Below are 60,948 nucleotides of genomic sequence, written 5' to 3'. Positions count from 1 at the left end.
TGCCACGTCAGCGCCACGTGGCATAAGTTGCACAGTCAGCAACTGCCACGTGGCAAAAACCATGCCACTTCAACGTTTTAGTGGGGCCAGGGACCTTTTTCAAACAAATTTTTTTTTAGAGGGATGTTTTTCAAACTTTTTTTTTATAGGGACGAAAATCAAAACGGGTCCAAATTACAGGGACGAAAATCATATTTAAGCCTTATTTTCTTTGGTTTGATAAAAGAGGGATCAAAGTGCAATTAAACAAAAAGCAAATTTGGAAATAGATAGGTTGATGAAGGGGCGTTGAAAGTGGCTTGTTGCCCGTTTATTCAGTTTGTGTTACTCATTGTGGGCCTTTCAAACTTCTTATTCTCCTCTCTCCCTCTCCCAACTTTTCAATTTTCATCCATGCACGTTTCCTTCATCATCACCCCATTTTTCTTTCACCATCTTTCCACGGTTAGTTTCATAATTCATCTCTCATATTTTACTTTGCTAGGTTTTTTTCTCTTTAGTATTTGACATTTTTGAGAATATACAATTTGATATGGGATAGGTATTGGTGGTGTCGATCCGGTATTGGAAATAAATAAAATAACATAAGATGGCATACAAAGTAGATAATGAATATGATTATCTGTTCAAGATTGTACTCATTGGAGATTCTGGTGTTGGAAAATCCAATATTCTCTCTAGGTTTACCCGAAATGAGTTTTGTCTTGAATCTAAATCTACCATTGGTGTTGAATTCGCTACCAGAACTATACAGGTTCATTTCTTTCTCTTTTAAGATTTTCTGAAATGTGAGCACATTATTTTTTGTTTAATTTCTGATCAAATTTTAACATTTCTGCAACATTTTTGTATATTTCCCTGTTGAAATTGATGAATAAAAATGTCTAAATAGAGAGAAGTAGATGGATGGGATTGCAAGAGTAAAGTTTATTAGTATGACTTTAAATTGTGGTCACGAGTGTGGTTACAATGTGAGCCTTTATTTTGCGGCAAACGTGGGCAGTCAGAACTCAGTTTCGATGCCGTTGTAGACTTCAAAATCCATAATATTGCAGCCACAATTGCGATTGTAGATTGTAATTTAAAACCATGTTTGACCCTTTTTCGCAATTGATTTTTAAAGTTTTTTTTTTCTTCTTGTCGAAATTGTCCTTTATATTTTATTTTGTTTGTATAGTTGGTCCTTGTCTCACTTTCGATAACGATCATTGCAATTAGAAACATCTAGACATGTGCTGCAACAATTTGTCCGCAATAATCCTCAAGAAAACATCCATGAAGCCTTATAAATGGTTTACATTTCTTAAAGCAAGCTTCCTACCATTAAAGCACATGTACAACCTTTGAAAACTTGGTAATAAAAAGCATATCTACAAAACGAATGTTAATAACCTACTTCACTTGTAATTGCAAAGTATCTAGGGAAATCAACTTGATCTTGTTGTTCATATTAGATCCTAATAGTTCGCGGCAATAATTGTGAAATGGCCAAACTTAAAGAATCTCAGGCATGATTTAATAATACATAAAGACTAATCCAAAAAATGATCAAACAGAAAGGACGGCATACATAATTTTAACAAAAAAACCAACGAAAGAAAGGAAAGTACTTCATACTATATTACTATGAAACATATATGATTTTCAGGGACGTTTGAAATAATTTATTTGAATTTATATTACAATACATACACTTATATAAGTGTTTGGAATAACTTATGATGCGTTAAGAGCATTAGTGGTCGCAGTAACGATTATGGTCGTGTTTTAGTCTTTGATACAGCAGAGAATTGCAGTTAAATGTGTGCTCAATCGTGACTGCATCGTGGTTTTGGCAACATAAAAACTGTCATGTTGCAGTGGCGACTTTTATTTAAAACCTTGAACATATCTTCCGTAAACTCCCCTATAGAAGCAACTGATAGAGTTTATGATAAGGAGTTACCCTTCGTTCTTTCCTCGATTAGAAAAACATGTAATAAACATTTATCCTGCATAAACACTCATTGAAACTGTTAAAATCCAAATACCTTCTTCATAAACTTCTCTTACAATTTTAGTGATTTGCAGTATTAAAAGAGAAGGAGCTAATTTCCATCCCCATATATACGCGCTATGTTTGAAACAGGTGGAAGGGAAGACAGTAAAGGCACAAATATGGGACACTGCAGGTCAAGAGAGGTACAGAGCAATCACAAGTGCATATTACAGAGGAGCTGTTGGTGCATTATTGGTGTACGACATAACCAAGAGACAAACATTTGAGAATGTGCAAAGGTGGCTTCGCGAACTAAGAGACCACGCAGATTCTAACATTGTTATTATGTTAGCAGGAAATAAATCTGACTTGAATCATCTAAGAGCAGTATCTTCTGACGATGCTCAAAATTTGGCTGAGAAAGAAACTCTTTCATTTCTAGAGACTTCAGCATTGGAAGCCCTAAATGTTGAGAAGGCATTTCAAACCATTTTGTTTGATATTTATCAAATTATAAGTAAAAAAGCACTTGCAGCACAAGAATCAGCTTCTACTACTAGTGTTCCTCATGGTACTACCATAAATGTGTCTAATATGTCTGGTACTGTTGAAAAGAAATCTTGTTGCTCCAATTAACAAGGTGTAATTTGTAAAAAATTGACGATATTTTCGGGGAATCCTTTCTTTTTTATGTAATTTGAACACATGAGAAAATATAGTTGGCTACCTTCAATAGGAAGTTATCTTTTGAAAAGCACAATAGAAAATGAATATGATACTAGCAGTGTTAAATGTTAATTAACACCATATTGGTTGGTTTGGCATACTGATTCTGAAATGCTTTTACATTGGAGTTTAGGAGTATCTTAATGCAGAATAGGGTTCTTGAGAAATGTAAAGATTAGTTGGCAAACCTCTATTTATGTTCTACACCTCTCTTATTATTTAGTACTTCTTTTAATTAATTTCCACCATGCACAATTACAAAAAGCTTGCATTTCATATATTGAAGATTCATGTTTTAGTTTAGAACATAAAGCACTAGATTAAATTATTGAGTGGATGTAGATTTTGTAATGTTAAATAAGTATAACAACTGCTTTGTTTAGTTTTCAGGTATAATCTTTTTAGAGTTTTCTCTCCCTGCTCGTTCTTTCCAACTGCTTTGTTAGTAAAGATATGGGTTCCACTTAGGTGACATATCTTTTACTCATTTAAAGTTATTTTCTAAAAATGAAGCTTGTTTAATTTATAAAAATGTTTTCAATTTTCATTATTTTGAAAGGACCCTATATATGGGAAGTAATTAGAAGTAATTAGACCCTATGGGTCGCTCGGTGTATTGTACAGGTTTGATACTAATATTTTACATGTTCAAAATTCGCATCAGATGTTTTTTATGTTAAAGAGGTTTGAATCTTACTCCTAAAGTTAGTTCAAATGATGAGAGTGAACAAATTACATTTATATATCGTTTAATGAATTTGAATCTCACTTTTAAAAGTTAGTTCGAAGGATGGGAGTGTCTAAACACAATACATCCAATCGTGTAAAAAATTTGATAATATAAATATATACAACTTCATTATCTTCAAATTAGTACAAAAAATTATTAAAGTCTTGTTTACGAATCTCATAATAATAATAATGTTTAATAGTGTTACATTTTTCTCCAATGATGTAGAAGATTGATTGTGGCATTTGCTTTGCTCCTTTTACACGAGGAATCTGATTCTGACTGAAGCATATGTGCTGTAAATTAGTTATGACCCCGGATGGTACAAGAGTAGACGTGCTTTAAATTTGTGAAAAGAATCTGATTCAATTTGGACGAAGAAAGAACAGTGAATTTCATTTACTATGAGAGACAGAGATACAGACACATTATATTCATTTTAAAGGACACGTCAGATTCTTTTGACAAAGCAGTTTTCACGTGATTTAATGATTGCAGACTCAAAAATGAGCAATTTAAACCTGATATTTAATTGTAAATCTCATTTTAAAGAAAATTATATTGTAGCAATCAATTTCAAGCAAGTCACGTTTAATTTAAAGATTAATTTATGATAATTTAAAGATTAATTTTCAATTTTTAAAATGACAAAACAATTATTTCCATAACATAGTAAACAAAATTATATTTTACCCATGAAAGAGGACTTAGTATGAAATATTTCATATTCATTATAAGGACGGACTAATTCGGTGTACCGATTCCACCATCCATTAGTGTTAGTCAAATGGAAACTAGCGTAAAGCCTTTTATAGACGGATCAACATTGAAATTGTTGACACTTGAGAAGTTTGAAACTTAAACCTAAAGAGGAATACACTCCAGAATCTCAATTGATGTCGATTTGCATATATAGAGAGAAAAATATTGTACTTTATAAAAAGAAAAATAATGAGGTACTCCAATATTTAATCACATACGAAATATTGTTCAACAAATAACACTTAAATGAGATGATAAATAATTTCTTTTAGCTTAGTCTGAGATTCTTGGCTCGAATTCAACAATATTAAATCTCTCGAGGGGCATTGTCATATCTTACTTGAATAATTAATCTCTACAATTGCGTGCAAATGATATCCAGAAAAAAAAAAACAACAACGAAAGACTGTTACAATAGCACTAGATTGGAACTCAACTTGTCTAAACTTTAATTTATATATATAAAAAATATTAGTTTAGTACTGTACAACAGAAAAATAGAAGAGATTCTACTTTTTTATTTTTTGTTGGTGTGAGGAGATTTATGATATATTATATATAGTAGGATTGATATCAAAACACTTAAAAAAAAACGATTTACATGTACAATTTGATTATTATGAGCTAAATTTATAAAATAGCCCCACGCAAAACGTCTAGTTATTTATTTATTTTTTTTGAGCAAAAACGTCTAGTTACTTAATTATGCAGAAATGCAGATGCGATGAGGTAACAAATCTGCATATTAAATGCATTTGAAAAGTTCCTCTCAAAAAAAAAAAAAATAGCATTTGAAAAGATGTCACTAATGTGGCTACCAACCATAGAGAGTACATATCTGTACCCTTTCTCTATATAGCATAACATCCCATTGAGAACCTTGTAATTATCTCTTCCATTTGTAAATATGGAGCAAGAAAAAAAACAAGGTACAAGAGAAGAAAGTGAACAAGAGAAATGGGTTTATGATGGTTCTGTGGATTGTAAAGGAAAAGTTCCTCTTCGTGCTAAAACTGGTGTATGGATAGCTTCTCTCTTTGTCCTCAGTAAGATATCTACCTGTGTTCATCATTTTTTTTCTTATAAAGTTTGCAACGAAGTTCGTTTTGAACTCAAGTCGAGTTTTAAGGTGAACAAATTTTTATCGAGTCGAGTGTCAAGTTCTGACGAGTTTGATTCGACTCGACTCATTTTCATCCCTACTTGATGATTATGTTAATTTCTATGTGGTGCAGCAATTGAATTTAGTGAAAGGGTAAGCTTCTTTGGAATAGCTGCAAATCTTATATCATACCTTACTAAGGTGATGCATGAAGATCTTAAAACTGCAGCAAAGAATGTAAACTATTGGTCAGGAACAACAACCTTGATGCCTCTAATAGGTGGATTTCTTGCTGATGCTTACATTGGTCGATTTCCTATGGTCCTATTTTCTTCCCTGGTCTACCTCATGGTAAATCTTTTATGTATAAATATTGTGCATTTTTTTCTTAAAAATTGGAAATGGGAGAAATTATTATTAGTTAAAGTAGGAGTAATGATGATTTTACTACTTTCTTGGAAGAAACTTCAATTATGTCACCAAGGAATTTGTTTTTTTTATTGTCTGAAGTTCGAACTCTGAACCTTACATATATTATGCACTGTCCTTATCAACTGAGATAAACTCACGTAAACTGTCACCAAGGAACTAACATCTAACGAATAATATCCAAGATATTTTATTTCAAACTTAAATAACATTTTTTTTTTGGTCAGGCAAACTTAAATAACATTTTAGTCCCTCTGAAAAAATGTTGGGTTTCTTTTCTAAATTATAAAAGACATTGCTTTTGATACTCATTATTTTAGTCCTTGTTTATTTATTTATATATGAAATTCATGTCTTTTTCCCTAAAAAAAATAAATAATGTCTTTTGGGAATTAAAATATTAGAATAGGTTCCATATGACACAACTATTATAAATTAAAATCAAATAACGAGACCAGAACCAACATTTCCTATATTTCAATAACTGAAACCAACAAGAATTTCTTACAAGGATTCAGACAGAAAAAAAGTATATATTTTGAACGAATAAGCATTTAATTAAGGCTTTATTTTTATCATACAGTAGTAACCAGTCCTTTCACAGCTCTTGTAATCATATTTTTAATCAATATGGCCCACCTCAGGAATTTTCGATTTCGTTGCTCAATTCCTGCCTACAGTTCCAAATTAACGTTTGTTTAACAACAAATGCATTGATTCAAGCGATAATAGATCTAACCCCTTTAAGCAAGTTGATAGGAGTTCGATATTTTATGACTACTGTATATAGGGAAAATTCGAATCCATCTTAGGGTGTGTTTGGTTTGGCGGTGGCGAGAATTGATTTTGAAAGAATTGATTTTGATTAAAAGTGAGTTGAATGTGAATTGATTTATGTTTGGATACACTTCTTAAAAGTGATTCTTATGACTTGATATTATTTGGATAGTTTGAATCATAATTGATTTTGAATATGTAATGACCAAACTATCATTTTAATTGTATTTAAAAGTAAATATCTCATTCTCATTATATAATTATTTCAACTTATTATAAATGAATTTTTATTGCTTCAAAAATTTATTTTATAATAATATTAATTTATAAGAGTTATTTTTAACTATTTTTTTTTATCAATTGGGTGATTTTAAGAGAATATAAGCATCAAAGTATGTAAAAAATGATAAATATATATAATTTCTTAATAATAATTATAGTTTTTTAAGCCTTAATTATAGATTAAAACAGCGGTACTTGTTTAGGTAATACCTTAATTATAGATTTTTAAAACCTTTAAATATATCTGTCAAACAAAAAATTGAACCAAAAAAACTTTTAAATATAGAGAATTTAATTTCAAATATATATTATGTTGGGCTTTTTTAGAAAAGAAAATAAACGGGCTTTAGAGCCCAATAACTCCTTCCTCAATCTGAAGATTGCAATTCTGCAACTGATAGCGGCTGAGTAAGAGAAAACCAGGAAAATAAAAAACCAGAGATGCTGGGTGAACTTGGAATATCCTAAATCCATATATTTTCATCTTCTTCTCTTGAGCACAAAATCGTAAAAGTTAAAAGAGTACTAAAAAAGGGTAATAAAGGAAGAAAGGGGGTTATTTATTTGACAGCATACAGTAAACGAGAATTGATTTTGCAAAAGCTGGGATTTGTAGCTTCTTCTAGAATCACGTTTGCAAGGCAGAATCGCTTTTGGAAGAGACAACCAAACACACTAGAAAATGGAAAAATCACGGCAAAAGCTCTGAAACGTGCTTTTATATGTTCCCACCGCGGAACCAAACAAGCACTTAGATGTCCTACAATATCCTTGACATAGATTAGTTAATTAATCAAACATTTGCTACATATAACATGATAAAAGAATTAATGTTTTTTCTTAAAAAAAAAAAAGAATTAATGTTTGTTTAAGTTTTCTGAATAAAAAAAGTTATGCAAATTTTTAAAAAATTAATAAACTTGTTAATGGACATATTACTAGTTTACAAAATTAATCATATTTATTATTTTTTAAGCAAAAGTGAATCATATTTCTTAATAAATTTACACTTTATAATGTATTTGGTAAATAAAAATTTGCAATGAAAATCAGTTATTGCATTTTCGATTCGATGATCACTCTCATACCGGGTTCAAAGGGTTAAGCTGCAGGGATCTTTGTTACTTTTACTAAATAAACTCAAGTTTAAATGCACTTTTTATTCCCTTATTTTAAAAAAAAGTGAAGTTTTGTCCCCTTATTTTAAAATTTGGTTTATTGGTTCACTAGTTCATTTTTTTTTAATGTATCATTTCTATCACATTTTAGTATCATTTTTACATATGTTGCATATTCGCTGATGATGTAACGACACTTATGTAGCCTTTTTGTTTCTTGCATGGATATTCAATGTAGCACATAAGCCGAGTCACGTCATTAATGAATAAGTCATAATCGAATGACCAAATGTGCGTTTAAACAAACAACAAATAATTTGAAACTGAAAATCAAATTAAAATCTAAGCACATTTGTCTCAATACCAGGGATTAATCCTATTGACAATGTCTCAATACATCCCAAGTTTAAAGTCATGCAACACAAAGACATGTCTTCAGCCAAGGAAAATTCATGAAGTTGTTTTCTTCCTTGCCCTTTACTGTATCTCCTTGGGCACTGGAGGACACAAACCATGCTTGGAAAGCTTTGGAGCTGATCAATTCGATGAAGATCACACCGAAGAAAGGAAGAAGAAAATGTCTTTCTTCAACTGGTGGAACTTTGCACTGTGTTTTGCATTGCTTCTTGGTGCAACAGTGATTGTTTATGTCCAAGACAATGTTAGCTGGGGAGCTGCTAGTCTTATTCTCACAATTCTTATGGCTTTATGTATCATAGCATTTTATGTGGGGAAGCCTTTTTATAGGTATAGAAGGCCACAAGGAAATACTTTAAAACCAATTTTACAGGTACTAGTTGCAGCTATAAGGAAGAGAAAATTATCTTGTCCCTCAAATCCTTCTTTATTGTATGAAGTTCCAAAGTCAGATAAGTCCCAAGGAAGGCTTCTATGCACTACTAGCAAGCTAAGGTATGATACATACAACTTATCATTTCAAATCAATACTTTTTATTGTCAAAATCAATGGAATATGTATATGTTTTCAAATGGACAAAGGATTTGTTTGGATCTATGTAGCACTTGTTATATATCTTGTTTGTTGGGAAGAGGCTGCTGCACTTGAAACCTAAAATGTTTAATGATCATGCATGTAAAACTCAAAGCGTATGGGGTTGCCACACTAACCTTTAGGTTCGATTCGCCCCCACCAATAAATGTATATTGGATGCAATAGGAATGACCGGCGAATCCCCTTCAGGATACTATGAGTTCCTTGACGTGTATTGCACAACCACACCAAACGTATCTCCTAACAGTATTTTACAGATTTATGGTTCCAACAATTCACTCATGCATTAGAGAATTGATGGATGATTTAGAATAATAGAATGGTGAAGAATTATGTTGTTAATGTAACAAAATTCTGTCCAAATTGTGTGTAGTTGTGTGGTTTTTGTATGTTCAACTAATGCCCAAATGTCAAGCATTTATAATGCATTATATGACTCTTCACATGAGAGAAAGCACCTCTTTAACTTGAATCAATGCCATGATTCATTAAGCACCCTTTTGCCAAAGGTTATAACCATATATACTTGAATCAATGTCATGGTTCATTATTAATAATAAATAATAATGTTCCAATGTATATGAATGGTTCCCATGAAGAGTCACAACTTTTGGTTCTAAAGTGATTCCATTATTTTGGAAATCACCAACAATCCCCCAACATTTTCAAAATACTAAATCACATAAATCCGGAAATTTCATGCCTTCAGATAATGGTATCTCGCGATTTGAACCATTACTTAGTAAGTTAAGTTTTCGCTCATTCCCAAATAGTATGGTAGGCAAGCTTTGAACCAACTATCCATTAGAACAAGTGTGCATAACTTACACATAGAATCTCGGTACCATTGATAAAGAGACTTGTAAGATGACACATTAAGAAGGCCTTGTGTCATATATCCCTTTTCATGAGAATTTAAGAGTCAAGCCCTTGAACTCCGTGAAGCGGCCAAACTTCATTCTCACATGGGTAGATTATATTGGGAATGCCCCATAAGTATGCATTCCAGCAAATATATGCTATATGTCCATTAAGAGGAAAACCTCATCCTACCTTTTTTCTTCTTATGGTCCAAGTACTTTTACCTTTGGGATGTATCTATTGTCAAGTACTACAATTACTCTAATAGTGTACTTTCACCATTGAACCCAAGACTTGATGCTACTCAAGTGTGGGTTGAGTTTCCACTATTGGTAATCAATTAGATATGGGCTTGAGTCCCATCCCCAATGATGTCTTCAACACCATATCCTTTGTCAGACCTTTCGTCAAAGGATCTGCAAGATTCTTCTCTGTTCTTACGAACATGATGGAAATTATTCCATTAGAAATCAAGTCTCTTACATAGCTATGTCTTAAACCAATATGCCTTGATTTCCCATTATAAACTTGGCTATAAGCTTTTGATAGTGTGGATTGACTATCACAATGTATGGATACTGGCGCCATTGGCTTTTGCCAAACTGGTATGTCATACAATAAATTTCTTAGCCATTCTGCCTCTTTACTCCCTGCAGCCAATGCAATAAATTCTGCAGCCATGGTGGAGTCGGCAATGCATGTTTGTTTCTTTGAACCCTAAGAAACTGCACCTCCACCAAGGTTGAAGATCCATCCACTTGTGGAAGCATGATCTTCAACATATGTTACCCAACTAGTATCTGTGTATCCTTCCAAAACAGAAGGGTCTCCACTATATGTTAAACAATAATTCATTGTTCCCTTTAAGTATTTTAATACTCTTTTCACAGCGTGCCAGTGTTCTTTACTTGGATTGCTAGTATACCGACTTAACCTTCCAACAACATATGCTATGTCAGGTCTAGTACAAGTCATAGCATACATCAAGCATCCGATTACTTTAGAATATTCAAGTTGTGCCACAGGACAACCTTTGTTTGGTTGCAAACTGACAGTTTGGTCAAATGGGGTAGAGATCGGTTTACAATCTAAATGATTGAATTTCTGAAGCACCTTTTCTATGTAATGAGATTGGGATAAACCAATATGGTTACCATCTCTTATGATTTTAATTCCTAAAATCACATCAGCTTCTCCTAAATCTTTCATATCAAAATTGTTGGATAAGAAAGCTTTAGTTTCTTCAACCTCATTTATACTTATACCAAAGATCAACATGTCATCTACATATAAGCAAATCATGACACCTTTTCCATTTTGGAATTTACTGTAAATACACTTGTCAGATTCATTTATGATGTATCCGTTGGCTAACACAACTTGGTCAAACTTTTGGTGCCATTGTTTGGGTGCTTGTTTCAACCCATATAAAGACTTAGTTAATTTACACACTTTATCTTGTTGACCTTTGATCACAAACCCTTCCGGTTGTTTCATATATACCTCTTCATCCAACTCTCCATTTAGGAAAGCAGTTTTAACATCCATTTGATGGATTACAAACTTATGGATGGATGCCAGTGCAATTAGCATTCTGATTGATGCAATTCTTGCAACAGGTGCATATGTATCAAAATAATCAATGCCTTCTTTTTGCGTAAACCCTTTAACAACTAGTCTAGCCTTGAATTTATCAATGGTACCATCCACTTTCATTTTTCTTTTAAAGATCCATTTACAGCCTATCAGTTTGGATCCGGGTGGGAGATCTACCACTTTCCAAGTTTTATTACCCATAATTGAATCCATTTCTTCTTGAATAGCTTCTTTCCAAAAAGCTGAATCTTGAGATTTTATAGCCTCTTCATATGTTACCGGATCACTCTCAAGGTTAAAGCAAATTGGTCCATAACTATTTATGGATTTACCTGTTCCTTCTACAAGAAACATGAAGAAATCAGATCCAAAATCTTTCTCTTTCCAGATCCTCTTACTTCTTCTAAGTTCTGAACCATCCAATGTATCTATATCAGATTCATTGTTTTCTAAATTTTGAACATTAGAATGAACAATATCCTTGGGATAAGAAATTGAGTTAAATCTATCTTCTTGAAAAATTGCATCTCTTGACTCAATTACTGTATTAACAGAATATGAGTCATTCGATTCAATAGTCAAGAATCTGTATGCTTTGCTATTTTCTGCATAGCCTAAAAATACACATTCAATTCCTCTTTCACCCAATTTCTTTCTTTTAGGTTCAGGCACTTTCACAATTGCTCTACAACCCCAAACTTTCAAATAATTAAGAGTAAGTTTTCTTTGTTTCCAAAGTTCATATGGGGTTATTTTGTTCCTTTTGTTTGGAACCCTATTGAGGATGTAACATGCTGTTAGCATTGCTTCACCCCAATATCCTTTAGATAATCCAGAATAGGACAACATGGCATTAACCATTTCTACCAAAGTTCTATTCTTCCTTTCTGCTATTCCATTTTGTTGTGGGGTGTATGGTGCAGTTACTTGATGCACAATACCAGTGGATTCAAAATAACTCGGATGATAGAACTCTCCTCCCCTATCACTTCTAAAGCATTTAATGAAAGTTTCATGTTGAAGTTCTACTTGTGCTTTAAATATTTTGAATTTATCTAAAACTTCATCTTTTGAATGCATTAAATAAACATAACAAAATTGAGTGCAATCATCAATGAAAGTAACAAAATACTTTTTACCACCAATGGTGGGCCAACCATGTAAATCACATACATCTGAATGAATTAAATCTAGCACCCTAGAACTTCTTTTAACACTTTTAAAAGGTTGTCTTGTAATTTTAGTCAACATGCAAGTAGTACATGAATCAAAAAATTTATCAAAATTAGGAATTAGATTTGATTTCATCATATTCTCCAATTTTCTAAAATTAACATGTCCTAATCGCATATGCCATAAATCACAAGACTCAACAATATAAGCAGAAATCATATTATTATTATTATTATTAATATTTGCAACATTACATTTGAACATATTCTCACACAAATATCCCTTTCCTACAAACACACCCCCCTTTGAGAGGATAAATTTATCTCCCTCAAATACAGATTTGAACCCATTCTTATTAAGTAATGGTACAGAAATCAAGTTCTTCCTAACTTCAGGAACATAAAATACATCTTTAAGAGTAAGTGTTTTTCCAGAAGTGAATTCAATCTCTATGGTCCCTTTTCCTTGGACTTGCACAGTTGAATAATTTCCCATGTACAAAACACTCACATCTTTATTGATGGTCTTGAACATTTTCTTGTTTTTGCACACATGGCGAGTAGCACCAGAGTCTATCCACCATGAATCAACATCTTGTTTCAGAAATGACCGCAACAAAATCATCATTTGTTGCCTTTGAATTCTTTTCTTTGTTCTTCTTTTTAAAGAACCTGCATTCATTCTTGAAGTATCATTCTTTCCCACAAAAGTAACATTCACCTTTCCTTTTCTTTTTGTTGTTATTACCATTGTGGTTATGATGAGACTTATCATTTTCATGATTTCTCTTTTTGGAAGATTTGCTTGAATTTCCTTCTTCCATAACATGAACCTTCTCTTGAGTAACATGATTCTTAATACCTTCTTGTTTTCGGTATTCTTCTTCTAAACGAAGGTGATTGCCAAGTTGCTCAAGAGAAATGTCTTCCTTCTTATGTTTCATGGTTCGTTTGAAATCTTTCCAAGAAGGAGGAAGTTTGTCAATTATGGATGATACAATAATTGTTTCATCCATATTCATGTTATGTTGTTTGTAGTTGTTAAGAATACGTTCAATCTCATATAATTGTTCCATAACAGACTTATTATCTACCATTTTGTAATTATTAAAATGAGAGACAAGGAATTTCTTACTTGTTGCATCTTCACGCATGTATCTGGTTTCCAATTTGTCCCATAAGTCTTTTGCAGAAGGGCTGCTCTAGTAGATATCAAACAAAGAGTCAGACATACCATTCAGGATGTGTCCTAAGCAGATGTAATCATCGTTGTCCCATTTCTGTCTGTCTCTTGTCTCAGCAACGGTTTCATCATCCTTCTCCTCAGGCCTTGCCATGTTCAGAACGTATGCCACTTTCAATGTTGTAAGAAGAAACTTCATCTTCTTTTGCCAGCGGATGAACTTTCCCCCATCAAACTTTTCCAACTTAACAAAGTCAGAAGTCATTTCTTTCAATGAAGCAGCCATAGAAATCGAACCTAAAGATTGTTATATATCTTGTTTGTTGGGAAGAGGCTGCTGCACTTGAAACCTGAAATGTTTAATGATCATGCATGTAAAACTCAAAGCGTATGGGGTTGCCACACTAACCTTTAGGTTCGATTCGCCCCCACCAATAAATGTATATTGGATGCAATAGGAATGACCGACGAATCCCCTTCAGGATACTATGAGTTCCTTGACGTGTATTGCACAACCACACCAAACGTATCTCCTAACAGTATTTTACAGATTTATGGTTCCAGCAATTCACTCATGCATTAGAGAATTGATGGATGATTTAGAATAATAGAATGGTGAAGAATTATGTTGTTAATGTAACAAAATTCTGTCCAAATTGTGTGTAGTTGTGTGGTTTTTGTATGTTCAACTAATGCCCAAATGTCAAGCATTTATAATGCATTATATGACTCTTCACATGAGAGAAAGCACCTCTTTAACTTGAATCAATGCCATGATTCATTAAGCACCCTTTTGCCAAAGGTTATAACCATATATACTTGAATCAATGTCATGGTTCATTATTAATACAATAAATAATAATGTTCCAATGTATATGAATGGTTTCCATGAAGAGTCACAACTTTTGGTTCTAAAGTGATTCCATTATTTTGGAAATCACCAACAGCACTGATGCTTTATATTAAAGGTGTGTTTAGTGTCTGACGTAACACCGACGTATATGGTTACATTCAATTATATCATTTTATAAATTTATTATTTTGTCAATGCTGTCCTTGTGTCTGCATTTGTGCCAATTGCTTGTTTATGTAGCTAAGTAACATCCACGATGTGTCTTTTGATTGGATCAATCCAATTACCTACACCAAAAGACTATGGCAATCTATAGAGTTGTCTGGTTAGGTAATAAAATCACTCACAATTACTTTAACAAAACAATACATACTTTTTTCCCAAACTATCAATAACTCACTCTAATCCTATAGAATATCCTAAAATAAAAGGAAAAAAGACTCTATAAAACACTAAAACACATGATATATGTCGAGTCATCAATAAATACTTCTAACACTATTTTAGAGAGCTTATGGAAACAGTTCATGACATATTTATAGGTTGTTTCCAGCATATTTCCTTAAATTTTCCAGGATAGCTTGTGAAAACAGTTTATAGTTTACATGAAAACGATTTGTACTTTACTTTATATTTTGTTAAATAAATAGCTTATATATAAGTACTTATATGACAAGCGCTTATACTATATATAAGCTCTTAATTAAGTTGTTTCTCAATCAACATGAGTGCTTGATATGGATATTGTGAACTTTAAGTTTTCAAATAAAACTTATTCATTGTGAACCCAAATGTACCAGTTATTAAACAAATCAAATGGAGTAGTTTTTAAATAACTTGAAATTAATGAACAGGTTTCTTGACAAGGCTGCTATAATAGAAGACACACATGTTGATCAAAAACACAATCCATGGAGATTAGCTACAGTGACAAGAGTAGAAGAAACAAAGCTTATTCTGAATGTAATTCCAATATGGCTAACTTCATTAACAACAGGAATATGTGTAGCACAAGGCTCCACACTCTTTGTAAAACAAGCTGCTTCAATGAACTTGAAGATAAGTGACAGTTTCACAATCCCACCAGCTTCTGTTTCCACTGCAGCAGCAATTGGCACCTTAATATCTGTTCCAATATATGACAAGATTATTGTTCCAATGCTGAGAAAAATCACTGGTAATGAAAGAGGAATCAGCATACTTAGAAGAATTTCCATTGGCTTCACATCTTCAGTCATAGTTATGATTGTTGCAGCATTAGTAGAAGCTAAGAGACTTAGAATGCATGAGCAAGAAACTATGAGTGTGTTTTGGTTAGTGCCTCAATATTTGATTCTTGGCATTGGTGATTCATTTTCTCTTGTTGGTTTACAAGAGTATTTCTATGGCCAAGTTCCTGACTCAATGAAGAGTTTGGGAATGGCATTATATCTTAGTGTGATTGGAGTTGGAAGTTTCTTAAGTAGTTTTTTAATCACTATTGTGGATCAAGTGACAGAAAAGAATGGTAAAAGTTGGATTGGGAAGGATATAAATTCAAGTCGTTTGGATAGGTTTTATTGGATGTTGGCAATTATTAATGCTTTGAATTTGTGTGCTTATCTCTTCTTAGCAAAGAGGTATACTTATAAGAGTGTTCAGAAGATAGGTAATGAAACTGATGGTTGTAAGAGTGATGAGGTAGAGATGATGGCATGATGAGAGCTCATAATGGTTGTATCTAATAGTTATTTTTATCTTTCTTGTGAATCAAATTAGTTGACATATTGTTTTAAGGAGTATACATTTGTTAATTGTTGTATATTACCTAAAGTATGGTTTGCTAAAATAATATCACATAGATAGATGTGAATATATAGGGTTAATCTATTTATTGCGATAAGTACAAAATCAGATATTAGGGTTTAGTACTGTATTAGTTGTGCCATGAGAAGGCTCTCAAGGATGGTATTTATAGTATGTTATTGACTTGATTTCTCGTGGCTTAGACCCCAAGAAATGAGGGCCTTTTACTTTTTCTTCCGAGCTCTAGAGGCTTGTAGAAGCTGGCTGAGGCGGCTCCACTAGAAGGACGCGCCTAGGCCTTGAAGCCTTTTGGAAGGGCGTTCAAGCCTTTGGGAGGGCTCTCAGGCCCTTCTAAAGAGTCTCTAAACCTTTAGAAATTATATTGACGGTTCAAATAAAATTAAATAATTTACTACTTGACAGAAATAAGTTATAAGAAAATAGATTAATAAAATTATTAAACGTTGAAATAAACTAGGGTTAATAGTGTTTTACCCCTGTAATATAGGTCATTTTCGGTGTTACCCCCTGTAAAATATTTTTTTTGGATTTCGTCTCTGTAATTTGAAGATTTTTGGTTTTGGACCTTCATGAATTTTGAATGTACAAAATTGAAGATATGGCGGGGGGTAAAGCAAAATTTGCTCAAATTACAACGGGGTAAACTTAAATTTGCTCAAATTACAGAGGGTGAAATTTTTCATGACGCTCCAAAACCAAAAAATCTTCAAATTACAAGGATGAATTTAAAAAAAGAAATATTATAGGGGGAAAAATCGAAAATGACCTATATTACATGGGGTAAAACACTATTAACCCAATAAACTACTAGCTCAAAATATACTAAATGTATATACAAAGATGAATTTAAAAAAAAAAAAAAAAATTACAGGGGGGAAAATCGAAAATGACCTATATTACAGGGGGGTAAAACACTATTAACCTAATAAACTACTAGCTCAAAATATACTAAATTTAAAAAAAAAAAAAAAATAGTTTTGGTTATTCTCATGCCCAAAACGTTTCCATATATGTTCTATCAATTCTTGTTGCAGGTGTCGATGAATTTTCTTATCTTGAACATGGTGTCTTCTACGTAGGAACTCGCGAAAATCATTATTAGAATCGTCTAGTGGTGCAATCGAGTCATTGCCAAGATGATCATAAGAATAATCAAAATTGCCACCATATGTGGCACGTTCATCTTCAACAATCACGTTGTGTAACATGATGCACATATCCATCATGCGTTTCAGTGAATCCAGATGCCAAGATCGAGCCAGGATACATATGATTGCAAATCGGGATTGGAGAACTCCAAATGCTTGTTCAATATCCTTCCTTGCGTCTTCTTGATGGTGGACAAACAATTTTCTGTTTTCTCCTTGTGGCATTGGGATGCTTTTCACAAATGTGTCCCATTCAGAATAAATGCCATGAGATAAATAATGACCCATATTGTATTCAGTACGATTGACTGAATAACGAATACATAGTCTCATCATATAACAGTTTTTTTTTTGCTTTCGCACCGGTTTCCAACCTACCAAAGGTGGACGATTAATCTGGGTCGTGCGTAGAGGCATGTGCACTGACCAAGCGTTGTTCCCCCTGGAAATCGAACCTGGTATTCTCCGGGTACGTCCTTGAAAGGAGCTCCTTGCCATTGGAGCCCAAACAACTTGATTTCATCATATAACAGTTAGTTACATAATAATTAGCTTTTCGTAAGTAGCTTAATTAGCTTTTACAAATAATTAACATTTATTAAGTCCAACATAAATAAATCTAACATACATAATAATTAAGTCCAACATAAATAAAAATGGCTAGTCATAAAACATACATAATAATATCAATTAAGTTCATATTTATCTCTAATCATGCCACACAAATATTCATAATCTTGTAGTTGTCTTGGATTCATATTCGATGTATCCTTCGTGATAATTTGTAAATAATTGATCTTTGACCTTTCCATATCATTCTCGGTTCTTTGCAGCTCCGCATCGACCCTTTTTTCTCTCTATATCGACTTTTTCACTCTCAATACGTGCATAATCACGTGCAAACCCGGACATTAGTTCAAACTTTTTGTTGAAGTCATTTTTCAAAGTATCAAATTTGGTATAGACATTTCCTTAAGCTTTTCTTTTTCCCACCTTTTGACCGATTGGACACTTCAGTGGATTGTATTCGCTTGTTGGTGGATTAGAAGACGGCGAATATACTCTAGAAGTTGAATTCTTTGTTATTTTTGAAGAAGGTTCTAATGATCACGCACTCCATTTGGGATCATCCTTCATCAATCTCCGCGCACCCTCAAATGTGAATTTTATATGCATGTCGTGGTGAAAAACATCATGTGCAGCCGAAATAATGTCGCTCTCGGAGCTACCACTTTTTTTCAAACCAACGGCTTGTTTGTAGCACCCAACAAACTTTGGAACATAAGGATTGATCGTTTTGTGCCATCGACCTTTTAGTGCCATGAAATTCCTCTCTTGACAATTTTTGTCGTAGTGGTTGTTATAAGCTTCACTAATCTTCTTCCAAAAACTATCTCCTTTTTGATCAATCCCAACAATCGAGTCCTTTGAAATGTTGAACCATGATTGAATAAGACGTTCATCCTCGTTTGGTTGGAATCTTATTTTCGGTGTATTTATAGCCGGTGCGGATCCAGTTTCTTGATCAAGGTTTATAGTTTCCAAGCCACCTTGAGTGCAAGATTTTGGTGTTGGAGTCTCTTGATCATATGATTGCACACCACTATTACCAATTTGAAGCTCATGAGACATAGTGGGGTTAATTGATTGAGATGAAAATTGTTGATATTGATATTGGTAAGGTGAAGTATGATATGAGTAATTTCCAAAGGGTAGATTATTTTGTGGAATTGGGATAAAAGGAGAATTTAAGAAATTTGGATTATGGTTTGGATTTTGGTTATGAGATGTACTTCCAAAATATGAGTTGTTTTGGGATAAAAGAAGAATTGCCACCATTTTATTTATAATTGGACCAAAAGCCTTCATTGTTGGGGTTCATTTTCAATAGAAATGTGTAGATTTTTTTTACTAAGGGATAGGATAAATAGTTAAAATTGTGCATGTAAATATATGTTAAAAAAATTTAGTCGTTGAATTGAAAATGTTTACAGTTGATAAAATAGCGCCCTTGTGGTACTTTGAAAAAAAAAAATATAACGTGATAGTAATAATTTAGGCTTAAATGCTCTTTTCTTCCCTTAACTTGATTTCAAGTATCGGTTTGATCCCATAAATAATAAAAGGTCTGTTTAGGTCCCTTAACTTTATTTAAAGTATCAGTTTGGTCATTTCTGTTAATTTAATTCAAAAAAGCGTTAAGTTTAGGACCAAACTAATACTAATTAAATAAGTTAAGGGACCAAATTTTAACATTTTTTGAATTGAATTAACAAAAAGGACCAAACTGATACTTAAATAAAGTTAAGGGACTTAAACGGATCTTTTATTACTTATGGGACCAAACTGATACTTAAAATCAAGTTAAGGGACCAAAAGAACATTTAAGCCTAATAATTATCTTCACCTATCAATTGAAAAAAAATTACCTGATAGTAATAATTATCTTCCCCTATCAATTGAAAAAAAAAAAAATGTAAGCAAATGTCAATTAAAAGTGGGTTGCAATGCAGTGTCACTTTGTTGAGTTTAGATACTCTCTTGCCATACCAAATAGAAGCTTGCTTTTTTGACTTCCAATATTTCCTAGAAAAACATGAAAATGATTAAAAAATTCAGCGGTAGTTAATTACCGTCAATTTTCTAGTTATAAGTCGGCGGTAGTTAACTACCGCGGAAAACATTTAAGTATTTTTCATGTGTTGTTAAGAAGTTTTTTATGTTAAAAAAGCAATTTTCTACCAAATATCCAAGATTTACTGACAAAAACTCTTAGAGTATGTTTGAATTGGAGAATATTTTGAGGTAATGTAATGTTTTGAGGGAATTCAATTATTTTGAGGTGGATTCAAACAATAGAATTCACCTCAAAGTAGTTGAATTCCCTCAAAACATTACATTCCCTCAAAACATTCCCCATCCAAAATACTCTAGGCTTTGTGAAGATATTACCATTTGTCAGCCAATATTTATGCTCTAAGTTGCATGAAAAATAAAGAAAAGTTATCTCATAAATTCTATCTATCTCTCTCCCTCCCTTCCGTAGACTTTCCCTGACAAGGGAATTCAATTCTTGCACATTTACCAACAGTTTGAGTTTGATGACAAAGGAGGAGGGAGAGATGATGGAATACTATGACATCAATTTTGTTTATCAATTTTTTTTTCTCTTCAAAATAATGACATGTAATAGTTGATTTAGTCCAAGAAAAACTGCTGAAAATAGCTTCAAGAAAGTTGCGTGGTTTTATTTTAAGATTAAAAAAGATAATAATTAATAAGATTAAAAAAGATAAAAATAAAAAACAATATTTCCACAATTTACATAATTATGGGAAACGACTTGTGGGAAATATTCAATTCTTTTCATTTTAATTGTTTTAAAGAATCTATAAATAAAAAGACAACCATTTATTCGTATCAAATGTCTCTATATTTTTACCATCTGAGGTGTATCTATGAGAGCAATTATATCATTTTAACCAGAATCACTCTTAAAACAAACAGAGATTATTGTTTGAATAAATGTATTAGTCTTCATTTTAACTTTTGCATTTTTTATATAAACCAATCTGCTAAAAAATATACGCAAATAGATTATTAAGAATGAGAGATGGATGTATTCCAATATTTAATAGAGAATGCTAACCAATGCCCTAAGAGCATTAATTAAGCAACCAAAATAAGTACGTTTTTAATAAAAAGTAGTGTAATTATTACTTGGTCAATCTACTTATGGATTCCTTAACCATTGCCCTTAACACTCGTTAGCAAGACTCATATTTATTTAGTCTCACACGAAAATAGTTTAAATTTCGTAGTCAATATGAATAATTGAAATCATTGCTCTTTTTAAGTTACACACATTTTTAATTTGATAAAGATTCAGTTAAAATCTAGTATGAACATGAGTTCAACTCTTGTCATTGTGTGAGAAGTTCATCTGCAAGTAATATGGGAATATATACGTCCAGTTCTTTAAGACTTACGACTTCTCTAATGCTAAGAAACAACTAGAATCAAACTCACTCAAAGTCAAACTTTTTCTTTTTTTTGGTAAAGAAGTCAAACTTTTATGTATCAAAAACAAAAAAATTGTTTAGTACTTTACGGCAGACAAAAAGGGAGTTAAATGCATTTGAAAATATCTCATAAATGATGTTGTCAACCTTAACTAGCACATAGCTGTACCTTTTCGTTTCCTTTCTCTATATAGCATAGCATCCCATTGAAAGAAATTGTTCCAAACCTTTTAGTTTGTTAATATGGAGCAAGAAAAAGAGAAGAGAGAAGAAAGGGAGCATGAGAAATGGGTTTATGATGGTTCTGTGGATTGTAAAGGCAAAGTTCCCCTTCGTGCTAAAACTGGTGTATGGATAGCTTCTCTCTTTGTCCTAAGTAAGATATCTACTTTAGTTCATCACTTTTTTTTCTTATGAAGTTTGCAACAATTGTAAAAATATACTATTTTAATACAACATTACAATAATGGTTAATATTTCGTTTTAAAGCTTCATTTTCATCATAAAAAGAAGTAGCACCTGTTACAAGATTATAATTAGCTACGACATATATGTGAAACAAACAAAGTAGTTTGACACAAGTAAATATGACGAAGTTTAAGTGAAATTGTTAGGGTTGTATTTGTGTTCGACTCTTTCGATGAAACAATTATTAATCAAAACTTAATTACATCTTGTTTAAATTTGGGATTACACGACCTTTTTTCTACATAAATAAAAATAATTCCTCCCAAATTAATTGAAGGCCGGAAATTTCAACAATTAGGGTTAGCAAAAGCATGTAAACAAATAGTATCATCACAACAAACAATAGAAGCCGGCAAATGTTCTTCAAAGTACAAGTGCATTGAAAATTGTAGATAAACTATTTTTTCCCCCTCTTTTTGGACTATTCCTATGCATTACTTTTGCATACCGACTTATAATTTATTTTCATTTTTTCCAAAGAGAAAATTTAAAAGGAAAAATAGAAAACAAACAAAAAAAACTAGTTCTAAGGCAAACAATGCCAAATCCTAAAGAAGTCATATGAAAGAAATGTCTTATTTTTTATTTTTTTGTTGACGTTTAATCTCTTATTATTTATTGCTACTTATTACTAGTAATTGTCATAAAACTGTACAATAGACGTGTCTGAATAACTTGGTCATTTTGTTTTCATGTGGTGCAGCAATTGAATTTAGTGAAAGGGTAAGCTTCTTTGGAATAGCTGCAAATCTTATATCATACCTAACTAAGGTGATGCATGAAGACCTCAAAACTGCAGCAAAGGATGTAAACTATTGGTCAGGAACAACAACCTTGATGCCTCTAATTGGTGGATTTCTTGCTGATGCTTACACTGGTCGATTTCCTATGATCCTATTTTCTTCCCTCGTCTACCTTTTGGTAAATCTTTTTATACTAATGTCATGCATAGTTTATTTTAATTATTGTTTATTTATTTACTATTAAAGTCTTTGTAAAAAAAAATTACTATGAAGCTTGCATCTGTTTTGAACATTAAAATCAACAGTCTGTTCGTAAGTATAACTCATACCATAAAAAAACTCAATGAAAAGTTTACTATCTTGAGACTTGGATTCAAACTCAATCAGAGCTTAAATAATAATAATATATCAGTATCAACATGGTCCACATATTATAAGAATTGATTCTCAAGCAGAGATTAAACATTTAAGGCTTTATTTGCATCTGTTATATCATATCTTTAATCAATATGGCCCACCACAATATGGACAACAAATTTCAATTTATTTTTTGACAGTATTTATAATTTAGTTTTTTTATCAAAGCACTAGAATAAAAAAGATAGGAGATATCTGAACCAGTACAACAGAGTCAGAAAGCGTATAACTTTCAAAAAGAAAGACTAGATCTATCCCTCTAAAAGAAAGATCCTAAGGAAAGAGGTGGCTAAGTCCACCATAATACAGAAAAGCTAAAGTGATTACAAGACTACCCTCTCTAAGAAATTTAATACAAAATAGTGATATTCCTATCTATGCTTTTGCAAATGTACCAACTATTTTGTAGCTGCCAAGACAGGATTGGAGTTACACTTTTAGGCACGGGTCCTCATTCCCGACTGAGTTAAAGCTAGCAAGCCTCACTTTGTGCACATGCTTCTTCTTCTTTTTCTCTGCCTTAGTGCTCTCCGATAGACTTGGATAATGTTTCTCAAAGTCAGATATGAGGGTTTCAACCTTGTCCTCTTCCGCCTCAATTCTCTTGTCAGGGTTGATAGTGTCCTCCATCACCTCTTCTACTTCATCCCCCCAAAATTATTTATTTGCTTATACATAATACATCAAATTAAAATCGAACGAATTTTTATCAACAATGAATTGGTTAAACTAATAAGAGACTTGAACCCCCTAAACATGTGCTCCGTTCTAAGGGTGACAATTTAGTCCATCAAATCCATTCAATGCAAAATCCATCTAATCCGTCCACCAAACAAACTTTTTCAAATTGATTGGATCCAATCTATCCATTTAAAAATGGGTATTGCTACAACACACCCATTCACTTGTGTGAAGGTGTGTTTTAGCATGAAACACCTTTTCAATTGGATACTAAAAGCCCTTATTTTCATTATAAAATCAATGAAGACAAAAGGATAGGATTGTTATTTCAATTTAATTTAATTATTACCAAAATCATAAATCTCCTTTTTTCTCTTCCAGCCGCTACACCGCTTTTACCAATCTCTTCACACTATTCAACTTTCTTCAACCAATCATCTTCTTCATATTTGAGAATGAGAAATAAGAAAACCACTCCATATGTAATATAAATCTAATGAACCAAATATAAAAAATATTTCCAATAATAAAAAATTAAAAAATATTTCAATATTAAAATTAATTAAGAAAAAAATGAAAAATATAACTCTTTTTTTTTTCTTCTGGAAATAGAAAACTTAAAATTAGAGATATTTGATATAATTAACAATTAATTATTTTAGTAAATATTAAAAAAGAATTAATAAAAATATAATTCAGCAACTATCCACGCACTGCTGGAGCATCGACGACTTCCAGAGCTCCGTCATGAGTCATCGGAAAATTGGTTGGAGCGCCGCCGCACGCCTTCGTGGGGTCGCCGGAGCTATGCCGTGGTCAACGCCGTCGATGGCATGTTGACCACCAGCTGCCACCCCATCATATTTTTTATTATTTAATTAATAATATTAAATATTTCTTAATTATTTAATTAATTGGGTTTCTTTAAAAAAAACATTGGGCTAAAAAAATTCAGTATTGAGCCTTGCTAAATAAAATTTCTTTGGATTGAATTCATGAAAAAATTAATTAATAAATGATAGAGTTTAATATATGGTGGGATGGATATCTATCCATTAATAATCTAATAATAGATAAATCGGATAAATTTTATATTTAATGGGTTAGATTGGATGGATTTTTTTTTTTAATTTTATAAAAAGTGTATTTTAATGGACTATTGGATTGTTTTGATCTATCCAATAGTATTCAAATCCTTATCCATCCGATTTGTCCATTTTGCCACCCTTAGTTAAGGATTTCATTTCTGCCTCATGCGTATGGTAAAAATCGGGTTGATTTGCAGAGGAGAACCCACCTTATGTGTTCCATAGGTTCCCCAACAGAGATTAGCCACTGCTAAGCGGTGGAAACTTTCTACCAATGATATGGGAACCCAAAAAAATATAATGGAATGAACTTTAACGTAGCCTTTAGCCTCTGTTTGGCTCTCATTTCTAGTTGTTCAAACCAGGGGTTAATCCTGTTGACTATGTCTCAATACATACCAAGTTTAAAGACATGCAACACAAAGAAATGTCTGCAGCCAAGAAAACTTCATGAAGTAGTTTTCTTCCTTGCCCTTTACTGTATCTCCTTGGGCACTGGAGGACACAAACCATGCTTGGAAAGCTTTGGAGCTGATCAATTTGATGAAGATCACGTCGAAGAAAGGAAGAAGAAAATGTCTTTCTTCAACTGGTGGAACTTTGCATTGTGTTTTGCATTGCTTCTTGGTGCAACAGTGATTGTTTATGTCCAAGACAATGTTAGTTGGGGAGTTTCTTGTCTAATTCTCACAATTCTTATGGCTCTATGCATCATAGCTTTCTATCTAGGGAAACCTTTTTATAGGTATAGAAGGCCAGAAGGAAATACTTTAAAACCAATTATACAGGTACTAGTTGCAGCTATAAGGAAAAGAAAATTATCCTGTCCTTCAAATCCTGATTTGTTCTATGAAATTCCAAAGTCAGATAAGTCTCAAGGAAGGCTTCTATGCAATACTAGCAACCTAAGGTATGAAACATACTTGTCATTTCAAATCAATGCTTATTAGTTATTATCAAATCAATACTTTTTAACCTCAAAATTCAATGGAATATTATATATTTTCACATTGAAGCTGCGTCTGATTTCCAACGTGACACCGGCATATGTGCTTACATTTAGTTATTTATTTTCTAAAACTACTATCGATGCTAGTGTTGTGTCAGGTGTTGTGTTTGTATCTACGTGGGTGTTTCAATATTTTAGATTGACTTATTTGAACTTAATAACTGACATAAAGACTTGTAAGATTGTTTAGAGAACTTATGAAAATAATTTATAACATGTCCATTATCTACTGATATAAAGATTTATGGGAAATGTTAACGAGTGCTCCCGGACACTAGTTAAGGAATTATAAAAAGAAACATTTTTTTGAAAATTGTGTATTTTACTTTTTGAAACTTGAAAACGTGTTGTTTTTAATGCTAACTTTGTATTTTCTTTCCATTTTTGATTGCTTAACTAGTGCCCCGGGAGCACCGGTTAACATGACCAAAGATTTATAAGACTATTTCGGCAAGCTTATAGAAACAGTTTATAACATCGTCATGAGTTGTTTTCAACTTTCTTTTCCATATGATCTTAACGACAGCCAACGAAAACTGCTTATATCTTATATGGAAGCATTTTGAGTTTACTTTACATTTTGTTGTATAAAAAGTAATCTTTTTATATGATAAACACTTACGCTATAGACGCTTACTTAATTTGTTTATCGACGCATGGCCAAAATTTATCCACATTAGCATGAGTGTTTGAACTTCCTTTCGAAAATATCGAACTGTAAATTTGAACTTATTCTTTGTGAACTAAACTATACAACTTTTCTAGTATAAACTGATAATTAGGACATTAAAAACAAAGCCAAAAACCCTACTAAATCAAATAATGTCTAATATAACTTGAAATGATGAATAGGTTTCTTGACAAGGCTGCAATATTAGAAGACACGCCTGTTAATCCAAAACACAATCCATGGAGATTAGCAACAGTGACAAGAGTTGAAGAAACAAAGCTTGTTCTTAACATAATCCCCATATGGCTAGCTTCATTAACAACTGGAATAACTTTAGCACAAGCTACAACACTCTTTGTAAAACAAGCAGCTTCAATGAACTTGAAGCTAAGCGACAATTTCACAATCCCACCAGGTTCTGTTGTCTCTGTTACAGCAATTGGCACCTTGATATTTGTTCCCTTATATGACAAAGTTCTTGTACCAATTATGAGAAAAATCACTGGTAATGAAAGAGGCATCAGCATCCTTAGAAGAATTGCCATTGGCTTAGCATTTTCAGTCATGGTTATGATTGTTGCAGCCTTAGTAGAAGCTAAGAGACTTAGAATGCATGAGCAAGAAATTCTCAGATCAGGAGAAACAGGAAAAAATACTATGAGTGTCTTTTGGTTAGTCCCTCAATATTTGATCCTTGGTTTCGGTGATTCATTTTCCCTTGTTGGTTTACAAGAGTATTTCTACGACCAAGTTCCTGACTCAATGAGAAGCTTAGGAATGGCATTATATCTTAGTGTGATTGGAGTTGGAAGTTTCTTAAGCAGTTTTCTAATCACTATTGTGGCTCATGTGACAGAAAAGAATGGTAAAAGTTGGATTGGGAAGGATATAAATTCAAGTCGTTTGGATAGGTTTTATTGGATGTTGGCAATTATCAATGCTTTGAATTTGTGTGCTTATCTCTTCTTAGCAAAGAGGTATACTTATAAGAGTGTTCAGAGGATAGGTAATGAAATTGATGCCGGTAAGAGTGATGATGGGGTAGACATGATGGCATGATGAGAGCTACAATGGTTTGATCTCGCATTTATATTTTTTTGCTGAATCAAGTGTCTTACATTGTTTCGCCAAGTTTACATTTGTTGTATATTACCTAATGTATGGCTTGCTAAAATTAGATCCAAGGATATAATGATAAGTATATACTTTATGCTTTTCAAGAGATTTTATTCTGATGAGTAGTTTTGAGAATGTAGATTATGTTTGAGTGCAATCTTTTGATCCTTGCAGTACTGAATAGTTGAGTATTTAAAGATGAGGGAATTTTAGAATCTTGGAGAGCAAGTTAGAAATATAGTCGTTACGTTGGTTTCTTTTGTGGTGAATTCAGAATCTTGAGAGCCAAGGAATGATGTTGCTTTTTCTATGGTTTTTATTTTACAGTCTTTGAGAACAAGTAACTTCTATTCTGATGCCGGATCAGAACCTTGTTTAGATATGTTTCGTCCTGATGACTTGATATGAATGTCATTTTGATCTCTGATTTTGATATTTTGATGTTTGGTCCAGATGTTTTGTCCTGATGACTAGATGTTTGGTATTCTTTGGGAGCATCATGACCGTCTTCATAAGTGTTCTGAACGATTTCTCCTTCAAAATATCATTCTAATTTTGATTAAATTGATCGTCTTCTGAAGGATTTCTCCTTAAAAAATTGCTTGATTTTTCATCTTCAAGTGTTACCTTGAAATATTTGAAAAATTTGCTTTGAATTCTTAGCTAGCTGCATCTATCATGTGACGCATAATGATATAGTTTAGATTCAATGGTTTCTTGTTCATGAGATGGTATATCTATAATGAGTATGTTTGTGCCACTCTCTCAAGACTTCCAACTTTTGGTTTTAAGGAGTGAAAGTTGTGAAGAATTTTTGGAAGATTCTTGAGATTTGAAGCTCTACAAGTCTCATCAAGATTCTTGAGAATTTCAGAGACAATGTAATCTTTGATGACTTGAGAATACAATGATTCTTTACACATTTCCTCACCAATGTTTGGAATGTTCAAAGCTTTTCCGATGGATTTAGCGGCGAGTTTAATAGTGCATGTGCCAGGCTCGCCGGATGGTAAAACCACCCCTACTCCAACCAGATTATGCTTGGCTCTTAAAATCAAAGTATATTCCTACAACAATATGTATTAGCTAGAGTTTAGTTTTCTTGATAATTCTTTTTATCATACTTATTTGAAAATAAATGAACATGTTTTGGTTTCTTAGAGGAAGAGGGAGGCTTCTCAGTTTTATTGCCTCTTTTTCGAGGTGGATTTAGAGGGTTTTTATCTCAACTTGAGACTATAATGAATAAGAAATTTCAGAAGGTTTACAAAAAAATTGAAGATGCCAAATTGTTTATTTATTTTATTGATAAAGAAAATTACCATTATAAATTTAATAGTTTAAATAAACGGTAAAATAAGAAGAAAAAATTACTAACCAACTTGATATCTCTTTTTCCTTGCTTTCATTTTCATGGCAAAATATTTTATTTTTTTGTTTGAAGGAACAACATAGAGCCAATTTTCCTAAAAAATTACAGAGGTTTCGGGTTTAAGCTCTACCAACATATATTAGAGAGAGATAAATATAATTTTTTTTATGAACATTGATCTCTAATTTCTAAAGTCTTTCCACCATCCTATCACTCTATTTTATTTTTCTATGAGAAAAATAACAGAGAAACGTGAGAATCTTGTAAATAGCAATATAGTAGTATATATATTATATACTAGTATTATTTTAAAGCAAGAAATATTTTAGAATCAGCATCATAGGACAGAAAACCAAGGATGAACCGCTGAGGGTTTTGTAGTGACTGCCTTTTTAGTTATTTCAGTACTTGTCTTTTTATAGTTTGAAAAAGAAAACTTATAATATTTGATTATAGACACAGCTTTCATGACCAATGAAATTGTGTAACCATTGAAGAAAATCAAAAGTTTCTTCAATTGTGATCTTAGCTATGTATAAAATATTTATATTTAATTGAATAAAGTTTTGTTAACGGATGTCCCAATATTTTTCTTAGGCAGGACTTTTATAATGCCATTGTCTTTCGAATTTTAGATTCTCCTAATTATCTCTTTTGCTGTTATTATTGAGGGTTTTGGCCTAGTCCCTCTCTTTTGTACAGTTTTTCCTTTTTTAATAAATTTTTTGAGAAGATGGTAGAGGATAGGAGCAGCTACGGGATGTCAACCTAGTTATTACGTCTAAGTTCTCCTTGATGCCTCCCTTGCTCTCTTGATTTATAAAAAAAATCAATATAAAATGATCAAATATTCCTTTTTAAGAACAACAAATGTGCTAATAATAAGAATATTTAAGAACCCTTGACGATATTTCTCTAATTGTTTTTTAAGAAGGCAAGAGTAAAATATATTAAAAATCATCCGTATTACGCGCAAGATGTGCCTAAAGGGAAAATAATACAAATAGTCAACATAATAAAGATGAAGAACGACAATTACAAAGTTGTTGTGTACCTTATACAGAGTGACGGTGAAGACCATCAAAAGTAAAACCCGATTTATTCTTTTTAAGATATTAAATATACAAGACACATCTCTTATATATCCTTTTTATTTAGTTCAATTTTAATAGATGTGAACAAACTTGAATTCAAATACTTGTACATTAATTTTTCCATTTAGTTATTTTCTGTTGCAAAAATTTATTAACTTGTTAAATGACCTTTATACACTACCAGCTACATTTTTTTTTATCAATTTAAATTACCACTACTAGCTGCTTTTTAATAGTAATTTGTTAGCTATATTATATTGGAAAGTGGTTAATGAGCCGTTAGGACGAATCGTTCGAGAGAACTGAAGTTTGATTTATGAGCGAAGCAATTTAAGGTTAGATTTTACTTATCTTCTAATTGAACTCCGAATTACTAAGACACTCGTCACCTTGGAACTAGAGGGTTAGCCACAAAAAATATATTTATTCTTCGGTATTGGTATTAATATTGCAATACCATCAATAAATTGGTTTAAATGGTAAGAGATTTTGAGCCCCTTAAGCAATTAGTTAGGATTCAATATGCGACTCTTGTGAATGAAAAATATTTGGTTAAAATGGAAGAATCCATGTTGTATGTCCCACAAGTTCCTCGACCAAGATTAGTCACCGCAAAATATTAGTTGAAACTTCACACCTATAACATGATAAAAAATATTAAATTGCAATATTTTAAACCGGGTGTAATTATCTCTACAAACAAACTGTATCACTATTAGTGTATGGTTGTCAACCAAATCAAATATCATTAGTTGCAATCATTTGATTATGAACTAAAAAGGTCCATTTCATAATTTTTTTAATATGATTTTGTTTTTTATTAGAGCCATTAAAATTCATGTATTATTATTATTCTTGCAGATTCCATTTAAAATGTCACCTAATGACATCACCAATCATAGAAATCACTCTTCCTTTTAAGTGGTCTATTTAACAAACCAATTCCATTGATGACCCTTTAACTTGCCTCTTCAATTTGTAAAATTGGAGCAAGTCATGGAGAAGAGAAAAGGAGATAAAAGTGAAGAAAGTAATGAAGAAAAATGGGTGTATGATGGTTCTTTTGATTATAAAGGAAGAGTTCCTCTTCGTGCTTCCACTGGTGCATGGAAAGCTTCTTTCTTTGTCATCAGTAAGATACTATCATTAGTTTATTTCATGTTTGTAGCTACACTAAAAAAATGTTTTTATTTCATCAATGCTTTAACATGTAACATGTTTTACTTGATTTTGAGCAGTGGTTGAAATTAGTGAAAGGATGAGCCACTATGGACTAACCATGAACCTTATCACATACCTGACTGAAGTGATTCATGAAGATCTCAAAACAGCTGCTAAAAATGTAAACACCTGGATAGGAGTAACAACTTTAATGCCTCTGGTAGGAGGATTTATTGCTGATGCATATACTGGTCGATTTCATATGGTCCAATTGTCATCCGTAATTTATCTGACGGTAAATATTTTTCATTTTCGTAGTGTATTACGTACCCTTTTTTTAAACTTTTTATGTACTTTTTCACCTAGTTTATTCCAACTTAGATTAAAAAGAAAACAGGATAAATGAGTTGATACATCGAGTTGCGGTCATCAGAGACACATCAAAACATGGATTTGGATCTGATGTAGTTAGCGCATCAGTGATCATTGGATTGAGATCAGACAGTTTAGATTTCAAGCTTGATATTTCAGTTTTTCTAAAATCAAAATATGCATTGAAATTTGGACCGTTTAATCCTGATTTAACAGCTGTTGATGTGCTGACTGTATGAATGCATGGAGTTGTTGACTTCAGCAAATCAAAATCTTATGTCACAAGCTACATACTTGGATCTTTTTATAAAACTACGGATTTCACTGTTTATACATCAAATTCAATTTTCAAGCACTGATATACCTATTTCCATGAAAAATATTCCTAATTTCTAGTTGTGAAACTGAAATCAGGGGTTATGTGTGTTGACAATGACTCAATACATCCCAAGTTTGAAGTCATGCCACACAGAGAAATGTCATCGGCCTAGGAAAATTCATGAAGTGGTTTTCTTTCTCGCGCTTTACTGTAAATCTTTCGGAACTGGAGGATACAGACCATGCTTACAAAGCTTTGGAGCGGATCAATTTGATGATGGTCATCTGAAAGAAATGAAGAAGAAGCTGTCTTTCTTCAACTGGTGGAACTTTGGATTGTGCTTTGCAGTGCTGATTAGTTCCACAGTGATTGTATATGTTCAAGACTTTGTCAACTGGGGAGTTGCTACTCTAATACTTACAGCTTTTATGGCTATTGCTGTCATAACTTTCTGTGTAGGTAAGCCCTTGTATAGATACCGGAAGCCGGAAGGAAACCCTCTACTGCCAATTTTACAGGTCCTTGTTGCAGCCATAAGAAAAAGGGATTTATGTTGTCCTTCAAATCCTGCTTTATTGTATGAGCTTCAAATTTCAGACCATTCTCAAGGAAGGCTTCTAAGCCATACTAGCAGATTCAGGTATCACACATACACCTTATCCAACTGAGACTAATTGTTAGAATTAGGGATGAGAATAGACAAGGTCGTCCATAGTTAGAATTCAAAGATATACATATATATTGTATGAATGAATGTTAATTTACCTATAAAGATATACCTGAAAACCCTACTATTAGTCTGATATTGATCACTTGAAATGAATGAATAGGTTTCTAGACAAGGCTGCGATAATCGAAGAGAAATATGGTGAGCAGGAAGTGAATCCATGGAGATTAACGACAGTGACAAGAGTGGAGGAGACAAAGCTTGTCTTGAACATAGTTCCCATATGGCTAACGTTATTAGCAAGTGGGGCATGTGCAGCACAAGGCTCAACTTTTTATGTCAAACAAGCAGCTGCTACAGATTTAAACATAGGCAACGGTTTCGAAATACCGCCAGCTTCCCTGAACGCTATTTCTGCCATTGGTACCTTAATAGGCATCCCGATTTACGATAAGATTTTTGTTCCAATTATGAGGAAAATCACTGGCAATGAAAGAGGCATCAGTATCCTTAGCAGGATAAACATCGGCTTGACACTCTCAGCCATTATTATGGTTCTTTCAGCCTTAGTAGAAGTTAAGAGACTTAGAATGCTTGAGAATGAAATCTTGAGAACAGGGGAAACAGGGCAAGTAACTATGAGTGTGTACTGGTTGTTACCACAAAACTTACTTGCAGGCTTTGCGGATGCATTTCTTATGGTTGGTATACAAGAGTATTTCTACGACGAAGTTCCTGATTCAATGAGAAGCTTGGGATTGGCCTTGTATTTTAGTGTGTTTGGAATTGGAAACTTCTTAAGCAACTTTATAATCGTCGTTGTCGACCATGTCACGGCAAAGAGTGGCAAAAGTTGGATTGGGAAGGATATAAATTCGAGTCGTTTGGATAACTTTTATTGGATGTTGGCAGCTATTAGTTCTTTGAATGTGTGCGTGTTTCTCGTCATATCAAAGAGGTATACTTATAAGACCGTACAGAGGAGAACTACGGAAACTAATGGTTACAAAAGCGATGATGAGAGCATGAAGGAAGCTACTAAGGTCTAGTCCTCTACTATTTCTTCATGTGAATGAAACCTATGATTCATAATATTTATAAGGATTTAAAAATATGCATACTACAAGTGTAAATATATTACAATATTATTTAGTGTTATGTGATTGCATTATTCTTGTTTTGTTAATTGCAGTTTTGCACACTTCAATACTACATATCATTATTTATACCTTTTTGTCTGAAAAATAAAAGAGAAATTAGGTATATGTTAGGATGAGTATTATTTATTTATTTATTTATTATTTACTACATTCTCTTAAATTTAAACAAGGCATGTACTATAATAGTAGTAGTGAATTTATATTTGGACATTCTTATAGAACACACCTTCTCCTCAGAGAATGAAATAGCAGGAGAAGCTATCTAACTTTTTGTGTTGGATTTAAACCAATCCAACATCAAACACTCCAATCCAAACTTCTCGGAGAAGTTGTTTTTATTACAGTGGGAACTGACCAGTCAAGCGAATATGGTCGAGAGTACAACGTAAACCGTATTTATTAACAGCTGCATTAGCCGATCTAAAGCCTCCACCATAAGCTGGAGAAGAATCATTGGCAATCTGGTTCATGAAAAATTCACCCAATTTATTCTCAACTTTGGATATCGCACCTTTCTTTGATGAGTAGGAGGTGGAGGTAGAAGAAGAAGAAGAAGAAGCTGCGGCTGATGTTGATGCCATGGTTCTAGAACCCGACATAACTTCTGCTTCAAGCCACATGTAAGAAAGAACCTGACAAATACCTTCCTCTACTGCAGGATCAAGGTTGCGGTAACCTGATTAGATTAAGATAAATGAGATAAAAATCAAGTCGTGTAATACTAAGGAATTTGATGTCAAGATAAAATCATATAAATATAACCTTTAAGGCGTAACCAACCATGCATCAACTCGTGTGCAAGGATAGCACCTGTGAGTAACCTGCACCCATAAATATATTAGAACACTTGTTATAAAGCCTTAACATATTCACAAACATAAAGTAGAATGTAAATTTTACACCTGAAAATTGTGGTTTACGTTCAAAACTGTGGTTAATTGCCTTGAGTGGATGGTTTGAACAGCGTTAACCATCTAAATTGTTATCGAAACTTAACATCATTTCTCAAAATTCATAGATACTAATTTTTTTTCAAAGTGGATCATCTGTAATTGGAGAGAGACAAAAAGAGAAGTTTCCATTGTTGTGTATTAAATATTAATTACCTCGGAAGACCATAGAGAACAAGAATAGCTGTAACTTCACATTTTCTAATCAACTTTTGAGGTTGACTTCGCATCCCTATTAATCGATGACCTCCAATTTTTGACCATCTATGTACCTGAAAAACAGAAAATCGTAAATAAATAAATGGAAGTACATGAAAACTTCAACATTCTCTAATCTTATAAAACAAAAGCAGAAGGTATTGAAAATCATACACTGGCAACTGTCTGTTCTTCGGAAAGGCATAACCCTCTTGTTTCTGGCATGTGATGGAAACCCTGGTAGAAACCAACCAATTAGAAAGAGTAAGAGGAATTGAATTAATTCCTATGACTGAAAAACAAAGAATGGATGGATTCATTACATTCTTCTCTCCAACGATGGCTTCATTAAGTGCTTCTCTTCCAACTAGAAGCATAGGGATTTGTTGATCGATTCTCATATTCATTCCTTCATAATAGTCTCTAATAGCATGATAAAGAGGTTGACATTCACCAGTATCTGTTATAGCAGATTCCATGCATTCAAAGCACAAAATCCGTCCATCGTCCAATCTAAAGTATCTTTCGCCCCGAGACTTCAAGGAGAAGGTAATTAAAAATATAAATATCAGAAAAGAGAAACATATATATAGCAAAATGTTATTTCCATGATCTTAAAAAGGAGAAAAAAAAAATATTAGTACCTCTAATCTTTCACAGCTACAACAGCGAGATGTATTATCATGTTCATGAGACGGACAGTATTTTTGGTTCCAATAGGGGTGACACCTATACTCAATCAAACCAGAACCATTTATAGGTATCTGCAAGTGAAACAAATTAACATGTATTATAGATTATAGTTCAATAGTAATAGATACAAAGGATATAATGTTTTTTACTATGCTAGTCTTCTGATATATCAATGGTAAGCTATGATGCCATATCATATGATTGATTAATGTGATAAACAGAACTTCTATAATCTTCTAATTGATTAGAAATAAATAGGATGAAACCATTTTAGCGACGATTTCTGTTTCAACACATTTAAGATGTCATGAGAAAACTAGTTCGTTCTGTCATTTAATGACCTTAACTATTGAAGTGGACATTGTGAAAAAGCAAAGGAAGGGGAAGAAAAACTTACATAATGACGGCAAACTTCACATTTAGGATGGCTCAATTCTTTAAAACAATACTTGTGATATGGATGCTTCCCTGACAAAGAAAACTTGGATCAACAGAAACAAAAGGCCGTAAGAGATGGATAAAAGAGAAGTGTTAAAATCAATTTGTCTGTAAGCATAGCTTTGAAAGTGTAAATAGCATACTTTTGTTGGAAAATATTGAAGTATGATAAATGTATGAGTGCATCTACATGATGTGCCTGTGTAAATGTGTGTTAAGGCTTGAAAATAGATTATATCAATATATGCTCTAAATCTCAAGATGATCAAATCAAAATACCTCACGCTCGGTAATAGGATGATGACAAGAGTGACACCGAAAGCAGTCTGGATGAAAATAACTATGTTCGACTCCCAAACAATTACCGTAGAGTATCTCCTTGTTGCACCCTCCACATATTCTGTTATGCGATGGCATGCTGCATATTATCAGTTGTAAATAAGTGATGAAGAAAAACCGTCAGATATTGATTTATTGGAACACGTAAGCATCAGAACAATGAAACAAAAACAAAAACTAACTACATAATGTATGTTAAAGCGAGTCAATAGAGAAATCTAAGGTTATTTCAAAACTCTGTTCAAATTAATACTTGATAAATTATAGTGTTACAACACACGTACATACATGCGTAATGTAAGAGAAATCTTGAATTATATGATGTTGGCTGGAAGTATCCAAAAACAAATTTAAACCATCATGCTATTTAAGTATTGATCAAATTAGAAGAGCAAAATTTACCTGTATCCGCGGGGATAAAAAGGTATAGGGGCGCATGGAGGGTGTAGAGATGAGTGCATGCGATCCTGGAGTCCTTTTGCATAATCATCATCAGTTCCCGTTCGCCATCTATATCCTTAATGAGAAAATGCAAATAAAAGTTTATTTCTTGATTTTCAAGATTGTTATAGTTAGAGAGCAAGAAATTTGTTGAAAATTAGTACCTACCTGCTGGTATCTTTAAATCTTCACTTAAAGAAAGTGCAATTGCGTTGTTCAAATCCTCTTCCTCCTTCTTAGTTCTAGCACGGTTATCCTATTAGCATCAAGAATATTGTTTAGTACATTGATCTAGGAGCTTTTTTATAGACACATAAGCGGAAATTAACGCAGTGACCTACACTCTAAATAGATATTCTTAAACAGAACAATGTTATCATTAAGCTATAAATGAGACAAAGAAGATAGTTGAGTCATTGGTACCAAGGATCTAGGCGGAGCTCGCCAAGCCATGTTTTCGTCTACAGGTTGCTGTAAAAGATGACCACCACCCCTTCCTCTATTGGATCCAATTTTGAAAATCTTGCCAAACCATTTCATAAAACCAGACTTCCTCTCTGAGTATGAAGAAGAAAAATCCCCTGTTTCCCACCAAAATTGCAACAACAAAAAAGGGTTTAATTGAAATAGCTAAGTCATAGTATAAATCAAATTTCACATATCAACAAGGGTCGTTTCGATAAGTAACTTCATTAAGAGCTTATATATAAGCTATATCTATAACAAAAGATAAAATAAAATCAATTTATTTTCGTATAAGTTATAAGCTAAAAACAACTTATGAACATTTCATACTTTCTTTAATATCGCATCACGGTGAGAATCAACAAAAAATAAAAAACAAGAATATATTTAAGTTAAAAAAATAGCAGCATGATGTTGCAAAGTTTCATTAGTCTTCCATGAAGCTCTAAGTAATAATACAAAAGGAAGAACAAATAGGAAAAAGAAGAGAAAGAAAATACCATATATGCAAGGGTGAGAAAGAATATTAATATCTGAAGGAGGTGCCATAACGACGATGGAAGCCTATATGTATAGATTTTGTGGTTATGTGAGAGCAAGAGAAAATGAAAATGATGGGGAGAGAAAAGAAGGGTTTGGAGAGAGAGAGAAAGAGATGAAAAACAAGTATAATCATTAAACATGGTTAATAGTGGTTGAAAAAGAAGGGAGAAGAATCTATGAAGGAAGTGGTATAGGGAGAGATTCTTGGCTTGGAAAGCAATGAAAAGAAAGTAGGGAATTGCAGAAAGATGGAATAGAATAGAATAGATAGGTTCTCTTGTTTGTTGATAGAGAATATTAAGCAACGGTGGATTGTGTTGCAGAGAGAATCATTTTGTAATGCTGAGATATGATAAAATTCTCAGGTATTGTGAGAGAGAGAGAGAGAGAGAGAGAGAGAGAGAGAGTTAAAGGAAAGAAAGAAAGAAAAAAAAATATCAAGCATAAAAGTGTTTGTGTTTGCATGCATGGATGAGTGTTGTATTTGTATTGCTTTATGGTCCAAATTTGGAAGCATTTTTTTTGCATGGTAAGAAGAGAGGGAGTGTGTTCAATAGTTTTCTTTCCTTTCAAACTAGACAATTTTTTGGACAACTAAATTTTATGAAATATGGTGTTGGCTTGTGACGAATTAACACGAAATTAAATTACATATATTAATTTAAAAAAGATTCTAAAGTTATTAAAGTGAAAACTATCCAAAAGACGAAAGTCAATTTCTTTAAAATTGGATAAAATCGACTAATTTCTTCAGGTTCTTTCCAATTTAAGAGAGTTTAATACGTTTTAATTGCGGTTCAGCTTCAATTTTATCTAGATTCATTTTTTACAAATGATTTAACACTAAATTTGTATGTAAAAATGCAAAATCGGGGATTGTACAAGTTAAAATTCAATTTTAATAATCTTCATGAGCACGAGATGTATCCAAATAGTACAAAAGAATAAATTGTACCCCTTTTGATATAGAAATATTTTTTTAAACTTTTGAAAGAATTTTAAATTACATCTCCCTATTTTTGATGTTAAAATATACACTTTTCTTCTTTGAAAACAGTATTAGAAGAAAATTGATTTTATTTGAAGATATTTTTTCTAATAAAGCACTCAAGAAAAAAAGAACTTTTACAATGAGATTTTTTCAAGTAACATCTAATTAATTTGCTGTATACAGCTAAATAAATTTGAAAATTAGTAGTTGCTCATGATCAATGAGAAATTTTAGAATATTTGAAAATAATATTATGTTTTTAGATGGACGAAATGACAATATCCATTGAAAACTCACACATAAAAGTAGAGAAAAAGTAGAGAAGTTGAAGTTTAAATCCTAATCACCAAGTTCGGCCAAACATTTTCGACATTTTTATCAATTGACTGCGGACTTGACAATAATATTCTGATAGTAATTTATTGACAACTTTTCCCTTTATGTTTTTCATCTATATACCATTCTCAAGCTGTGAGCATATGTTATTATCCTTTTATTCCTTTTATCAAAACAAACCTTTCTTCTGTTTCGGTTTGACATGAAAAAAGCAACAATAATATATATTTTTCTTTCATCATGCTCAGTTCACACACAGAGAGAATCTACGCGTTCACTTGCGTAGGCATATCTCGTGTACATACATAACTAAAAGATATACCTGCGTAATTATCAAATTAAATTACATAAAAATGTGTCATAGTTTTTTTCCCTATTTTCTATTAAAAACGTCTATTTATACTGGAAATTACTTTTTCTTAAGGAGAAATTACATATTTTTTAAAAGCGCGTTTGTTTTTGTACCCAAAGTGCTCCATCCTCTGCAACGATTTTTGTACGGTATGACATGGTGGCGAGAGAAAAAACCGTGAGATCTTATGATTTTAAGATATAGATCGCGCTTTTAACAATTATGGGTGTGACATAATAAGTGAATACTTTTGTATAAAACTAATAAATATTTTAGAATAGATTTATATCTTTTTTTTTTTTTGAAGAGGCTAAAATGAAATATATTACCAACTCAAAATGTCCTTCCTAGCACAAGGTGTGCCAAGAGAGAACAAAACAATGTCTAAACAATATTTACAGAAACTGAAACAGAGAAACTAAACGACAGACACAAAGAAAAGAAACAACTAATATATGCCTAACAATGAAAGCGGACGCAACCACCAACTATGGTAATTGTAAGGACAATCAGTTTTCGCCTTCAACCACCTATAGGAAAGCAACTTAATTTTGTCCACTAGCACTGTTATCAAACACTCTTTTGCATTAGATCCTGTTATTTCTTTCTTTCCAGGTTTCCCACACAGTAGCAAACCAAATCAAATGCAAGATAGATTGCCGCATCTTAGAGTCACCACCACTAAATGTAAACTGAGTAAAATGATCCACGACTTCATAAGGAATAGCCGTAGACCATCCAAACCAATCAAAAATATGATTCCAAACAGCCCCAAAAGTAGAACAGTGTAAAAAAATAAAAATGATTAAGAGTTTCTGAAGATCCGCACCGACCAGTACATAAACTTGAGTCATTATTTAAAATTATGCAAAACAAAAGTGTATTAAAAAATTACAAACTTAATTAATCAAGAAAACCACAATCATTTTATTTAATAAGATAACAACATTACATAAATTTGCAGATACAATGTTTGATCTTAAAGAACAAACGAAGATGTTGAAGAATGTAAGTTATGGAATCTCAAACAATATTGGAGAAGATTCGCGCTCTAATCAAACTATATAGAACGTCTTAACTCGCATAAATAAATTATTGTCACCGTTAAGCTATAGACCTTCTCCCATAATTAATCAAGGAAATTAAAATTTATTGTTAATGATACCATTAAACTATCTAAGAGATGGTAAAGATATAGAAGTCACCATCAACATTCTTTGAATCATCAGATCTCCAACAGATGCATTAATAGAGAATCTAGTTGTTGTTTGACTCATCGTTTCAAGCATAGGGAAGCAGTTAGAATAGATCTGATTGAATGAGATTAAGTGAAATTGCAAAGCTGGTTTTGGTTACATGGAAGTTGAGAGATTGAAAGAGTTGGGTTGTGGAAAGTACATGAGTATTTGTTCAAAAAGGGAAAGGCAGAGCGGCAACTGCTGTGTGCTGAAAGGGTTTAAGATCATATAGGCATAACCCTAATATATATATATATAGGAGTGAAATTCACTGAGCAATGAATGAATGAGGGAGGTAGGACTGTTAAAAGAGGTTTTGTTGGTGACAGCTGCTCAAAAAGAAGCATCTAGATCTAATCAAGGTATTCCTTTGTAAAAAGAAAATATGTGATACATAAGTAAAAAATAATCAACATAATTGGATTGTTTCCTCTAAAAAAAATGTTTTTTTTTTTGTTTTTTCAAAAATGTATATTTTTACTCTTTCAAAAAAAGTTTATTATTTTTTTAATATAACTACTGTGTTTTACGATGTTGTCCAGGATATATAAATACATACACACCCACATATATATATATATATATATATATATATATATATATATATATATATATATATATATATGGTCTGTAAAGTAAATATGACACCAAGGACAATTTGAGTATTATGATAAAATGTTCACACTTGAAATAAAAAAACATTAACATAAATTATCCGAAAAAATAAATAATTCTTTTCATTGATTTAATCATAATGATGGCAGCTTGACTTCGACCTAAACAAGGTATAATTTTTTTTTGTAGTAGATAAATTTTATAAATTTTTTATTGATTCCCACTTTATCATAAAAAAAAAAGGTTTAAATGCTTTTTTAGTCCCTTAACTATTTAATTGGTATCGCTTTGGTCCCTTAACTAAAAAAAAGATTGTTGAAAGATTTTAAGTTTTTTTTTAGTCTCGTTTTAGTCCCTTCTATTAGGTTTCCGTTAGGGTTTTAAAAAAAAAAGTTAACTTCTGGACACGTGTCACCTTGTCATTGGCTTTGATTTTTTTTTTTTTTTACAAAAAAATAATATTTTTTTTTAAAATATATATTTTTTTAAAAATCTCAAAGCCAATGATAAAGTGACACGTGTCCCAGAGTTAACACGTGTCACCTTGTCATTGGTTCTGGAAATTTTTTACAAAAAAATAAAATATATATATTTTTAAAAAAATTAATTTTTTTATATAAAAAAAAAAATCAGAGCCAATGACAAGGTGACACGTGTCCACACTTAACGTTTTTTATTAAAATTAACGGAAACCTAACAGAAGGGACCAAAACGAGACTAAAAAACAACTTAAAATCCTCAAACAATCTTTTTTTTAGTTAAAGGATCAAAGCGATACCAATTAAAAGGGACCAAAAGAGCATTTAAGCCTAAAAAATAAATTCACCTAGTCCCATGTTCACACTTGAAAGAATCGTTATTTTTGGAAAGTTCATAAGTGTGGATGTAATTTCTCAATTAAAAATCACAAACCCCTTTATTAATTAAAAAAAAAAAGGTAACTTCAGTTTATCAATTTATGAGATTAAAATAAAAAAAAAATCAAATTTTAATTCAAAAACATTTGAAATCGAGTTGTAATGTGCGAGTTATTATGGGTCAAAAGTGGTTCAATCGGGTCAAGATGTACACAACCGGGGCTAAAAGGTGTGAACCAAGCACGAGAGAAAGTGTCGCTGCCACAATTCAACGCTCTTCCTCTTCGCGCTCATCGCTCCATCTTCTACAACGATTTTCCTACCGCTACGACATGGTGGCGAGAGAAAAAACCGTGAGATCTTACGATTTCAAGATATAGATCGCAAAATCTAGATTGCGCTTTTAACAATTATGGATGTGATCATAATAAGTGAATACCTTTGTATAAAACTAAGAAATATTTCAGAATAGATTTATATCTTAAATAAATAAGCAAAACAAAAGTGGATTAAAAAATTACAAACTTAAATAATCAAGATTAGAAAAAATAGTTTTTTCTTGGGTTAAATGGAGTTATTAACATGGATACGAAATTGAAGGACTTTGAAGGGGTTCTATGAAAACTAAGACATATGATTTACAAGCCTTTATCAGATCCAATATTTATGTAGAAATATAAATTCTTCCACCACAATTTTAAAATACTAAAGGTTGTGGTAAAAGACTCAAATGGTTGTAAAGAGAAGGTTATTGAATAACAACCAAAAGAGTAAGGTCTCACCAATATTTTTTAGACAACTCCATAAGTTTAAGATTGACATTTCCCGCTGCCCACATGGTACCAAGTGAGACCATTTTCCACTTATTAGTTGTCTTCCACATCTTACGTTGAGAGTCAAATCCCTTGCGGTGTAGGGTTTGTTCAGAACAAGTCCACCGTGAATTTTTTTCTCGTATTCTTCTTGATCAAACTCGTTGCACACATAATCTCCTTTAATGGATGGTGTTGCCGTTGTGTTGTCAATTATCGAATTTGAGGTGGTGCTTTTGGTGGAGCTTGTTACCGGTTCGCACAAGGGATCAACGAGGAAAGTTCAAAGTTATGAGGTAGCATGTATCAACCTTTGTAATGTATCGAACCTTCCAAGCCAAATAGAGGGGGTGAAGACTCGCAAAAACAGACCCCAGCCTTGGGAACCACCGAATAAAAAGCGGCATGCACCAAAGTAAACAAGTGATTGGCTTTGGCTCACACCAAAAGTTTTATCATCGGTTTTTGCATATAGCGAGCCTAAATAGATATTAGTCACCGCTAGAGTTTGATCAATTAAGCTTGAAATGTGTGAAATTGTACAAAAATTAAATTTAAAACCAACAACTAATATATTAATAAAATATATTATATTAATAAAAAAGTAGTTGACCAAAGAAAAAATTATTGATATTTATGTATGATGTTCAGTTTCGTTCAATTTTAAAAAAGAAATCCAAGATCTAATTTAAACCGTTGTTACAAATTACACTTAAATACAATAAACCAATTTTTTTTATTTTTTTTAAGAAATATAAACCAAATTTTTGTTTATATTGATTGGTTTACGGTTTTAATTTAGATAAGGTTTGAATTTATACCAAAAGAAAAAATTTGGGTAAGGTGCCACCTATGAAAACTTGGGTAGTAAAAGTGAAAAATGTCTACAATCAAATTATAAGTTTTTTTTTATTTTTAAAAATGTCCCTTATTTCAATAAAATGATCCTCTCCATAACATGATTTAAATGGCAAAGACAATTTTATAAAACAAGGGACCAAATTAAAACATAAAGTAAAGATTTGTTTTTGAGGGGAATTATAAAATAAAGATAAATGAATAAATACAAAACTTATATAATCTAGCCTATAATTTCTTTTTAACTCTAACACATTTTTTTACACACAATTTTTTTAATTAATAAACATTATAATCACTACTGATACATTTGTATTAAATTACTGAATCTTTCACAATTTATCCATATAAATAAATACATTAAATTGAAGTATGTAAAAATTACATGATAATTAATCAAGAAAATCACAATTGTTAAATAACTAAACAATACTACGATATTGTCTGCTCCAAATCAGGTGTCTCTATTGATGGGTGCCACTGCCACATATTTGAATTCTTTATCCAATTCATGGGAGAATACTTTGTAACTCGTTTGTGTTATTTTGAAACAACACAAAGGGAGACAACACTAACATTATGAAATTAAGGTAGGAAGCTCTGGATCATCTACACCATAAGTTATACAGATTTGTAGCAAATAATTAAAGATTACAAAGATATAGAAGTCACAATCAAAGATATTTGTAGCATCAGATCTACAACATATGCACTGATGCGGCATATAATTGTTGCCCAGTTTTCAATCTAACCATATAGATCGCAAAGGGAATCATCAAGGGTTCAAAATTACAGAAAAAAATCATATATAAAAACTAGGGAATTGGGTTGTGCCGATTAGATCAAATCTGATGAAGTGAAATTGAAGAAAAATATTGGTCACATTGAAGGGGATGGATTGTTGGTGTAAGAATATTTGTGAGTAAGAGAGTGTATATGTAGGAGTGGGAGTGATTGAGATAGGTTTGTGAAAAAGAGGATTTATTGGTGTAAGTTAGTGGTACGTCATTGTCATTACACTGGCCGAGTATGCCATTAAGATTAAGAAGCATCTAGATGGTCAACCTTGACTGTATTTAAGCTAATTTTTTTTTTATCAAGCAATGAAAAGCATTAAACTAACAGGATTGGGCCTCAACCCTTATTAATAAAATGCATCAATATCTCCCTCGGTAGTTAACTGCTGCCGGTTTATACCATCGGCAATTAACTATCGAAATTTTTCTCGTCACTTAGTTGCCACCGGTTTCATCGGCAGTTAACTGCTGATGCATTCTTTATACAGAAACAGGAGCACCAGAAACATATCAGTTTCAAGTTTTCTCAAAACTTCTCCAATTTTTTTCAAATTCCTCCAATTCCATTTTGATGAAATTCAAGTGAATCATCTCCACAAAAACACAAGTAAGTAGTTTTAATCATAATGTTAGTTTGTTTAGGTTTTTTGTTGTTGTAAATTTTGGTAGTTTGCATGTGGTTAGGGTTTATGAATGAATTGACATTTTGATGATTGCATGTGTAGTTTATAAATTGATAAACGAATGTAGTTAATGTAATTGATGTTTAAGTAAAATGTGGTTTTGAATGGTGTCAAAATAACACAATGTGAATATGTTTGATACTTTGCACACAAAGTGTTTGACAAAATGCCAAAATGAGAATTGCATTTATTATTTAGTTAGTTTATGTAGTTATAGATAATTGTAGTTTCTCAGAATGATGTTAACATTATGTTGAAGTTGAATGTGGTTTTGAATGGTATTTATCTTATATTGTGAATGTTTTTTAGATTGTGATGTGAATGATGTTTAGATTTTATGTTAATTTTCTTTGTTCAACGATGTTAATTTTTTAAAATTTTGTGCAGATATGTCTGATCCGGAGCAAGGGCAGCAGATTGACCCATCTAGGATGATATCTAATAGACTTGCTATGACTAATAGCGCTAGGCGGGCAAGGCAAAACGCACATATCCCAAAGAGGGGAAGAGGTAAAGGTCGGATGGGGGATGGTGCAGTGAGTTCTCAGACTACACAGCCTACACAATCACAAAAAGTAGGCCAACCTAGAGTGATTAAACCGAAAAGTAGGCCAACCTAGTCTATTTTTAACATAATCACTCCTTACTTGTAAAGTTAAAGAGTAATAATATACATAATTATCTAGAGTTAAACCTATGTTAGCAAGAGCATCTGTACAACCATTGCCCTCCCTAAAGATGTGAGAAACTATGAAAATCATGGATGAAGTAATGCTAATACAGTTGCTCCTCTGTTTCTAAGTTGCCAAGGAACAATGTCCTAAGACTTGAAAGCTTGAACCACTAGCATGGAATCATTTTCTAGCCAGAAATTTCTCCAGTTTTTTGAAATAGCTAGTAAACTCAATGGATCTCATGGTCCCAATGAGTTCAACAAAAAGAGAGTTACCATTGTGTAAACCTTCTGCAAAGCATCCATAAATTGACCTTTAGAGTTCCTAAAGATTGCTCCACAAGCAGCCTTCCCTGCAGCCAAAGCTCCATCACAATTACCTTTAATCTAGTTAGAAATTAGGGGACTCTAGATAACCTCCTTAACAAGAAGCAACTTTGGAGGATGTATTGAAACATTAAAAGCCTTTAGAATATAAAATTATTTGATTGAAGAACTAGCTGCCAGTTTTGAGTTACTTGCAGACAAAGAAACAACAACAATAATTTGAGATATGGCACTTTTAATAAACCAAATTACACTCAAACACAATAAACCAAATTTTTGTTTATATTGATTGGTTTACGGTTTTAATTTGAATAAGGTTTGAATTTATAAAAAAATAATAATAATAAATAAATAAAAAATAGGGTTTGAATGAACACCTCTAGTCACCTCTAAAAACTTGGGTAATAAAAGAAAAAATTTCTACAACGAAATTATAAGTTTTTTTGTTTAAAATTGTCCTTATTTGAATAAAATGATCCCTTTCATACCATAATTTAAAACAATTTTAATAAACAAGAGACCAAATTAAAACATAAAACAAAGATTTATTTTCGAGGGGAATTATAAAATAAAGTATGTGAATAATCCTAAAAAAAATAAGATAAGTGAAAAAATACATAACTTATATATTATAGTCTATAATTTCTTTTTTACTCTAATACATAATATTTTTAGACACATTTTTTTTACAGGTTTACGGAATAAACATTATAATCACTATTAATACATTTGTATTAAATTACTGAATCTTTCACAATTTATTCATATAAATAAATACATTTAATTGAAGTGTTAAAAATTACATCATAATTAATCAAGAAAATCACAGTTGCTAAATCACTAAACAATACTACGACATTATCTGCTTCAAATCAGGTGTCTTGTCCTCGTGAACTTAGCTCAAACCCTGACCACCACAAAAAAATAAATAAATAAATAAATCAGGCGTCTCTATTGATGGGTGCAGCATATCTGAATTCTTTATCCAAATTATTGGGATAGGTCGTCCTATTTAAAAGTCATGGGAGTATACTTTGTAACTCTTTTTGTGTTGTACTTTTGAAACAAACCATACTCTGATTATGAAATTCAAGTAGGAAGTTCTGGATCACCAAAAACACCATAAGCTTAAGCTATATAGATTTGCAGATCTTATAACTTTATACTCGGGATCACTCTTATATGCATAAATTAATTTGTTTTAAAAATGATGTCTTGTGACATAATTTAATCAAAAAAATTACACTTGTCAAAATAATAAAACTATCTTTGATGGATATAGAAGTCACAATCAAAGATATTTGTAGCATCAGATCTACATCATATGCACTGATACGGCATCTAATTGTTGCCCAGTTCATCAATCTAACAATATAGATCAAAAAGAGAATCATCAAGGGTTAAAAAAAAATCATATATAAACACTAGGGAATTGGGTTGTGCCGATTAGATCAAATCTGATGAAGTGAAATTGAAGAGAAAATATTGACCACGTTGAATTTAAAGGAGAGAACTGGGTTAGATTGTGAAGGTATGTGAAAAATATTTGGTCAAAAGGATAATGGAGCAAATGAAAGGGAGGGATTGTTGGTGTAAGAATATTTGTAAGAAAGAGAGTGTATATATAGGAGTGGGAGTGATTGAGATAGTTTGTGAAAAAGAGGGTTTATTGGTGTAAGTTAGTGGCACGTCATTACACTGATCGAGTATGCCATTAAGATTAAGAAGCATCTAGATGGTCAACCTTATCTTATTAAAATTTTCTCTTTTTGGATTTTTTAAGTGAAATGTAAATTGTCCGGATTCAGTTAACCTCCGCGATTGAAAATATCTTGTATTAGATGGCATAAATTGTTAAATTTTTATACATATATTTGACCAATCCGAAAATGTAAAATTCCACTTTCAAGATTTTTAACATTTTTTCCCTCAAAAAAAAAAAAAAAAAAGATTTTTAACATTTTTAGATTAGGCCAACCCAACGGTGTAAAGTGTTTACAAATTTCTTTAACTTTTTACACTTTCAAACTGGCAATCTAGAGATGTAAATCACAATCTTTTGAAGAAAAAAAGTGCACCTCTAGTTTTGGCCAACCCACACATCTAACCTTTTTTTTTTTATTGATTAAAAAATCAACAAATAAAATATGTTTTTCAGTGTTTTGAATGAGCTCTCAAATTTTATCAATAGTGAATTTGCTTATGATTCTTACAAGTATTCAGGCTTGGGTTTTAAGGTGATGATGATTTATAGATTTTTTTTTTTTTTTTTGCAAATAATCATCCTAAATTCTAATGGTAATTTTAATACATACATTTATGCTTTTTTCAGGCGATGACTTGATGAAAATAATAAAACACAAAAATAATTTGAACTACACAAAGGACAATTTTCATTTGACTTATACTACACAAAAAGGTTAAAATACTACATAAAATAACATATACATCTAGTTTGATAATTCATATATACATATTCAAGTTCCTAAAACTAAGTTATCAACTCTTCATGCGGTAGATATTTAAGCACAATTTCATATGACAAAGTAAACCCCCAAACGTGTCTCTGATTTTGTAGGGTGTTCTTGAATATGTCATTGTATTATAAGTTATTTAAAAAAAGTCTCTGATTTTTATGCTTTAATCATATCAGTCCTTCGGACAATATGTTAGAAACTAAATTGATAGGAAGGGACTAAATATAATAACTAAATTGATAGTAAGTTGTTAAAATATAATGACTGATTTAGAATAAGTGGTTACACATATGGACCAGTTTAATAGTACACTAGAGTTGAAGACCTATCAAAAAGAATACACTATCAATTTGATCCCTGGATCGTCATTCGTCACCCTCTCTCAGCTCCTCAACTATTAAATCATGCTAAGTAGTCCATAAACTATTATAAATGCATCAAGTTAGTCCCTCAATTCTCTTAAACAATAGGGAATGGTTGCTCAAGGACTATTTTTATGGTCTTAATAATAATAGTTTAGGTGCTACTTGGTATATTTATACAGTTCGAAGACCAAATCGATGGTTTATTCATTTATGTTGGCTCACTCATTTCTTCAAAACAAAAGGTTGGCTCACTCATTATTTACATTAACTTAGAAGTTTAGCTACCATGTGCACACCTCATCATTCAGCCCTTAAAATCTTATCGGTTGACAAGTAGTCAACACTCATAAGTTTATCTTGTCGGTTTTGCAAGGATGTCCACGTGTGTTACTAAGAGACACTTGTTGAGAACATTCTCCCTAACAAATTAGAGGTTAAGTTTTACATATTTTGTTCTTGAATGCATAACTAGGTTGTAACTGATCAGTACTTCAAAATTTCATTGTCATAATAAGACCCAAAGGTAATTAGACGGGGGATGGAAAATATCTAAGTTGCTTAGTAGGTAGGTAGTTCCCTATTTTTTAGTAGATAAATTTTTTATTCATTCCCTCTTTATCATAAAAATAAAAAATAAAAAAAAATCACCGAGTCCCAAGTTCACACTTGAAAGAATCATTATTTTTGGGAAGTTCATAAGTGTGGATGTAAATTTTCAATTAAAAGTAACAGACCCCTTTATTAATTAAAAAAAAAAGGTAACTTCAGTGTATCTCTTTATGAGATTAAAAAATAGATCAACTTTTGATTAAAAGACGTTCAAATCCGAGTTGTAACGTGCGAGCTATTCTGGATCAAAAGCGGTTCAACTGGGTCAAGATGTCCACAACCGGGGCTAAAAGGTGTGAAACAAGCACGAGAGAAAGTGTCGCTCCCACAATTCAACATTCTTCCTCTACAGCTCACCGCTCCATCCTCGACAATGATTATTGTACCATTACGGCACGGTGGGGAGAGAATAAACCGTGAGATCTTATGATTTCAAGATATAGATCGCAAGATCTAGATCGCACTTTTAACAACCACAGGTGTGACCATAATAAGTGAACACATTTCTATAAAACCAATAAATCTTTTAGAATAGATTTATATCTTGAATAAATACGCAAAACAAAAGTGTATTAAAAAATTACAAACTTAATTAATCAAGAAAACCACAATCATTTATTTAATAAGATAACAACATTACATAAAATTGCAAATATAATGTTAGATCTTAAAGAACAAACGAAGATGTTGAAAAACGTAAGCTACGAAATCTCAAACAATATTGGAGAAGATTCACGCTTTAATCAAACTATAGAACGTCTTAACTCACATAAATAAATTAATGTTCCGTTAAGGCAGAGACCTTGTCCCATAGTTAATCAAGAAAATTACACTCGAAGAAATAATAAAACTATTGTTGATGATTTTATTAAACCATCTACGGGATGGTAAACATATAGAAGTCACCATCAACATTCTTTGAATCATCAGATCTCCAACAGATGCACTAATACATACTCTAGTTGTTGTCTGACTCATCATTCCAAGCATAGGGAAGCAGTTTGTGTAGATATGTTGAGTATTTGCTCAAAAAGGGAAAGGCGCAGCGGTAACTGCTGAGTGATGAATGGGTTTAAGAGCGTACAAGCATAATAACCCATATATATATATATATATATAGGGGTTTGCTAGAACACACCCACTAGTTTTTATGTAGGAGTGTTTTAGCAAGCTACACCTTAAGGTGTATTTAACTACTTTTTAGTTATAACTTGCTAAAACACATCTTCTAAAAAATAAGTGGGTGTATCCTAGCAAATGCCTATAGGAGTTGCTAACATACACGCACTTATTTTTTAGAATGTGTGTTTTAGCATCATTCACCTTAAGGTGTATTGAACAAATTTTTAGTTATATCTTTGCTAAAACACACCTTAATAAAAACTAGTAGGTGTATCCTAGCAAACTCCATATATATATATATATATATATATATATATATATATATATATATATATATATATATATAGGAGTGGAAGTCACACTGACCAGTGAATGAATGAATGAGGGATGTAGGACTGTTAAAAGAGGATTTGTTGGTGTCAGTTGCTCAGAAGAAGCATCTAGATCTAATCTAGGTATGCCAATGTAAAAAGAAAATATGTGATACATAAGTAAAAAAAATAGGCTAAAGTGCACTTTTCACCCCTTAAGTTTTAAAAAGTTGTGACTTTGGCCCTTATGAAAAAATGACAAACATGACCCCCCCCCCCCCCCCCCCTATGTTAAGGAAAACATGCTCTTTTGACCCCTAACATATGGGAAATATGATCTAATGACCCTTTATCTTCTTAAAAAGTTGCGATTATAGCCCCTTTTTTAGAACATGTGGCGTCTTCTCAGCAATTTTTGGACGAAAGAGGCCAAAATTATAATTTTTTACAATATGTGGCAAAAGCCGCAACATTTTGAAACTTAGGGGGTCGAAAAGTGCAGTATAGCCTAAAAAATAATTAACAAAATGAGTTTATTTCCCTAAAAAAAGATAATGGGTTTATTTGCTTTTTCAAAAATATTTATTTTTTACCTTTAAAAAAAAGTTTATTATTTTTTTAATATAACTTGTGTATTTCTTTGATGTTGTCCAGGTTATATATATATATATATATATATATATATATATATATATATATATATATGTTATACCCTGTTTTTGGACCTAAAAATACTGGGCCCAATTTCATTTCAAACTTTGTCAATTATCAAATTTCAACTGCACAGTTCAAATTGTCTCTGCCTCGCAGTATTTTCAATCACAATTTTACCTATGTTTTTCTTGCATAAAACCTTTCGAAATGTCTTTACTTGTCTTGTAAGTCATTCAAAAGTGTCTCTGAATCATTACATTGCTTTTTCTACAGTTTATTTCAAAATTTGCAAAAAGTCGTACAGAAGGGTATTTTGCTCATTTCCTGCAGTGGGACCCATTTTCATCCTTGTGACTGTCTCTGAGTCTTTTCAGATTGATTTTTAACATTTCATCAGTAAACCTTGTTAAATTCATTTCAAACTTGCATCTGAGTCAGTGTCAAGTCAATTTGAATCTGTTTAAGTCATTTTTAGCCCTAGGGGCATTTTGGTCATTTCACACAAAATTTCGGCATAGAGAGGTTACTTTGAAGTACCTCATTTAAGCCATTGGTTCGTTTTAGTCCGTTTTGTCAATTTTATTTTTTGTTTCGCTTTACGTTTGGTCAAATTACGTTTTTTATTCAATTTTATTTTTAATTGCATTTTGGTCCCTCAATTGAGGTCCCAAAATTGCATTTTTTGTCCAAACAGTTTTTAATTTCATTTCAGTCCTTACTTTCATTTTTCAGTCCAGTCCATATATTTTTCAAATTTGCAAACAGGTCCTTCAAGTCAAATTACAGGGCAGCGCCCCTTTTTCAGTCCAATGCCACATGTCAGCTTTCTAATGGTCCAATCACTCACACATCAGCTATAAATACTGTTCACAGTGCCACATAATCAAGAGATCCATTAATCACACGCCACATCACAAACAGATTTTTTTTTCTCTCTCCATTCAGTTGCAAATCAAAACAGAAAAATCATAGAAAATCATCAAGAACATTCACATAAATCCTAACTGAAAATCATCACAAATTCATCAAATTCATCATCCTTTTGTGTGATTCTCAGAGATTCTTTGCGAATCTTCATCATCGAATCGTCTCTGCTCCACAATTCAAGTGCGAATCCGCCACCGGAAGCGGCGAATCCAAGCACGATCACAGAGAGAGGAGAAGAAGAAAAAAGCAACGAAACCGAAAGCAACAAAACCGAATCCAGCAACAAATCCGCACCAAGAACCACAAAAATCAACAAAATCCGAATCAAATCACCAAGAACATCACCAAACAACAAGCAAATTCGGTCAAAGAATCACGTGAAGGAGAAGGGAAAGAAGGAAGGAATATTCCGGATCCGGAAGAAGGCGAAGCTCTCTCCCTTGCTCCACAACACATCACAAACAGGTAATAACTCTTCTTTTCCTCTTTCCTCCTTTTTTTGAATTCAAAAATTTCCGAATCTTTGAAGTTAGATCTACTCCGATTGGGACTTTTTCTCAAAAAACCAAGTTTGGATTCGTGAATAGCATGAAAAAGGATATCTAAAAATGTAAAAATTTTCAAAATCGGAGGAGTTTGCTCAACTCCGGCGGCGGCGCCGCCACCTTTGGGTGGCCGGCCACCACGCCGGAGGAACAAGCTCCACCGGAGAAGATGAAGATCATCTTCAGTTTTCCAGTTTCCGGCGAGAGAGAAGGAAGAGAGAAGTGAGAGAAGAGAGAGAAGGAGAGGAAGAAAATAAAAAAAAACCGGATTCCCCCCTTTATAAAGCCAGTGAACCGGACCGGTTCAGGACCGGTCCAACCTCCTTCATTCCTGGCCGTTGGATCTAGGGTTTCCTACCCTGGATCAATCCAACGTCTCCTGTGCAATCTGAGTTTTGTGTGTTGGACTTTGGGTTGGGCTTAGGCTTCTTGCGCGTTTCTGCTCCTTTTCTTGCTATCTGCACCATTCTTTTTGCTATCTGAACCTGTTTCTTGGTCACCTTTTTTACAAAAAAATTCCAAAAATTACTACATGTTTTTACCACTCTCTTGATGACTTTTAATGATATTTTTCTTGCAAATAACTGGTAAAAATATGTGCATAGGCCTCTTGTTCAATTTACTTCTCTAGTTAGCTTTTTCATGATTTTTAGGTTGATTCTTGTCCTAAGAATTTTGGTGCATAGCATGGCTAATTAGAATGCATTTTCATGATAGATGTGATGATAATCCAATGATTGTGCCATTGTTTTCATTTGGTTTATACTTGTTCTTGCATTATAGGCCATTTGTTACACATTGTGCTTGATAAGTTCTCATGTTTTTACCCCTTTTTATTGCATATTCATTTGGTGCATTTTTCATCATTCCCATTATATTTTTCCTTGTTTCACTAACATTTTGTTCCTTATGTGACTTCACTCATAGCATTTCACTATCTCCTCCACTTTCTTTAGCTTAGCATTTATTTTTGCAAATTTTAATTCATTCGGTGATGTAATTTGTTATCATTGGTTTGTAGCTTGGCAAAGAGGCCATAGAATGTATTTAGGCAATTTTTGTAATATGGACTATGGACACTATGGCACACCGGCACGCACACACTCACCCTAGATGTATGCCTAGGATTGCATGTGTAGATGTATGGCTAGGATTGCATGGTTAGATGAATGCTTAGGTTTAAACACTTAGAGAAAATCCAATTTTTTCCAAAAAATATGCAAACAAATTAGCTTCAAATATTTTTCATAAAAATGGAGTCAAAACTCCAACAATTTTTCACCTTTTATTTTCTTAATAAAATTCTCAAATAAATCTAATCATTTAGACTTTTTGCAAAATCAATAAACAAACCCCCACTTTTTCATACTCTAATGCTCATGAAGCCTCTCAATCCCCTTCTTCAAAATCATTTTCAAAATTTAAAATCAAACAATTAAAACAAAAAAAAACAACAAGTCTTTTTAGCAAGAACTACGCCGGTTTTGATCCCGTAAAACGGTACGTAGGCAAGGGACTTTAACCCCTCCAAGCCGAAATAAAATCAAATTCTACTTCTTCTCACCCCCATTCTTCACTAATCACACCTTCTTTTTTACAAATAGTCTCTAAAAGTAAAGCGTAGAAGTAAGCTTAGGAGAACGGTTCTTATGGAATACCATAATCGCTCCGGGTGCCTAACACCTTCCCGTAGCGAAAACGACCCCCGAATTCGGAAAATTAAGGGTTTTTCTCAATTTTGCCCTTCCCAAGAAAAAAGAGAGATATCAACGGTCAAAAGGTTCAAGTCCAATTAATGGCTTGGCACCCAAAAACCATGATAACAGAAATGGCGACTTCACTGGGGATTCTTTTAGCGGGTCACGCCTAGTTTTCCTTAGTTTATATTTGCGCTTTGTTTTATTGCTTACATATGTGAATACTTGTTTATTTTCATTTGACGTGTGGGGTGAGAATATCAAAAGTCCTATACCCGGGCTGAGTGAACTTATGAATAGGTAGAGATATAATCGACAATTCAATCCGAGGGTTGCCTCGTGTATTGGGTTATGCGATCAATCTCATATAGCGGAGGCATTTTGAAAGTAATATTGTCGGCGTGTGTTGTCATGCTTAGGCACTTTGCTTTCAATTGTTCGACGACGCTATGGACTGTAGTTACCAAGCCCATCCTTGGCCTTTTTTAGGACGTAGTGCGGTGGCTAAACCGAGTGTTGTCTCGAGTTTTAGTCGTCACGCGATACTACACTCAAACTAAACCTTCTTGCGAATAAACATGGAACGGATGTTGTCCCGTGCTACCATGATGTACGTAAGAGAGGTTGCAGTTTGGGAACTTGATTAGAACCTTGGTTACTATTATCCTAAGCCCTAGTTTACTGGGCACCGTGTCCGCCCGTGGCTCCTCGACTTTAATCTTAACCCTCCATGTTTTCTCTGTAATTGAAAAAAACAATCATGCATACATGCATTCATGCATAAATTTTTTCTCATGCATTCATCGAAGGATTGGACAAATTAAAAACTTTGTAAACATTACAGGTATGAATTTGCTTGTTTAGATATTGTTTACAAAACTCCTAATTTGTCTAAAAATCCTTCGATGTCCAAAAACAACTTTTGCATTTGCATTTGTACATATCATGCATCATGTGCATCATTCATCAAGCCACAAGAGGTTTCCAAGTGCTCACTGCCTCCTGGTTCTTCTGCCACAGATTGAAAGGTGGCTCGTGCTCGGAAAGTTTACGAATCAGACAGAATACACCGGACTAGACTCTACAGAAAGAAGAATTCGGCAGCCATGGAAGAGGAAAATGCTCAGCTCCGTACCGAATTAGCTTCTCTGAGGGAAGAATTAGCTAAGGCCAATGATACCATGACTGCTCTGCTAGCCGCCCAGGAACAATCATCCACCGGTTCACCAACAACGACAGCAGCAACAGGCTAGACCTACCTTTCCTCTGATACCAATGCTATATGCTGAGTTGCTCCCGACTCTACTTCTCAGAGGGCACTGCACAATCAGACAGGGGAAGCCTCCACCTGATCCGTTACCTCCTAGGTTCCGGTCTGACCTCAAATGTGATTTCCATCAAGGTGCTCTGGGTCATGATGTCGAAGGATGCTATGCTTTGAAATACATTGTGAAGAAGCTCATTAACCAAGGAAAGTTGACTTTTGAGAACAACGTCCCTCATGTCCTCGACAACCCTCTTCCAAATCACGCTGCTGTGAACATGATTGAGGTATATGAGGAAGCTCCCGGACTTGACGTCCGTAATGTTACAACTCCTCTGGTGCCACTACACATCAAGTTATGCCAAGCCTCTCTGTTTGACCATGATCATGCCAATTGCCAAGAATGATTCTGTAATCCTTTGGGTTGCTGCGTTGTTCAAAATGACATCCAGAGCTTGATGAACAACAATCATTTGACTGTCAGCGACGTCTGTGTGATTGTGCCAGTCTTTCATGATCCGCCCGTCAAGAGCGTGCCTTCAAAAGAGAATGTTGAGCCTCTAGTGATAAGGCTGCCCGGACCAGTACCTTATACTTCTACAAAGGCTATTCCTTACAAGTACAATGCCACATGAATCTTCTACAGTGCTGAGTTTATCAATGCAATTACTGAAGAGGCGACTGGATGTAGTCCTAGACCTATGTTTGTTATACCAGGAGGCATTGCGAGAAATTGTGATGCCATCAACATTCATTCAATCATGCATGTTTCCGAATAATGTGTCTTGTTGCTTAAGTGTTTTGTTTTTCAAAATAACCATCCTCTCGCTCTGCCCGAAGCGAAAGTGATATTTCTGGAAGGGCGTGTTTGTTTCGGCATCGCCGTTATTAACAAAAATCGTCGTTTCTTTCACGACTTTTATTTTTTAGTGATTTTTTTTCTTTTTTTCTTGGAAATAATGGTAATACCAGAAAAAACCAAAACATCTTTATTTTTCTTATCAATTTCAAAGAACTGCATAGAAAAAAAAAAAACCATTTTCTAAAATCATTCAACCATTCTATGCAGTTTGAACCATAATAAACCCGTTGAACACAGTAATCCTACGGTTCCTCCAAATTTTGAATTCCCTGTGTATGAAGCCGAAGATGAAGAGGATGATGATATACCATATGAGATCACTCGACTGCTTGAGCAAGAATCAGCCTATTATATGGAACGATGAATGCCAGGAAGCTTTTGATAGCATCAAGAATTACCTGCTGGAACCACCTATCCTTGTCCCTCCCGTGGAAGGAAGGCCTTTGATTTTGTATTTGTCAGTGTTTGATGAATCTGTGGGATGCGTGCTTGGTCAACAAGATGAGACTGGAAAGAAAGAACATGCTATCTACTATCTAAGCAAGAAGTTCACCGATTGTGAAACTCGGTATACAATGCTTGAGAAGACTTGTTGTGCTTTGGCTTGGGCCGCTAAACGCCTGCGTCATTATTTGGTGAATCATACAACTTGGTTGATATCCAGAATGGATCCGATAAAGTATATCTTTGAGAAAGCTGCTGTTACTGGGAAGATTGCACGCTGGCAGATGCTTTTGTCTGAATATGATATTGTGTTCAAAACTCAAAAGGCAATCAAAGGTAGCATTCTTGCCGATCATCTTGCTTACCAACCTCTAGATGATTATCAACCAATTGAGTTCGTTTTCCCCGATGAAGAGATCATGTATTTGAAATCCAAAGACTGCGAAGAACCGTTGATTGATGAAGGTCCAGATCCCAATAGCAAGTGGGGTTTAGTCTTTGATGGTGCTGTCAATGCTTATGGTAAAGGAATTGGGGCAGTCATTGTATCCCCACAAGGGCATCACATCCCTTTTACCGCCCGAATTCTGTTCGAATGTACAAACAATATGGCTGAGTATGAAGCATGTATCTTCGGGATCGAGGAAGCAATTGACATGAGAATCAAACACCTCGACATCTATGGAGATTCCGCGCTCGTCATCAATCAGATAAAGGGTGAATGGGAGACCCACCATGCTAAGTTGATTCCTTATCGTGATTATGCGAGACGTTTGCTGACATATTTTACAAAGGTTGAGCTGCACCATATTCCTCGTGATGAGAACCAAATGGCTGATGCTCTTGCTACTCTATCTTCCATGTTTCGAGTAAACCATTGGAATGATGTGCCAATGATCAAAGTGCAACGCCTTGAAAGACCTTCGCATGTGTTTGCTATTGGGGATGTGATCGATCAGACCGGTGAAAATATGGTTGACAGTAAACCCTGGTATTATGACATCAAGCAGTTCTTGCTAAGCTGTAAGTATCCACCGGGAGCTTCCAACAAAGACAAGAAGACCCTGAGAAGATTGGCCAGTAGATTCCTGTTAGATGGAGATATTCTGTACAAGAGAAACTATGACATGGTATTGTTAAGATGTGTTGATGAACATGAAGCAGAGCAGTTAATGCATGATGTACATGACGGTACCTTCGGGACCCATGCTACAGGGCATACTATGTCAAGGAAGTTGTTACGAGCAGGTTACTACTGGATGGCCATGGAGCATGATTGCTACCAACACGCCAGAAAGTGCCATAAATGTCAAATCTATGCTGATAAGATTCATGTGCCTCCGCATGCTCTCAATGTTATTTCATCCCCATGGCCGTTCTCAATGTGGGACATCGACATGATTGGAAGAATTGAACCGAAGGCTTCAAATGGTCATCGTTTCATCTTAGTGGCAATTGACTACTTCACCAAGTGGGTTGAAGCAGCATCTTATACCAATGTGACCAAGCAAGTGGTAGCTAAGTTCATCAAGAACAACATCATCTGTCGATATGGTGTTCCCAGCAAGATTATTACCGACAATGGTACCAACCTGAATAACAATGTGGTGCAAGCTCTTTGTGAAGAATTCAAAATTGAGCATCATAATTCTTCTCCTTATAGACCTCAGATGAATGGTGCAGTTGAGGCCGCCAACAAGAATATCAAGAGAATTGTCCAGAAGATGGTAACCACTTACAAGGACTGGCATGAGATGTTGCCCTATGCTCTGCATGGCTACCGTACTACCGTGCGCAGTTCAACCGGGGCAACCCCTTTCTCTCTTGTATATGGTATGGAAGCAGTTCTTCCTTTGGAAGTGGAGATCCCATCTTTCCGTGTGATCATGGAAGCAAAGTTATCTGAGGCTGAATGGTGCCAAAGCCGGTATGATCAGTTGAATTTGATTGAGGAAAAACGTATGGATGCCATGGCTCGTGGACAGTCATATCAAGCAAGAATGAAGACTGCCTTTGACAAGAAAGTCCATCCTCGAGAATTCAAGGTAGGAGAACTTGTATTGAAAAGGAGGGTAAGCCAGCAACCCGACCCAAGGGGCAAGTGGACGCCTAACTATGAAGGTCCTTATGTTGTCAAGAAAGCCTTCTCCGGTGGTGCTTTAATCCTTACACACATGGATGGTGTAGAACTTCCAAATCCAGTGAATGCCGATATAGTCAAGAAATACTTTGCCTAGAAATGTGAAAAGAACAGCGTGGTAGGTCGAAAACCCGAAAGGGCGGCCTAGGCAAAAATGCGCTTCCCGGTGGATCGAAAACTCGAAAGGGCGGTCCAGGCAAAAATAAGGGACAAAAAAATATATATGAAAAAGCTCGCTGAGATTGTACGCAACTCAGGCAAGAATGAGCGTCTCGATGAATCGAAAACCCGGAAGGGCGGTTCATGCAAAAATGAGATTGAAACAAAAGGCAAGTAACTATATCTGGCTAACCACCGTCCCCCTTGGGGCATCTGCAGCTGTTAATGACTATCTTCATCAAAAGCTCCTACGCTTGCGAATTCAAAGTTTCTAGGAGATGTCATGATTACTGTGTTCAATGTACCACCAACCAATAAAATTACCATTTTCCAAGCTTTGTAAATCCGTGGAGTCACGCCTTCGGCTGACCACCACTCTTATACGTCAATTTGAGCCTGTGCTTTTGTTTGAAACTCTATTTTTCTTCTACTTTCAAAGCTATATACAAAACATTTTCTTTCTATTTTGATAATGATAATGCTCGAAACAAACATTTTGAAAATTGAAAAAGTTTTTTTTGAAAAGCAAACCTGAGCAACAGGGTACATTCAAATGAACATGCATGAGCGAGTGTGTGTTGGTGTCTATTTCAAGATATGTTACAAGCAGGTTCTCCTCCAGGATAGTCTGTGGTCAATGGCAAGAATGAAAAAAACAGAATGAAAATGCATGAAAATGAATAGGCTCGCTAAGTTGAAAACCCGAAAGGGCGGCTTAGGCAAAAATGAGCACCCCGCTGGATTGGCAACCCGAAAGGGCAGTTCAGGCAAAAATGGGGCATTGAAAAGAATTTATTTCCCCGGTGGGTCGAAAACCCGAAAGGGCGATCCAGGCAAAAATGGGATGCAAAAAAATGATGAATGAAAATTGA

General features: G+C 33.3%; 6 protein-coding genes across 9 annotated transcripts; 4 read left to right on the top strand and 2 right to left on the bottom strand.

The window, feature by feature from the left end:
* Positions 1-548: 548 nt before the first annotated feature.
* LOC11408299 (ras-related protein Rab11C) lies at positions 549-2,645 on the top strand. The gene is made up of 2 exons (XM_003600753.3): positions 549-754; positions 2,129-2,645. Exons 1-2 carry the CDS (start codon positions 590-592, stop codon positions 2,612-2,614), a joined length of 651 nt encoding a protein of 216 aa, XP_003600801.1. The 5' UTR covers positions 549-589; the 3' UTR covers positions 2,615-2,645.
* Positions 2,646-5,006: 2,361 nt separating this feature from the next.
* LOC11410338 (protein NRT1/ PTR FAMILY 5.6) lies at positions 5,007-16,446 on the top strand. Its single transcript, XM_003600752.4, has 4 exons — positions 5,007-5,242; positions 5,432-5,649; positions 8,272-8,816; positions 15,436-16,446. Exons 1-4 carry the CDS (start codon positions 5,104-5,106, stop codon positions 16,277-16,279), a joined length of 1,746 nt encoding a protein of 581 aa, XP_003600800.2. The 5' UTR covers positions 5,007-5,103; the 3' UTR covers positions 16,280-16,446.
* A 2,196-nt stretch (positions 16,447-18,642) lies between these two features.
* LOC11415838 (glutathione S-transferase T3) lies at positions 18,643-19,167 on the bottom strand. Its single transcript, XM_003600749.1, has one exon. The coding sequence runs from the start codon at positions 19,165-19,167 to the stop codon at positions 18,643-18,645; it is 525 nt and encodes a 174-aa protein (XP_003600797.1).
* A 2,554-nt stretch (positions 19,168-21,721) lies between these two features.
* Positions 21,722-27,812, top strand: LOC11406746 (protein NRT1/ PTR FAMILY 5.6). Its single transcript, XM_003600747.4, has 4 exons — positions 21,722-21,933; positions 22,729-22,946; positions 25,320-25,864; positions 26,816-27,812. The coding sequence occupies exons 1-4, from the start codon at positions 21,801-21,803 to the stop codon at positions 27,690-27,692; spliced, it is 1,773 nt and encodes a 590-aa protein (XP_003600795.2). The 5' UTR covers positions 21,722-21,800; the 3' UTR covers positions 27,693-27,812.
* Positions 27,813-31,109: 3,297 nt separating this feature from the next.
* On the top strand, positions 31,110-33,920 carry LOC11409729 (protein NRT1/ PTR FAMILY 5.6). The gene is made up of 4 exons (XM_003600745.4): positions 31,110-31,347; positions 31,454-31,671; positions 32,163-32,707; positions 32,898-33,920. The coding sequence occupies exons 1-4, from the start codon at positions 31,212-31,214 to the stop codon at positions 33,781-33,783; spliced, it is 1,785 nt and encodes a 594-aa protein (XP_003600793.1). The 5' UTR covers positions 31,110-31,211; the 3' UTR covers positions 33,784-33,920.
* Positions 33,921-34,049: 129 nt separating this feature from the next.
* LOC11406663 (protein DA1-related 2) lies at positions 34,050-38,071 on the bottom strand. 4 transcript variants are annotated; one of them, XM_003600744.4, is made up of 12 exons: positions 37,919-38,071; positions 37,377-37,534; positions 37,122-37,209; positions 36,915-37,029; positions 36,453-36,591; positions 36,133-36,216; positions 35,687-35,806; positions 35,366-35,578; positions 35,217-35,279; positions 35,001-35,116; positions 34,657-34,715; positions 34,050-34,570 (listed from the first exon to the last, which is right to left on the bottom strand). In XM_003600744.4, exons 1-12 carry the CDS (start codon positions 37,965-37,967, stop codon positions 34,233-34,235), a joined length of 1,542 nt encoding a protein of 513 aa, XP_003600792.2. In that variant the 5' UTR covers positions 37,968-38,071; the 3' UTR covers positions 34,050-34,232. The 4 variants fall into 4 exon arrangements, with proteins under 4 accessions (XP_003600792.2, XP_039687348.1, XP_039687347.1 ...); XM_039831414.1 differs by having other exon boundaries at positions 34,050-34,546; XM_039831413.1 differs by having other exon boundaries at positions 34,675-34,715.
* Positions 38,072-60,948: the final 22,877 nt, after the last annotated feature.

The sequence above is a fragment of the Medicago truncatula genome, chromosome 3 (assembly GCF_003473485.1).
Source record: "Medicago truncatula cultivar Jemalong A17 chromosome 3, MtrunA17r5.0-ANR, whole genome shotgun sequence".
Taxonomy (NCBI): Eukaryota; Viridiplantae; Streptophyta; class Magnoliopsida; order Fabales; family Fabaceae; genus Medicago; species Medicago truncatula.
Note: the sequence above shows the minus strand (reverse complement) of the source record. Positions and strands in the feature narration are given on the sequence as shown.

Coding starts and splice junctions, on each gene's coding strand:
- LOC11406746 (XM_003600747.4), top strand. CDS start 21,801: ATGGAGCAAGAAAAAGAGAAGAGAGAAGAAAGGGAGCATGAGAAATGG. Junction 22,947..25,319: donor CTTCCCTCGTCTACCTTTTG/GTAAATCTTTTT, acceptor TGTTCAAACCAG/GGGTTAATCCTGTTGACTAT. Junction 25,865..26,815: donor TGCAATACTAGCAACCTAAG/GTATGAAACATA, acceptor AATGATGAATAG/GTTTCTTGACAAGGCTGCAA.
- LOC11409729 (XM_003600745.4), top strand. CDS start 31,212: ATGGAGAAGAGAAAAGGAGATAAAAGTGAAGAAAGTAATGAAGAAAAA. Junction 31,672..32,162: donor CATCCGTAATTTATCTGACG/GTAAATATTTTT, acceptor AACTGAAATCAG/GGGTTATGTGTGTTGACAAT. Junction 32,708..32,897: donor AGCCATACTAGCAGATTCAG/GTATCACACATA, acceptor ATGAATGAATAG/GTTTCTAGACAAGGCTGCGA.
- LOC11415838 (XM_003600749.1), bottom strand. CDS start 19,167: ATGTCTCATGAGCTTCAAATTGGTAATAGTGGTGTGCAATCATATGAT.
- LOC11408299 (XM_003600753.3), top strand. CDS start 590: ATGGCATACAAAGTAGATAATGAATATGATTATCTGTTCAAGATTGTA. Junction 755..2,128: donor TCGCTACCAGAACTATACAG/GTTCATTTCTTT, acceptor TGTTTGAAACAG/GTGGAAGGGAAGACAGTAAA.
- LOC11410338 (XM_003600752.4), top strand. CDS start 5,104: ATGGAGCAAGAAAAAAAACAAGGTACAAGAGAAGAAAGTGAACAAGAG. Junction 5,650..8,271: donor CTTCCCTGGTCTACCTCATG/GTAAATCTTTTA, acceptor TCTCAATACCAG/GGATTAATCCTATTGACAAT. Junction 8,817..15,435: donor TGCACTACTAGCAAGCTAAG/GTATGATACATA, acceptor ATTAATGAACAG/GTTTCTTGACAAGGCTGCTA.
- LOC11406663 (XM_003600744.4), bottom strand. CDS start 37,967: ATGGCACCTCCTTCAGATATTAATATTCTTTCTCACCCTTGCATATAT. Junction 35,280..35,365: donor CCATCGTTGGAGAGAAGAAT/GTAATGAATCCA, acceptor GGTTTCTACCAG/GGTTTCCATCACATGCCAGA. Junction 35,117..35,216: donor AAGAACAGACAGTTGCCAGT/GTATGATTTTCA, acceptor TCTGTTTTTCAG/GTACATAGATGGTCAAAAAT.